The 72,089-nt window shown below is 40.9% G+C and overlaps 2 protein-coding genes across 5 annotated transcripts in view; both read right to left on the bottom strand.

Annotated features, from left to right (window-relative positions):
• Nucleotides 1-27,856: 27,856 nt before the first annotated feature.
• BVES (blood vessel epicardial substance) lies at nt 27,857-58,913 on the bottom strand. 3 transcript variants are annotated; one of them, XM_065681146.1, is made up of 9 exons: nt 58,751-58,790; nt 57,819-57,862; nt 53,186-53,419; nt 50,821-50,945; nt 40,924-41,111; nt 39,839-39,947; nt 37,748-37,915; nt 35,336-35,477; nt 27,857-28,166 (listed from the first exon to the last, which is right to left on the bottom strand). In XM_065681146.1, exons 3-9 carry the CDS (start codon nt 53,406-53,408, stop codon nt 28,042-28,044), a joined length of 1,080 nt encoding a protein of 359 aa, XP_065537218.1. In that variant the 5' UTR covers nt 53,409-53,419; nt 57,819-57,862; nt 58,751-58,790; the 3' UTR covers nt 27,857-28,041. The 3 variants fall into 3 exon arrangements, with proteins under 3 accessions (XP_065537218.1, XP_065537217.1, XP_065537219.1); XM_065681147.1 differs by lacking the exon at nt 57,819-57,862 and adding an exon at nt 30,418-30,521 and having other exon boundaries at nt 28,079-28,166; nt 58,751-58,913; XM_065681145.1 differs by lacking the exon at nt 57,819-57,862 and having other exon boundaries at nt 58,751-58,906.
• Nucleotides 58,914-70,209: 11,296 nt separating this feature from the next.
• POPDC3 (popeye domain containing 3) overlaps nt 70,210-72,089 on the bottom strand; it is a 15,645-nt gene continuing 13,765 nt past the window's right edge. For both annotated transcript variants that reach the window (XM_065681149.1, XM_065681148.1), the window contains one exon: nt 70,210-72,089. This exon is cut by the window's right edge and continues 565 nt beyond it. The gene's annotated coding sequence lies outside the window, so the exon portion shown is untranslated.

Genomic DNA, 72,089 nt, shown 5'->3' with positions numbered 1-72,089 from the left:
AATAGGTGAGCATTTTTATTTTACTTCATCTTTATTTCTTATGGGGGTTATCCTTTTTTTTTCTTTTTTTTTTTTAAAAAGGCTATTTCTGTTAATCTCAAAAAGCTAGTAAAGCACAGGAAATTTTCAAACTGAATTTCACTGAAGAACAACAGCCTGTAATTAACTTTCCCAGCATGTTGCCTCTGCTCAGTATTTTGCATGAACAAGGGGTTCAGGGTAGCAAATACTCCCAGGATCAGTGCAAATCTAAATGTGGCCCCAATGTGCTGCTTTCTGAATTGACAGTACGCCATTTTTCAACATACTGTGTTAAAAATGAATACAGTTTTTAAATTTAACTGATTTTTTTTCGTTGATTTATAAATGAGGATGTGAGTGGTTTTCTGCCTTAGTGTGACCCTGCTTGCTGGACACACGGTAAATGTTGTGATGGTGATGTTAAATGCTCCATTCTCTGGTTTATTTAACAAGATAATTTCACTTAACCTTAAAGGATTTTTTTCTGTATTATTTCAGTATTTGGTATTTTGAATACTAAAACCTTATTAGCATGTTGTCAAAGCTACCTGTATTCACTCCTGCATTCAGCTACAGCTCAGGAATTGAAGGTTGATAAACAAAATGGCATAAACCCCAGCAATGTGCATGTGAGCAGAAACATTCCAGCAATTTCCCTCTCGGATGGCATGGGTAGAATGGGTACATTCAGTGAGTCTTGTGTGTGTCTCATTGACTTGCCAGCGATTTTCGTCCTTTAAAAACAAAAAGCTGGGCCACGTTTCTGTGTGTTAATTCCCCTCTGGGTGCGGGAAGTGGGGCACGGCTCAGCAGCAAGGGCGAGCAGCCATGCAAGGCTCCCTCCTGCACCCCATGGTTTTTTAAAATAGCATAGGCTGGCTTGATTTCTCCTGGGATTTAACGCTGCTTAAAAGGTTTGGGGGAAGGGAGAAATCTCCCAAAACAATTCCTGCAAGGGAATCCCCAATAAAAGCCGTGGAGGAAGAAGTGAGATGCCAGAGGAGCTGGTGCTCAGTGTGGAGCTGCCAGATGGCCACTCTTTGGGGTGCGCAGGGTTCCCCATCGCCTCCCACCCTTCCCCTGCTATGTGCTGCTCCTGCCACTCCAGCTTGTTCCCCTGACAGCCAACCAAACTTCATTTTCCAGGGATAGTTTCTGTCTGATTGTAAGTTGCAGTAACTGCGTCCTCAGACATTAGCATTTCGTGCTTTAAAAGGATGATGTCTCCACGTGCTATCTATTTTAAGGCATAAGGATAATACCCTGTTTCAAACTGGTTTTTAAGTGTAGGCTTCTCAGGAAGAAGGATTTTTGCATTATACCTGTATTAAGCAAAAGTGATAAGCGATCCTTTTACAGTATAGTAACATATGAGAGGTGCTTGTTTAACAGCAATCACCTGTGATCCTTCCAGTCTTTGGAGTGCTGCTGTGACAGATTTGATATCCAGGATTTAGTTGCTGGAATACTTAAGTAATACAGTAAAATATACTGGTATTTATCTCAACTTGAAATCAGCAGATCCTCAACAATCCAGAAGACTTTCAGCTCTCCAGAGGTGTTGGAGGTGCTTCTCACTTGCCCCAGGTGGTGCCTGCCTGTGCAAACGCAAGTTTTTCCTTGAGCTTTTCTGGGTGTTCATGTCGACAAGCAAAAGGTGTTCCCTTGTACTGCCCCATGGCTTGATTTTCAAGACAAGTCACTGAAGCCCTTGAGTTATAAAACATCCTAGTTTTGTCTAAGATCCATATTGCTTTTATATCATGGGTAGCTTAACCTCCCTTACAACAAAATAGAGTAGTTCAGGCAACCTACTGCATGTTCTATCTGCAAGAACTGGCATTTCTTTAGGTATGTTGTAAAAGTAATTTCTAAAAAAGACAGGGCAGCACATTTATGTACAATTTTAAAGATTTCCTTTATGCTTTAACTGCTTAGTTGGCATTCAGTCTATTGTAAAAACATTTCTTTTGCACACGCTGTTGGAATACCATGCTGTTTTTCAAAGCATTAGCATTGCTAGGTGGAGTATTGTTAGCCAAGATGCAGCTTCTTGTTGTGTGATAGCATTCAAAACGGAAAAACAAGAGGAGTTGGTGTAGGGAATATCCTGGTGGATTATTTTAGTCTTCCTCTGACTATACCCCCTTTCTTCCCTTTACTATCCCTGTTAGATGTTAACCCCTCCTCTCCCCCTCCTAAGAAAAAGTCAGTCATCAGGGAAATTCTAAAGCTTTTTTTCCCAACAGATAATAGTGTGGAGCCACACAAATTATTCTCTACTTGTCATATATATTGGATTATCAACTAAATCATATAAAGCAGCATGAAGAAGCAAGCAGTAGTGTTAACCCTCCTTACTGCTTAGCTCAGCTTGTTATTTTGCCAAACGTATTTGCAAGGCATGGGTATTGTCATTTTAAAAGAGACAGAGCTAGGATGTGCTTCCTAAGTAGGAGCTGACTGCTGGGACAAGCAAAAAACCTGAAGAGTGTTTTGTTTTGCATTTGCATTTAGTTGTGAAATTGAGTATTTCTAATGAATCTGGAATCTGTGCTTTTTGCTTGGTCATGTTTCCTTTAATATTTATAGTTTCATGTAATGAGATCCATAGTGAAGGAGAATTTAGAAGTTTGTTCTAACCCTGCTATATGCTCTCTTCTTTCCTTTTTAGTAGGTATGAATGTTACTGTTTTCCTGAGAATACTGAAATACAGTGCTACACAAGTTCCTTGAAGTGTGCCTTTATTAAAATGTTTGTCTTTTTTTAAATCAAAAAATCACCCTGAATTACCTTCTTGTCAGTGCTGTAATGAAGAAAGGATTCCCTGTTAGGATAATTACCATCTCTTTATATACCCTGTTGCATTATTTTTTGAGCCTGAAGCTACCTAGTAAATCATGGGAGCCTACTGTGAGAAAGACAGTCCTAGTTTAACAAATCTCCTTGCTGTGGCTTTTTGTAAGGCTGCTTCTACTGTAATTGCAATTTCAAGGGCATTTTGTGGTTTATTCATCTCATTATGTAATCTACATAGAAACTTTTAGCTTGTGTTGAAGCTAATGTATATTATTTTGATGGTGTTTATGAAGTGAAATACTTGTTACGGTTGTACTAATCTGGAATTTGTGAGAACATACTGAAGTGAGAATTTGCTATTTTTTTTTGGCAGGAGCCAGCTTGTGTATTGTCCTATATATTTATGTATATAGAGATGTGGATGTATAAGCTTGTGTGTGCATGTCATGTGCTATCAGATTTCACTGTGTTGTAACCTAAGTAATACACAGCAGAGAGGAGCAAAGAGCTGAAGGATTTTTGACAAAAGAGTTAATGCTATATACCATAATGCATGTGGATGGTGCCATGTGGTATCGTTTGTGAGCTCTGAGGTTGCTGACCATTTCCATTTTGGTGTAAATCCCTTAAGAGGGAAGGCATTTCAGAGCAGGGTGTGATCTGTTCTCCTGGTAAGAGTTATTGACAGGGAATGAATAAATAGTTAAAAGAACTGAATAAATACCACCCTCCTGTTTTAAGTCCAGGCACAGCCCGGTTGGCACATACATATTCTAATGCAGTACTTTAGCCAGATGCTCCAGTTGGTTGGTAACAAAAAGCATTCTTGAAAAGCCAAATCATAACTTAAACACAGTTGCTTCTGATAGAGATTTCTTTTATAGTGACATTTTAGCCATGATGTGAATAAAGGCAGGGAATTACAATATTTTGCAAATAGGATGTATTGATAAATATATATGCAAAAGGTGACAGAGGCCTCTTGAGTGGAAGCAGGGGCCCTGACAGCAGGTTCTTGGTCAATTGGTGAGGTGAAATGGTTCAGTGAATTGGATAACACAGTGCACATACCATAGTGACTGATTAAATTGATTTGTCCATGGCAGCCGCCGACCCTGCTCCTGAAGCCCTTTAAGCTATTTTCAAACTTCTTTAACTATTCTAAATGCATGCAATATTAAGGGAAAGAAGCAAGTGCAAATGCATGCACAGCTATAAAATTCTGTAGTCTGAATTAAGATAAAATCCCCAGTTTCCAGAATGTCTGCACACTCCTGTGTTACACAGTATTATACTATGCTTAGTCCAGGAACAAGACACTAGTAGAAACTGGTGAAGAAGATAAGAATAAACATAATTATTTAATATAACCTAAATTATAACAAATACCGCAGTGGTGAGTTCTTAGATGTATTTATTATGACATAAAACAGTTCAGGAGTTTTGTTGTTGCTGTTACTTTGCTTCTGTAATTGCAAATTTTGCTTCCGTATTACTTTGTCCACAAAGTGTTTAGAAAGCTTGTGAGGGAAACATACTTGGGTGAATGCCAGTTAAGAAAACTGAACGCTACTGTTGAGTGGGGGTCACCAATTTGAAGGTATCTTCAATGATTTGGGGGATAGTAGTCAGATGGATATTGTTTAATAACTTGCCTTTTTAATTATGGGGGAAAGCCTGATGTTTTGGTCTTAGATCAGATTTTTGTGGTTTACAAAATACTCCATATGTACTTTCCCTTCCTATGCTAGGGAAATCAATACTAAATGGTAATACGGCTTGTGCATGTTATTCTCTTCTCGGTTAAAGGGAAGCTTTGTATTGTGTGTCTCTTCATGGGTTATTTTGTAGAATACGCATGTTCTTCAGATTCCATTGACAAAGCACATAAACTTTCAGTGCAGTGGAACCAGTTCCATAAAAATGGAACCAGTTCACCTAAAATATGTTATTGCAGTTGTTACAGAAGTGCAGGGTTCAGTGTAATGACTTTGGTTTCTTGATTCTTATTAATTTTTATGGAAGATATGACAATTTAATTACAATGTTTTCTGAAAGGATAATGAAGTTCTGTTCGTCATTTAACTTCTCTAAATTATAGGTCAGTCTTGTGGGACATGACACATGCCATAGGCAACTGTTTTTTCCATTTGTCTGTGAAAATAAAGATATGGTTAGTGTCTTGCTAATAGTGAAGAGAAATGAAGAGGGAGGTACTGAGAGATGGTTTCTTGGCATGATTTGCAAATGTTAACAGCCATTTTGCAGTCTTTCTTGAAATTATGCAGGTTTTATCAATAGCATTTCTTTGGAAGGAAAAGTAAATTCTGTAGGTGCGACTCCAGCTTTACGTACAGCTTTGCGTAGACAGAACTTCTTGGCTTTGTATAGACTACTAGTGACCACTGAACACCAGCTGAAAAAGTGCCCTGTTACTTTCCAGGAATCTGAAAATTTAAAACTCTTTGATGTGGGCTTGAGCCAGAACATGTTGCACTATTTTGTCTGTACAGTGAGTTACAGTTACAGTCTTTTTTAATCATTCAGCTGACTCCACCAGGACTAAGTATTTGTGCAGTCATTTTTTAAGTTAGCTGATGGTTAAGGGAAAGCAGAAAAAAAAAGTTACTGGTTTAGTGCTCTCCAGTAGCATGTTGGATTATAATAAATTAAATGTCTATGCAATCAGTGCAAGCTTTATAAAACAAAGAAACGAGAAACCATAGAAAAATAGCCAAAACAGAAAATTCAGTGGTGAATATGTCTGGCATAGGGTCACCATGCCGCAGGCATATAATTATTTCTTTGTATCATGTGTTACAATAATGTAATCCAAGGACTGGCATTCCTGTAGTGTGTTGCAAAGTAAGAGGATTCAGTAAGGAATTGCTGGGGATTTCTTTAGGGTTCCCCTGGCTAACAAGGTTAATAGAAGAGCATTTGTGGCTTTTGGCCATTTTTGAGAGCTGGGGAGGAGGTTCTCTGCGCCCGTCAGCTCCGTGTCCTGTTGCAGATGGCACCCTGAGTCACAGCCACTTGTAGGCACGCGGCTTGGGAATTTCCAGAGAAAACAAACCAACCCTTTTTTGTGACTCTTGACGGGGCTCTATTTATTTTCTTTTGAATTGAAACCGTAAGTGCCATTAGGAACCCTGTGCAACACAAGCCCCGTAAAAGCTTGGCCCAGAGCCTTGCCTCGCCGTGCCTTGGCTGAGCCAGAGAAGGCAAGAGGCCGCGGACGCTGGGCGACAGCCCCGTTAGTGACAGGGGCACCGCGTCCGTCGTCCACGTTTGGGTTTCCCTTCCTAAAAGCAGCATCTGCTGCTGAGTATCTCCTCTCCGCACGTTCCTTCACGACCCCGACTGGCGACGGGTGCCCCCAGGGTGAAGCGCCTCGGGGCGGGGAGGCCGGCGCTGGTGACCGCCTCGCCTCCTCTCCGCGCCCCGCGTTGCGATGTCCGTCCTGCCCGGCGCTGAAGCACTCGCGGGCGTTTAGTGCCCGGGTGGAGAGAGATGCCGGCGGCGCGGCCGTGTGCCTGGGTATCTGGTGCCCTCTAGTGGGGCGGCCTGTAGGGAGGGCTGAGGCGGCCGGCCCGGAGCCGGCAAGCGGCTCTCGCTCCCCAGCGCAAGGCGGGTTCCGGCGCCGTGGCGACGAAGGGGCACCTTGCAAAGGACCTACTTACAAGACAAAACTCACGCTGCTTCACCAGCAGACCTTGTGAACGCTCGCGCTGAGCTTACTCGGTATGACACCTCTTACCGTTTAACACTGCGTTTTATAACTGGTTGTCTCTCTCTGTTTTCAGATGCTACAACTGTGGTGGCCTCGACCACCACGCTAAAGAATGTAGTCTACCTCCGCAGCCAAAGAAGTGCCATTACTGTCAGAGCATCATGCACATGGTGGCTAACTGCCCCCATAAAACTGTCTCGCAGCAGCCCACTAGTTCTCAGGGAAGACATGAAGCTGAACCGCAGCCTTCCACTTCTGCTTTCCTGAGAGAAGGGGGAGGAATGCACGGCTACTCATCTCCATTGTACTCTCAGGAGGGCAAGTCGGAAAACTCGGAGCGCTCAGGCAGGTCACCACAGGAAGCTTCATCGAGTAAGTTGTCTGCATCACCCGAAGAACCGAGCAGAAAGGGGCCTTCTGTTCAGAAAAGGAAAAAAACTTAACGCATTTGTCATAACTTTCCATTTTCTTTATCCTCTCGGGATGTCTACCTCATGCAAGTACAGGGGAAATAATTTCATTACCAGTAGCTGACCTGGAATTTTAACTACTGTTGAGGAACTGTGAATTTTTTTTTCTTTAATAGACAAATCACTCCAAGCAAAATACATTTGAGCAGGGTGCATTACATTTTACCTTCTGTATGTGTGTGTGTGAGTGTGCACGTGCGTGTGTGTATGTGTACATATCTATAAATGTATTTTTTTTCCATCAGACCACTCTCCAGCTCCCACAGACATCACTGTGAAGCAATAGGCACAGTATCCACAAACATTCCTGAACTCACTCCTAGAACCTGTTTCCAAACGTGTTCAAAACCAAACAAGAATACCCAAGAAATCTCACTCAGAAGAAACCCAGACCTGATAAGCCACACACAGAACTGAGATCAAGACTGTTACTTCTCTTGTGATCCAAAGGTTACTTTCGTATTATAAAGCTGCCATATGGTACTACAGATACTAAGACATCCCCCATACCATCAGTTTAGGTTGTTTTTTTTTTCTAATCTCCACAAAGCATCAAAACTCCTCCCTTCCCTGTTCCCATGCAGGGCAGTGTCATGACTCAACATGGCTCTCATTGCCACCATCCTTTGTGGATGAGGAGTTTAAAGCTCCAGAAAAGACAACGAATGTGTAGTTTCTGTGCTGGTTTCCCAAAAATTTTTGTCAAATTAATATGGTTGTAATTTAGATGACTGTTGTGTAAGGGAGAATGTACAAGTTGTTACCAAACTGACCCTATTGAGTGGTGTCAGGATACCATCCTGTTTAACCCTTTGTATTCTGTGAACATTTAGGGGACCTTGGTGGCAGTAGTAGCAGCAGCAGCAGCAACTTCTCTTGGTTCCAAGTAGTGCCCCCCAATTTGAAGTGACTTCCCCTTGTTTTCTGTTGAAATGCCATGGAAAGAACTTCCTAGGGATTTTTGTTGTTATATGTTCTGGTTTTAAAGGAAATGCAAAGCTAATGTGATCTTGGGATAAATAGTTTCTTAAGAATAAAGGTAGGTGGGTGCTTGGGGTTGCTAAGCCAGCCTCACTTGCTGATGATACAGCATGAGTACAGTCAAGAAGAACAGGTGTCTGCTGCAGACAAGCCTGAGTGAAGAGACCTGCAAATTTGCCAGAAGCCCTGGGCATCATCTGCTTCTTGTGAACTGGGGGCTGTTGCTGACCAGCCTTGGTCCAGAGTACGCTGGGACCACACACTTCTGCGTTAAAAAGGAGAAAGACTGGTGGCCTCAGAGTGAGACTCCCTGGGCTGCAGCCCTTGCTCGGGGTTAATAGAATTGGAGCCTATCAAAACTTCAAGTCGCTTTCCATTTGTAACTTCTGAATTACCAAGTCATACGTAAGATAACGTACTTTGACAAATCCCATTGTGGATGTAAGTTAATTAGAGAAACCTGTATAATCCTTAACATTGGCAATAAACACAGGCTGTTAAAGCTTGGAAGTGCCGGGTAGGTTTAAGCTTGGATAATCAAACTAAAGAAACAGCCTGCGTGAAAGGCTACAGCGAGCCAAAGTCCTACCCGTGGTAACTCTTTTGCAGCCACTAGTTACAACAGGTATGTGACTGGCTCATTACATGGCCTTCCCCTTCCCACTTGTCCTGACAGATGAGACTTTTACTGTTGCTGCTGCTGCTTCAGTAAACAGGTAGTAATCAAACGCCTCAGTGAAGGGCAGAATTTGAAGAGAATTATTTTGTGTGAATTCCCATGCCAGTGTTTGCGAGAATCTTGATGGTTTATACTGAAGTTCTCAGTATGCTAATGCAAAGCTTACCTTTGACGATATTGAATGTGATATATCTATAGAGAAGAACTTCCTTGCCTTACGTAAGGATAGTAAACTTATTTAAATTATGTAGACAAATCAAAGTGGCATTGCTTAACCTTATAGCCGGTGTAAAAACCAGGTTAAACAGCAAAGATGCAAAACTTAGGTCACTTTGAAAATTTAAACCAAAGTTCCTTATAGAAATGGGCAATTGTGGATTTGAAAACTGGTCATTCCCTGTTTATACATAAGAAGTTCAGAGCTGAGAAAAGGAAGTATTTTCAACATGCAGATTTTTATTGGTGCTGTTAGAAATCACTCTGTGCACCAAAGTCAGACTGAACTGCTAAGAGCACATACCAAACCCTATCTTATTGTTGAAAGCTTAAGGTTTTATTTTTATATATTAGAATGTGATCACTATTACATAACATACTCAGGACAAAGAACTTTGCTCAGGGAATATACCATGGAATGTTTTGTTTTTTCTTTACAGAATAGTCTGCAGACCTGCTTACTCAGAACAAACCAAATAGTCTTAGACCTTTTTATCTCTATATAAGTATTATGTACTGATATTAGTAACTACCTCTGAGTTGACATAGATCTACATTTCTGATAATCAGATCTCAACATTTTGTATTATAAGTTCCTGTGAAATGATAAAGTGGTATTCTGTACTGGTTACATATGTGAACATTTGTATCTTTACATTCACAGGGTCTGAGTTTTCAGAGACGCTGGGCAACCACAGATCCCGCTGACTTCCAGTCAGAGTTACTGGTGCTCAGCTTTTCTGGGAGGGGAGGGATGAGGGAGTGGGGGTGGAGGGGGAAGAATAAAAACACAAAAGCATCAAGCCCACTTTGTTTACATAGGTGACAATAAAATTATTATTCTGTTTACAGCAAAAGGCTACCTCATATTTACTGCATAAACACACCTTTGTGCTGCTCTAGCCTTAAAGGTGGCTGTTGATCTATGGTACATACTTTTTATCTGTACTAAATATGTAACTGATAGTTCACCACTGCATACATTATGGCAAATACTTGTTTAAGATGAAGCATCCATTTGAAATTATGAGACGTTTCCAAACATTTCTTTGAAAGCTTTTATTTTTCTGTCTAAAGGATTATGGGCACTGTTCATGAAAATAAATACATCTACAGAAAAGACAAAAATGTATATGCCTAAGTTAAACATATAGCAGCAGGTAACTACTAGGCACTGGGCTGCAGTAGGAAAAAAAAAACCAACAACTGTTTAATTATACTCCTTCAGCTCCAGATAAGAAAAGAAGCCTTTAAAGGAGGAAGCACAGACTCAGCTTCAGATTCTTCCTTTATGTCTCAGGACAAAATGAATATTCTGCATCATTGGCTCAGCCTATTCACTAGCCTGTCCTTGCCAGAATGCTTCACAATAAAACTCATTTGAGTAGAAATAGTTCAGATGTCTGCTCAGAGAGATGTATTTTTCTCCTAATAACAGTGGAGATAGTCTGGAACAAGAATCTCCCTCCCATTTCCCCATCCCAAAGTATTCAATTTGATTTAATCGTAAGGGACATGGTGAGGTATTTTTTACTCTCCCCCAAGGAGAGGTCACTGTATTTATTTACATGCTACAAAAGTTAGGCGATGAGGAAGACTTGTATTTGGAGGAGGAGGAGCCAAATAGCTTTTCACTGCAGTTGATGGTAAATCTGGCATTGCAATACCATTTGCAATATTTTGCTTTTAGCCAGCTTTCAGGGAGTGCCAAACACCACGTTTGGATCCTACCTCTTCCTTTTGCAGGCCACCTTTTTCAGCCCAGTTCTATTCTGCACCAGTGTAATCCTGGAGTTCCTGCTTAGTCATACCTAGTTTTGTGAATAGAGCCCCATAAAAAGTGTTTATAAATCTTGTAACATTCTTTGTAAGAAGAATTATAAAAGAACATGGGAAATCTCATCTTGAATTTAATTTAATTAATTTATCTGTAAGAAATGTTTATCATAAAAAATATATATGTATTCCCCTGTGCTAGCTATAAAAGTAATTGGGAAGATATGTACATGTGCAGATGCACTGATTTTAATTTTTAGAAGTCTTAATGAGATTTGAGTATTGTTTTAGAAACAAGCGGAGCCTTGTTAAATGCATCGATCTTATTTTGCTTAGTATATCAACAGCCTCTTCTTTAAGATCCGTTGGTTGTGTTACCCCTGTTACAACTGTTGACTGATAACAAGAGGTTGATCTGTGAACACGTTTCTGGTTTTTTTTATATAAACTGGAGCTGCATGTTAGCAGCTTCGGCAGTGCTTTTAGGAGAATGTCAAGAAGTACCAAGGTATTTGCTACCATTGTCGTGGAACCAAATGTAAGAGCAACTGTCTTTACAAAGGACAATGGTTTTGACTACCTCTTGGATGGCTAAGTTAAGCAACAACTGGCTGACAAACATCACCAGACTGGCTTATACTAGTATGTGTTGCTTGTGGTAATAATAACAATAACCATACTAGAGACCAAAGTGAACACTGATTTCTATGTGTCTTCAATACTGTGTCTTATCTAGTGTTTTTAAATTATCTTCTGTAGTATAGATTACCTCATTGTCCGTTTTGACTTGTATGTTGTTTACAAGGTGAAATAAAAGAAAAATCACTTGAATTTTATGTTTTAAGAAAAAGACAGTGAGTTGAAGTTTTGAAGGTCATTTCACCTGTTTACTGTCTTGAGGGACTAAAGCACTGATTGCCTTTCTACATATCATGTATTTTATATTCTCATTTCACGCCTAATGTCTTTTTTTCCTGTCGGTCATGGATATTGTGAGGTTTAAAAGAATTACTTGATTAAAAATAAAGCATATAACGTTGACATTTGCAGCGAACCTTTGAGATTTTCTTTATTTACATGGACTTTTTTCATATGCACCCATGTTCACTTACTTTTAGAAAGTTATCTTCAGGGAAGATAACTTTAGTTATACAAGTTGTTGCTGGGTGGAGGGAGCTACAAAAGATTAATGCATACCTGGATCTGTACTAGCAATGCTGTAGAAGTTGCACCCCAAACCATATTCAGCTGTCAAAATTGCACTACAAGATTCTAGCTTTTGGTATTTACTCTCTGTGAGAATACAGTGGTCATTAAAGTTATCAGACAGCGGGGTTATTCTCTGGGATGAAAAGCTTTTGGTATTTTAAGTCTCGTCCCATCCTTATTACTTCTTCCATAATCTGTAAGCTTGTACCTGTCTATTACATACACTAATTTAAAATTATTTGAAGATTGTTTCTTTTTTTAGAAATTAAAGTGCTGTTATCTACCATTACCTGGAAATTCCATCTCTAAATTACATTAAGTGTACCAGTAAATCAGATAGCACTGCTTCATCATATGGTATTAAAATACTTGAGAGCTTGTATATCCTAGCTCTAGTGCCTGTTTTGATACAGGGCTTTACATATATGCGATTAATAGCAACATTTAACAATCTTGACTAAGTATAAGACAGAGATTTTTTTCTAATGGTACAAACATCTGCATGAAGGGTTACCATCATCTCCTCTCCATCATCTACTGTTCTAGTCAAGGAAAACTTCATTTCCCCATATCTCCCCCCAGTTCATGGCCTCAAAAAAAGAGTGATATAAGCATGTGTCCTAAACGCGTAACCCATCACATCCAGTCCTGTCCCCACCCCACTCTCAACCTGTAGCTGGTTTCATCGCTTTCCTGGAAAGGGGAAGAGGTGACTGAATCCTCTTGGCTAAGATCTCCCACAATTCCCACTTCTTGGGCCAGTCACAAGGAGCAAGGCTTTCTTTAAAATATCTTACTAGTATGTACTTTGAAGAGTGCAGTTCACATGGGGGTTATTACACATGCTATTGGCCTGCCTGACCCATCTGTTTCAGGGAATAGAATGGACATCTTGGGCACGCTACTATCTACTCCACCACCCGCAAGATGACAGTGGAAGGAGCAAACCACCTCAGGGAGCTGTGAGCAGCTCTGGACACACACAGATGAAAGAAGCCCTTGGAACAAGTGAAACAGAGAAAGCAGCCCTCTAACAGTGCCTAATTGTGACTGAAACCAGAGTGCCTGGAAAAGCAGCAGCACCTAATTCTTCCTATCCAGCTTCTGAAATGTGCATGTCTCCCTCCCAAAGCATCTAGAAGTCAGTGATCTTAATTCTTTCAGCAGCTCCCTCAGACAGTTAAGAACGCTTATCTTTACTTTAAAGGCAGAAATCATGTTTTGTTCACTGGGCAAAGACACATTGTCCAGAATACTTCAATCCACTTCTGCAAGCCAAGACCCCCATCCTAACCTTGCAGAGATGAGGTAACTGCTACATGACGCAAACAACGTTGATTCATGCCAATGAGAAGAAATAGTTGGGTTGAAGCTTCTGAATTGGTCAATAGAACAAAATCATGATCACACCAGCCCTTTAAAATGATTATAAAAGCACCAGGTTCATGTCCTTCCTGCAGGTCTTAGGACACATACTTCCAAGCATCTTCCAGCCTTTCTGTAACCCTAAGTGCAAAACAAAGTCAGCCTTTTTAAAACAAACTATTTTTCCCCACAATCTTTGAGACCAGGAGCTGTTTACACAAGCCAGTCATTTTAAAAATGCTCTTAGTTCATGAAAGACTCCATACTTACCTCCTCTCCACACCAGTCATCTTTTCCCTGATAATAAAATATTCCAGACGCAAATAATGTACAGTCTTTTACTGTATACTTGCGCAGGAAGAGTCTCTGCAGTGCAGAGAAGGGAGTTCCTTCTCTGGATGTCTTCCTCCTGCTCATTAGTATTATGTGGGTAATGGCCTGGTTAATTTAAAGACCTTTTCAGCAAAATGCTGTGCTCTGCCCAGTGCATCAGTTGCTTGCAGATGCTGTTGCCCTCCAGGACAGCCAGCTCCCTCAAGAGAAGGTTGCACTGCCTCTGTTTCATTGAAAGTGTTGCCCACTGCAGGATTGCAGAGCAGTCGTTATCAAGCCCCAGGCCCATTTTCACACTGCTGATGCTCAGTTAACATGCACCTGGTTGGTTTTTGTTTCCTGGCCGTTCAATACTTGCTGTGCAGCACTTAGATACTCTAGATATTCAGGACTGGAGCAGCAAGCAGTTCATAAACCAATGCAGATGAACTGGCATCGTTACTCCCATTTTACCAGCCAGGAGAAGGTAGACTAGGCAGAAAGAGTAACGAGCATTGAGCTTGGGTATCCATCCATTTGTTTCAAATAACCCAAAATTCAAGGTTTGAAAGTATGTCCTTTCCCTAGTTTGCCCTGCTTCATGACACAGGCTATTAAATTCAGGGCAGTAGCTATTGTATTGAATTTTAGCACTCAGCTTTAACTGGAGCCTCGTTTGCTTGGCTGCTTTAAGCGTATTTTCCAGCTGGGCTTCAGATCAGGCCTGAACACTCTTGAGGGGAAAAAAAAGAGATGCTCTACTCCATGACAGCTTGTTTTAATAACCTGCTGCTAACAAGCAGGGCCTCATTTCCAGATCCTCTGGCCTCAAATTCCAGCTCTTTGTCCACAAGAGTAAAAAGTCCCTTTATGCACCAGTGAGAAAATGCAAAACGCTTTTGAAAAAATAAAAATGAAAAGATAGACAAGACCCACTATCTTTGGGGTTTGTTTGGGGGTGGGGTGGGATGGGAGGGTTTAATGAGGAGTTGTCTCCTCCTTTAGCATCACTTTGACAAACTTGCTACTCTCATCCCCCACAGTCCTTCAGCTTTGATGCTGGAATAGCATATCCAGCTCTGGCTTTAAAACCAGCCTTCTGCCTCTAGTCAGGAAGACCATTGTTCAAAGGCTGTGTTACCCAAAACAGATACTAACGTAATCCCACCAGTCATGGAAATGTGGCATTTACTGGGCTACTGCTGAGAGCTGAACACTGCCTTCCTCCCTGCAGGAGAAAAGGCAAAAAGCCTGGACCAAAAGTACCTGGGCATTTCCAGTAGTGGGATAATTAACCAGCAGAACAATCCCTACTGACACATGGGGCAGGTCCTTTGACGCACATGGCTAGAGGTGGTTGGTAGCTGGAAAAGAAATGATGGACTCAGTGGTGGATTTAGATTAGATATTAGGGAAAAATTCTTCCCTGTGAGGGTGGTGAGGCACCGGCACAGGGTGCCCAGAGAAGCTGTGGCTGCCACAGCCACATCCCTGTCATTGTTTAAGGCCAGGCTGGACGGGGCTTTGAGCAACCTGGTCTAGTGGCAGGTGTTCCTTCCTGTGGCAGGGGTGCTGGAACTGGATGATCTGTAAGGTCCCTTCCAATCCAAACCATCCTACGGTTCTGTGACTCAGCTTGGCCATTGCTGAGTGAATCTGTTACTAGCAGTACCACATGAAAGTCATGTTTTTCAGTCATTCTGGCTAACTACACAAATTTACATGGCAGGTGGTTGCACCGCGACACTCTTGGTCTTCTTTATTTTAGAAGATTAGTTCTTTAGTCTCTCTGTGCTTTTAAAGCTGTGCAGAATTATGATGCCCTAGGTTCTTCAGTGCAATTAGCTAACCCTCACACTCACCAAAACAAAGTAAGAACACCTTTAGTTGGAGCACCCAGAATACTTGAGGCAATCAGGCTAACTGGACAGTCTGGGAAATACTGGCTGGAAGTTACTGGAGTAACTTAAAATGAGTTAAATTTTCAGGCATTTTGGAAGGTGCCTGTGAAACAAACCAGAAATGCTCTTTCTCCCCCAAGGCAGCACAGCAAGGGTGGGGGCTTGAAGTGCAGCAAATTCCTTTCTATCCAGCCCCCGTTTCTTTCATCCCTCCTTGACCTACACTGACAGCTGTGACAAAAAGTCACAGTGAAGCCTGCTGAACCATAACTTCTGTGGAGCTCCGAGCCTGGGAGCTGCTGAAAAGCAGTTGTCCTGCACAAAGCGGCACAGAGAGGAGCGGAGGCTTCCCTCACAGAGACCCTCTGCTTGGCAGCTGCAGCACGGGAGAGCAAAGGGGGCAGGCGCAAGCACCACCCCAGTGTTCACCGAGTCCCAGGATCCGTGTCAATGTTAGCGAAAGCCAAGAGGAATTAAAGCAAAATGGGAATTAAAGCAGAAGAACTGCAGAACACACATACGGTTCCAGCAACAAGAGATTAAAAAAGAAAAGGCAAGAGGTTGTCAATCCCACTGACCAAGGAATCTGAAAACAAATAGGATTACTGGCAGCTCCTGGAGTTTAGGGACAGCCTATGAGGGGGCTTCAAGGAACAACACTAGGCTCAGCTCACCTTCCACCACTGGTAATGCTCCATTCCCAGTGCAGGGATTGCGGCTGCTTCTCCCAACGACTCATGAAGGGGTGACAGCCCTGAGCTGCCCCCTGTATTAAAAGCTGCAGCCTTGTTCCCCTAAAGTCATCTTAGTTGAGGTCTTTGTCATTCTCAGCCAACACCAGAGAGTGCTATTAGCCATATTAGCATATTTGGAAGTGACAACATACACACTCACATGCTATGGCGTGCACACATGTCAGGAGGAGCATTTAGGTCACCTCCCTGAGGCATTTCACCCTGGTCTCCTCAGACCCTGGACAGCACAGTTATACTATGCAACTCTGCTGTGGGCAAAAGGTTCCGGGGTGACACAGATGTTTTGGCCAATGCCTTTGGGAAGGGGAAGGCCAAGATTCTCCTTTCCACCAGCTTTGCTGTTGCCCTTTTTTTAATTATTGTTTATATTTTTCTTTGCTAGCATTGCACTGTCGGATGAAATAGCAAACCCCCCAAAAGAAGAAAATTTGAAGCATTTGTCACGTAGTTAAGAAAACTGCATACTCGTGTTAAAGCAAGCTACAAACTACATTAGACACATCAGGTACATCACTACCAGGTGAATCTCACCGTTACTGTTGAACAAATCACCTCACTGTTCTGAGTGCTGACAAACCACAGACACCCAGGGCTGAAAATGTTTTTCCCTGCTGAGGTCAGTTCAGTGGATTCAGGCCAGCCCCATGCCAGGCAGCAGTATGTATGACATAGAACATGTCCTGTTCCTCTTATCAGCTCAGACTGAGGAAGACCACTCACATCAGTGGACATTTAGGTACCACACCTTCCCACACATGCAATTGCTTTCCCCACTTCCCTATATTGCTTTTCCCATCATGCCTGCCTTGGAGCTGTATGTGTTCTCTAGAGCGCTTCATGTGGACAGGTTTTATTTCACACCTTCAATGCCTATACATGTCGGACCTGCACTGCAAGTACATGCACTGATATATATGTCCCTGATGTGATGTATTTGCAGACCATTAGCTAGAGTGGCTCCCAACATCAACTCCCAACATCATTGCCCAGATTTTCCTCTGCAAAGCTATGCAGCTACTACCTACAAGGACATAAGAGTGCCTATAGCTGAACTCCAACCAGACTAACTCACCTTGGCACAAAGAACAGACTCCATTATCTCTTCTGTAAAGCTCTGCTACAGCCATGAAAGCATCAAACCTGTGAAAGCCGCCCTCCCATCCCAGGGGAGCCGCCAGCGTCTTTTCCTGACTTTGTATAGGCTTTTGTAAAAGCACTGAAGACAAGAGCATCTTAGCTAAGAGCAGCTGTTAGATTCCTGTTTGGGACTGTGAGGCAGCTGAAGGGCAGCTTAAAAACCTGTGAGTTTTTAGCACCGAAACAGCAGGTGGGTTCTGTGCACTATCTGGTTTTGTTCCAAAAGCTGTGGACAAGCACAGCATCATGTGCTGGCTGGTACAATGTGCTTTAGCACCACTAGCCAATCTCTGCCTGTATTGGGTTTGCATGGCAAGGTTTTGGTAGCAGGGGGGCTACAGGGGTGGTTTCTGTGAGAAGCTGCTAGAAGCTTCTCCTGTGTCCACTGCAGCTGATCCCAGCCAGCTCCAAGATGGATCCACCAGTGGCCAAGGCCAAGCCCAAAATCAAGAGAAGCTGAGAATATTTCTCCTTGAGCCAGTACTACTGAGCGACAGCCACCGCAGCAGAATACCTTTCCTCTGGGTACTGTACCCTGCATCAAAGCTCACCACTATTCCAGCCGGATAAAAGCCAAGCATCACAAACAGGAAGGTAAAAACCTGTTCGTGGAAACATTCACTGATCCACAGATCCTCCCACAGATGCCAGAGGGCAACAAAGGTGAGGCTGAGATTCCAGTTCCTGCCTCCAGCTGTTAGACTACACAGCAGCATCTTTGCATGTAATGACATAAAACCTCCCCTATCTTGTGTACCCACGATTTCCTGCTGTTCAGCTTGTCAGGGTAGTAAAGCCAGGCCTGGGGTTCTCCCCAGTCTGGCTGCAAGATAAACATTTTCTGCGCACTCTGGCCACGGGTAACTTTTTGGGAGGCTGGGTATGACAATAGGCTTCATGTATCTCTGAGGCTTAAACAGGCATTTTTCCTCTACAGGCACGGCAACTTCCTCAGGTCAGCAACATTGATGGTGCTTTCCACAGAGCAGGGATTAGGACTGGTTTCCAGGAGAAATTCTCCAGAGAAAAAAGCCTACCTGCCTCTTTTTACATGGGTACACAGATACGAGGGGCTACAGAGAGACACAAGAGAAACAGGTAGGGCAATGGAAGAAAATAACTGATGAGCACAGATCTTGAGCTTCTAAGTAGCACAAGGTATTTATTAGCTCTCAGCTAAGAGCTGCAAGTAGTTACCAGAAAAAGCACCCCTGCGAGTCACACAGGGACATGCTATATCACTCAAAATCAAAACAAAATCATCCATTTCCTGGAACACTACCACCAGAAATGAGGGGATACAAGAAGAAAGGCCTGGTGGGAGAATAAAGAAGGTCAAGAGCCTCTCAATTGGTTTCCTGTGGTTGCAGAGAGCCCCCAGTAGGTCCTGAGGGCCACGGGTCTCCTGAGGTCATGTGGAGCTTCCTAGGCCAGTGCCAGCCCTGCCAGGATCCACCTGCACTCCCTGCCCAGCACCTCTCAAGCACCCATCTAACGTTTTCCACAGGGGCTTCTGAGCCTGGTTTTGTCCTCACCGAGTCAAAGGCGGAAGGATTTGGGTCATTGTGAGCTGTTGTCAGAAAGGTTCCCTAAATTAGCTCCTCTATTTGAGATGAAAGGAAGAAAGAGGTCCATCTTTATTTTCCCCATTCACCCGCTGTAATTACTCCATCTCATCCCTGTCTGCTATTCACTGGCTCTCAGCAAGGCCCCAGCAGCAGGTCACAGGTCAGTGTGGAGGACAAGCCTCTGCTTCCCTGAAAATGATTGAAATGTCCTAAGTGCAGCTTCAGCAGCTTCCGGAAAGTACCCAATCCTTCTGAAAAAGCAGGCTTAGTGAACTGCACAGGCAGTGGTGTGGCAAGGAGACCCCGGGCCTGGAAATCACTGCTCCTGCACTTTCTTCTCTGGATGTCACTTGGCTTGTTCAGAGGACAGTTAGTGTATCTCAAATACTTTTATTGTGCACTGCTTTATTCTTCTGGATTATATTGCAAGGTTTTTGCCTTGTGAAAATTCATATCTACTCATCTGATTTCCCCGTATCTTAAACTATTTTTAACTTAATCCATAATTTTGCTGCTGCTGTTGTTGTTAATGGTCGTGGGGCAATTGTACGTTTCCCCCTAAGGCCTGGGAGAGCTTACATATACATTTCATATTCACAATAAATGCAAAAAGTGTCAGCTATAAGGGTAGGCTGAGAGACGCAGATGTTGTCTCTCTTTTAGCAGCCCCCTTTTACAGGGGAGGCTGGCTCAAAGGGACTAACAAACAGTTGTTTTCCAGGCCCAAAGGAGAAGAGAAAAAACCCACACTAATCCCAAATTCTTTTTGCCTTAGTTTTGAACAGCTCAGCAGTAGGCAAGCATTGAATGCCCACATACCTGATCTTACAAGGAAGGAGATTCCCAGGTCAGGCCTGACAAGCTCAAGAGAAGTAGGTTCAGCTTTCTTCTCCCTGCCCTATTTTGAAGGGGTAGGGGTGGGCCAACAGGGAAAAGGCAGAGTAGCTAGTTGGAATCTTGAATGCCTTTGGACTGCCACAGCATTAGCTGCCAAAGCTGATCTGCTGCTTCCCCACTATGCTACACAATGTACCAAAATCATAACAAGGCAGGCTTTGATGAAAACTATCGCATTTACCTGGCCATGAGAGCAGTGCTCACTCTGCAAGAGCCATACTGCAGATGCCAAAAATTTCTTTACAGCTCAATAAATGTTATCTTTTCATATTACAAGCCAGAACTGGGCTTGGGTATTGGTGCATTAAGGTTAATACACATAGCGTTCAGTCAACAGAGCTGGTAAGGAAAATAAAAAGAGTATAAGAAAACACTTAAGAGGGTTTGATTTTCCATATTGAAGTTTAGTGCTGGAAAGTGCCAGATGACAGTGGAAACTCTCCAGAAACAATCCCCTCTTTGGAAAAAAATAAAACCAACATTTCCCCACTCCAGAAGTCCTTAAATTGTCTTGCATACAGTTTACATACATTGTCTCTTTTTTCATGTTGACTTCATTGAGGTTTTCCATTACTTTCAGCAGTCAGCACTTTTTAGTACTTCTAAATGCACTGTATAGCATGATAAATATGATACTGGACAAGAACACAACTCTGATCAACTGCTTCAGACACAAATAGTGTAGTGATCATTCTTTCCATAACATGAATAAGTTACTCACAGCACAATTGATTTTTCCCTTGTAGGAAAAAAAGTAGGCTCTATGGCATCTAGCTCAGAGGGGTGAAGAAAGCATCTCCAAGAGGAAAACTGGAAGCAGGAAGAGAGATTTGAGACTTAAGTTGCGCTGTTGCCTGTGGTATACTGTTGTTGCTATGTCCTTTAACAGGGATAGCTTTCTGGTGAAGTTGTGCAGGGGCCGCCTGCTGATCTGCCAGTTATCAAAACAATTCTGTTCATTTTAATAGTTGCCCCAAGTCTCCAATCGTAACTACACTTGTTCACCCCAGCCTAGAGAAATGTTACCTCCATCACTTACTTCGGACATCGTGTGACATATTCTAAGCTCATCTGACCCATCACCGAGCCTGAAGCTTGCACGCGCTTCCACAGTCTTTGCTAAATCACTGTCTTTCCAATTCCCCTTTTCCAGTATTTGCTTCCCCACTGATACTGACAGCATTTAGAAAAGTGTAAGAGGTTTCTCCCCAGCAGAGGCTGCTGTTTGCTGCATTCTTGTCGCCCAGTATGGGGATTTTTATATTTCTCTTCTGAGCAAAACAGCACAAATTCCAGAGTGCTCTCACACAGAACTTGTTTCTATTACAGCTCTGACAGTCAATCAGAGTTCAGCTGTGGTCACGCCATCAGGTTGTACTGGAAGAAACATTTGTGCTGGCTGAGTGCAATCTAGAAGCATTTTAGGAACAGGGCTGGCCATAATGCTGCCTCCCAGCTCCACCTTCCCTGACCATGGCAAAGTACTGCAGCAGAGAAGACTTACCAATTCACTTCTCTTTGTTACTTCAAGGTAATGTTCAGAAAGTTATTGGTCTTCTGAGATGCTTATAACGAGTGGAGATAAGATTTAAAATTTAATTGAGTCTCCATCCATTAAGACAGCGAGGTAAACAGCTTGTAGACAAACTGTAATTAGTTCCAACTGACTGATTTAAATTGATATAATTCCATGGATTCCATGGCAATATCCCCTGGATACATACCACCTATGTATTCACATGCCATTTAGGATACGCACTAAATACGCTACCAAATATTGTCTGTATCGTTATTGTAAATATGAACCCAAACTACTGTCTGTTCTGTGAAGAAAACCAGGGTTCTCAGACCACTAAAACAAAACAAAAATAACCCCACTTATATTACAGATTCACTTTAAAAGGTTATTTGGGGATCTTTGTTGGCTTTTCACCTGCAAAGGCTCAGACCCCCATTTCTAGGGCAAGACAGCAGAGTGAGCAGCCATTTGCTGCAGAGCACTGAGAAGAATCCCAAGCTCTCCAGGAATAACACACTAAAAACGCATTTTCTTGGTCTTTTTCTTCTTCTGCCCCCCTCAAAAAGAGCTCATAGTACTAGTTTTATGCAATTAAAAGATACCCAAGACGCATCAGGAGATGGGAAACCCGCACTTTTTAACAGACACTACTCTTGTCCTGTTTAGGTAATATGATTTCCCCTTTGACATTTAATTCAGGATTTAAAGTTTCACGTTCTGTAAGGTATTTTACAACACAATGTTCTACTTATGCACATAAAAACCATTTTCAATTCAATATACTGTAAGTCAAAAGCAGCAGAAATCTAATGGACAGTTATTCCTTCAAATATAATGCTAACATGTCAATGCAAGTTTTTTCTGTTGCTAATTATAGGGCTTAGTGGTGAGCATATAAAAGCCTACAAAGAAGTGTAATAAAATTTCCTTTGACAGCTGCCCCTGCTGCCAGATTTGATTCAAAGGAGAAAAGAGTGAAGAGAGCAGGGAAGAGACAGGCAGACAGACAAGCCCCACACTGCTTGTGTGACCTTCATTTCTCTATCGGGTTTCCAGAAGAGCAACTCAAATTTCACATCCTCACCACCAAGCACCTTTTAGTTTTAAACAAAATCACATCATTGCAATTCGCCCTCACACTTACAAAGATGAAATACCAGCTGGAATACAGGACTAAATCTGGCTGAATTTCTAAGAAGGGCAAACCCCTGTGGATGTAGAAACTGCAGGAACCACACAGGCTGCTTGCCCTGTGCTCAGGATCACTTACCTCTCCCCAGCCTACAGCCATCACAGAAACATGTCAGAGGAGCAGAAGTTTAAGCAAACTCCACAAACACATCCTCAGTGTGTCTTCCAGGCACAGAGGACAACCCAGCTCAACTCCAAGAAGCCAAGAAAACAGAGATCACCTCTACCCTTGTGCTGATTTACTCCTGCTGGTTGAGCTCACTCCCATCTCCCCACACCTGGCCAAATGAATCAGCCACCTCCACCCAGGCTTCCCCACTGCCCCACATCCTAGTGTAATCCCCATGTGGAGATAAGAACCCTGTTTCCCTAGCCCAGCTCACAGCTCAGTTCCAGGGGTGCTTTGGCAGAGGCCAACGCTGTGTGCTTCAGGAAAGTGAAATGGTGGTGGAGGTATGATGGGAAAATGCCAGTAGAACAATAATGACATTCAGTACATGAGCTTTCCTGGTCTAAGGAACTACAATCAGATGGGTGCCTGGGTTTTCTTTTACTTCTACCTAGACAAACCTGTCATCTTAATTCACCTCCACATGAATGGAATAAGAAGTGTGTTTTTGTTGTGTTAGAGCATTATATACACTATCCGCTTTGCTTCATGCCTGCAGGATAAGCCTTTTTGCCTGCTGCTGTGTGATTTGCATCATTTGGAGAGAAGCTCAAGGACACTGGACAATAAAAAAAAAGCACTGTGTGAAACTCCAGGGGATGGTGTGATCAGGGAGATTACTTTTAAAACAACTGAGAGAGAGAAAGCACAATTTCCTCAGCATTTAAACGCTTAGAAGTTTCATATTTCTTCACAGTATTTTGGCTGACAATGTCTGTACTATTATTAAAGTCCTCATTTTCCTGGAATATAGTAGAGCACTGAGTAACAGTGGACACAATAGCATTGATGGAATAGTGTACAAGTGGATGCATGTCAAGAGGTATTGCTTTTGATTTGTTCTTTGCTACAAAGGATGATGGGGAATTGTTATCCCAAAAGCACTTTGCACAGGAAACCAGGATGTGGCTGTAACAGATATTAATCCCCTAGGAGAAACTTAAGGAGGAAGTCAAGTACAGTAAATTGCAGTGGCTGGACAGCATTCATTCAAGGTGCCTGATAGCTACAGTAGGTCCCGGAAATTGTAACACAACTTACATCCGTCCCAGTGCAAAGCCCTAATTTCTACTAGAGCTCTGACTTACGGGTCTTAAAGAGGTTTCTGGAAAAGAAAGCTCTCAGGCTTCTATGGGTATTTGACAAACACACAGGTAGGGCATGGCTGTAAGTTACTCAGATTTGTAACTTATTTTCTGTTCATTAAGTGCCAAGTAAATATTTTTGTGAACTAAAATTTAGGTAATATTTAAGGTCACCGAAAACGCTCTATTTCCTCCTGTAGTCATAACTTTATCAAAAGGAAAGCAGTTAGCGCTCTTAAGTGGCCCAACAAGAGCCCATCAGCTTTTGTCATGTTGTTGAGCCACTCTGCTATGCTCTCCTTATTGCAAAAAGTATAGAGACTGAACTGCAATCAATACACAGCAATCCTGCAACTTCTGCTTTCACACTGCTTCTCTGCACACTCTGATGACTCTCAGATCATCATCATCATGCTCTCAGGAAGTTTAAATGTCAGGGCTAATTAATTAAGATGGTTTCTTTTCTCTTATTAATCCCTTAAGTACTTAGAACCCATTCCCCTTTAATCAGAAGCAGCTGTGGCCGACATGGCAGTAGAGACAGAAAAACATTTCACTCCGAGGCACTTCCTATGACTGCATTTCTGAAACAACAATTAAAGTAACTGTTGCTGTAATTCCAGTAATAAGGTTAAAATGTGTCACTACAATTTCGCTTCCCGAAACTCCGTCCACATGAGTTGCGAGTGTATCTGTGATGACCTGTCTTGCACAATGTTGCTCTAGAAATCGCTGCCTTCCGCATGTGAAGATACTTTCTGAGTGTCTATGTGTGCAGTAAGCTCCACCTAGATACCAAAATTCACGGAAGAACTGAGCCCTTGCCTTTTAACTGTATCACCACTGCTACTGTTCCATTTTTTTTACTGAAGTGCCTCTTTTGTTACATCTTCGTTTTGCTTTCTAATGCGTACATCAAGCAAAGTAGCCTGTTTTCCATTAGGAGATTGTAATTCAGTTGTACTTACTTCTTAAAAGGAAATAGTATAGCAAGAAAGAAATGAGCATTTAGTATTTGCATGCCCATCCAAAACAAACAAAAAATTCAAATACATTTGGCTTCTTTATAAAATGACCATTAAAAAAAAAACCAAACAGGGGTATCTAAATTCCATTCATACTACTGAAATAGTTCTGATCATTGAATTGACCTGTTTTAAGCTTGCTTTTTACTGCAAATATCCATCATGGAGTAGAACCTGCGAGCTGGCTTTCACCTGTAAAAACGCAACGTGGGTAGTGACTAGCACCTCTCTTCATGTTAATAAAGGTCTGGAGGTTCACTAGCTCTGCACTGGAGCAGTTTTTACGTACCCGACTTCCCACGCACTGGGTTACAGCTGATTTTTTTAATCCTCTCCTAGCGACCGGAATTACTGTTCTTGAAAGTGGATTTACCTTCTGGAGTAGGAGTACGCAAGCTCCTGGGTTTATGAGGCACAGCTGAAGAGATGATGGGTCAGCTCCACGTGAAGCTCATTCCACATGATTTAGGAGTGAGACAAATGGGGCTTTGCTACAAGAGCAGGTCAGAGCCTGAAATGGATCTATAAGACAATTCTTTATAGAGCTAATGACACCTTTTAGTTCAGTCTCCCTGACAAACCTTCGTACGTGTTTTGCTATATTTATGTAAATGCATTGAGATCACAGAATTCTTGGAAAAAAACCCCCAAAAAACGACAAACCCAAAACATAAGATACATTTTGATGAAGTACCTTCATTGTTTTCTCCCACAGATATTTTGGTTAGTAGAAATAACTATTTGCTGCTATAATTCACATCTGCTACGTGGTTACAGTTATGACCAACAAAACATGATGTTAGGATTTAAAAATATATGTTGTTTTATGTTCGATCTACTAATCATATCTTGAGCTAACAATGGGTTTACAGCCACCCTCTACTCATGGACACAAATACTCCACCCTTAAATCTAAATTACTATAGGATGCTTCTTACACTTTTTAAGCAGAGCATGAAAGCACTGCCAGGAAGAAGGAAGCCATCACCCACTGATCTGTAGGTCTGTAACCATCACGTTATTTACAATAACCAATTACTTAGAGCAGCTTTTGTAAAACCTGCAGAAATATACAGAATTGTTTTATTTACAAAGTCTGCTGTCTTGTAATCCAAAAGGAAGATAAGCATCTTAGACATATGGTCCCCACATGCAGGCATCTTCCTGTAACAGCACCTGTCAGTATTTTTGTCTCCATCGTTGCAACATTTCCATTCATTTGGAAGTTGACCCTGCTTTAGAGGATGCGAGATCAGATCACCTGCAGAGATCTCAAACTAAATAAGTCTGCATTTTTTATAATTTACCTTATCGAAATGTTCTGCAAGTATTCTTTTCATTAAAAGAAACAGGACATCCAAAAATTCACATAAGTTCACAACTTTACACCACGCAGGCGCTGGAGTTACAAGGATACATATTTCTCCTTTAGCATGCATTTTACTGCGTGGAGAATGTTTTGTATTTTTCTAATGATAGAAATATAGAATAGCTTGGAAGGAACCTTCAAAGGTCAGAGAATCCAAACCTGAGCTCAAGACCCCTGCAATGAGCATATATTCAGCTTTCTTGCTGTCTACTGTATTTTTGTTCGTGGTGTAATCTCTTCAGTTGCCAGTATTTGACAGTCAGCTACTAAAAATGTGGTAAGATTTTAAATGTGCATTTATGCTTTAGCTGCTGAATTCCAGTTTTACCTCAGTAGACTTGCAGCTGATCCTACATACCATTTTTGTTTATCAAACCAGTGGTTTTGAAAGCTGTTCCAACTAACACTTGTGCTTAAACTACAGCAGCTGTGAGAGGACTTCCTGATTTCTACCTGTGATGACTAACATTAAATCAGATTTAGATGATAAACCACATCAGCTCTTAACAGAAGCCAGTGTGCTGTCTTTTGTAGATGAGTTGCCTAAAGGTATTTTACACTTATTTATATAAATTATTAAGTACGTCTCACCTCAGAGTGACGTTTTTAATAATGTAAAAGTGACTGAACCACAAGACATATTGATGTAATATTAAACACTGGATTTAAATTCACAGAAGCAGGAAAGCTGACAACACAGCTTAAACTTGCAATTGTTTAACTGCAAGTTTTGAGACTGAATGCACTTGAGGAGAGAATTGCTTGGCTGACTCAAGGATGCTCTGTCAGGGTATATTTAGAAATACAATGAAGTGAAACAAACCAGCAAAACCCAGATTCTGACACCCCTGCCTGCTTGAAAATTTAAGCCAAACCTCTATTATTGCATGTAGTGGAGTGTTGTGCAATTCAATAAACAGAGCAGAATCCATTTTTTGTTATATTTAGTTAAAATACACTGTTTATACATAACAAATTTCAAGAATTGCCAAAGCACAGAAATACAGGTACCATCTATGTGTCTCCACAATCACAGACAGGACTAATACAAGTGCCTCTTATAAAGGGTTCCCAATGCTTCCCAACATGAGACTGTGTTTTACTGTACTTGCAGCTACCCAATTTTGAGGTATGAACTGATTTTCCTATATCAGGTGTCATGTGTACCTCATATATTGCTGTGTGGAAAGGTTAATCCATAACAGCTCAATCATTCCACAGATAAAACCAAGAACAGCATAGATTTCAGTGTAATACCATTATCTAAAGAAGAAAAAGGTTCAAAAGGCAACATTATATTTACGTATTTGGCCAAGAAAAATTAAAATTGAAGTAATTATTATCATTATAGAGTCAAGCAGTCAGGTTGGGAAACACCAGAATTAGAGTCAAGTACCTACCAAAAGGTGCAGAAGAGTGTGTGTACTATTTCACCAAAGACCCACACCAACGATGGTAACAGCAACATGGCTTTGTAAACATAGTTTCAAAATCTCCCATTGAAAAACACTAAGATAGGGGTTTCTAAGAAACTTACCAAAATGAAATTTGGGATATTCTCTACGGAATAAATCTCTAGAAATTTCAGGCTAGTCAGCCACTTAATACTAAATTTATGGTGGCGAGAGTAGAAATAAAGCAGCCACCCATGTCCCAAAAACAAAAATAAAACCCACAGAAGTTTTTATCTATTTTATTTAGAAATAAAATAACGTGACATTTCATCTAGAAGCCACTGACATATGATGTGGCAAAATCAAACATGGAGAGGTCATTTTAGCTTTCAGATTCCTCTCAAGTTCAGCTTCTTCCTCTTGCACTGGAGCTTTGGGCAAGCCCAGATACACCTGAGGACACATCTGTTTAAGGCAGCCGCTGGAGTTCAAGCTTATCAGCAGATGGTGCTTCAAAGACGTCATCTTCAACACTTTCTTCTATTGGCTTCATTTTTGTGGAAGTTCTCAGGTAGGGAGATGTCCGGCCTGTGCCTGCCACAGTTACAGAGAAATTATGAATTAATTTTATGACATACACCTACTACATACACCTATTTAGTACACAGTCTGGTAACCCTGTGCCAGTTCCCTCATGAGAGGATTTTATAAGTGAAGGCTTCTTTGTTATTTGACCACAGGTATCAGGAAATCCTAGACGTGGGACAGCCATGCTGCAATGAACCAGCAACATCTCCAAGGTCCAAACCCTGTGGCCAGGCACAGGCACAGTATTCTCCCCAGATTCAGGGTAAATCCTGACTTCTTGAGGTTGCCCAATGCCATGCCCCTGCAACTGTTTTCTCGCTGTTACTCACCCACTAATTCTTCTCCACAAACAACACCATGAAGGGCTGCCTGAAGTACAAAGGGGAAGTACACCTGCACGCTTGCCTTGGCTGCGAAAGAATTCCTCAGTGTACTGGGCAAACCTCAGGTGGGTACACGATCACAGCCCTAACTGCCTTAAAAGCATGATAATGTAAAACTCAGAGAAAATATAATACCCCCATAAAGAACCACAAAGAAAACAAGATTAACAGGTGAAGGTCACTTTTGACTGACAGTGATTTCATTTCTTCAAAGCAGCAATTCATAGAGCTGGCCAGAGTGGGATGCACACCACAGCTACTGCTGGTAAAACATTAAAAGGAGTTTTTGTGCTCCAGAGGTAGCTGCAAGCTACCTCTATTGTTGTCAAGTTTTCAGCATGAGGGCTAAACCACAGAACTCCCTTGGTATCAGCCAAGCAGGTTTATTGTCTATTGTTCACTCTGAAACTGCATATGCACTTGGACATTTTTTTCTCTCAGTACCTCCTTCTACAGTTAGACCACCACAGTGCCACAAGGTTGTAAACAGCTACTGTACGATGATCAGAAGATTAGGTAAAACTTTGAAATACCATTTGAGAGGAAAAGAGCAAGAGGTAGTGGACCTGTCTGATTATTTGTATACAAGCTAAAAAATCAGATTTTCTTGAAAAAAATACTGCTAGCCATAACATACTCTTCTTGCAGAGCTATTCTTATGACTTTAGAAAAAGCTCATCAGATATACAGTACTCTGCCAAGGAAGCCTGTTTAGGAAGGACTTCTTTCTGTTGCATAAGGAGAACAAAACAGAGCTTATAGGCAAGACCAGTGGGTTATTGTATTATTGTATTTTTTAGTCACATTCACATGAACACTGTTTGGAATTAGCTTTTTAGAGCTTTCATGTTGAAAAAGTATTAGAATTTTCTTTTGACATTCAAAAACTAATTTAACTGCCATGATAAGAGATTACTCAAACACATTTTTAAATACTGGAATTGTTAAGTACTTCTTTTCACACAGATGGGTTTTTACAGCCTAAACAAGTGATGACTAGATCATTTAATTATCTAAATCCAAGGTTTGTGGGTGCGCTTGGATACAAGATTGACTTTGCTGGGAGACACCTACAAACTGCACTCAAAGGTGAAAGGATGTCTGAAAATACTGAGCTAGTTGTTGCTGTTGTTTTGGGTTGGGGTTTTTTAGGTTTTTTATAACTTTATTGCCATTTTAGAATTGTTTTCTTCTGTTTAAAAGTGTTTAGTTATCTCCAGAAGTAAGAAGCCATAAGCCTGTTCAACAGGATCCAATATAAGGACTAGTACTGGCAAGTTGTGCCCTCATTTTCTCCAAATACAAAAAACTTGTCTGCTGATGCCTCTATCCAGCATTGGACCGGTGTTCAAGAGATTGAGTTAGACCTTGAACCCCGGCCTTCCATACACCTCTCTAGAGGATTTGTGGCCAAACACCTATTAAAATGGCATTTCCCATGAAACTTAATCCTGCTTTTAACCACAAGCTGCATATAACATAGGGAACACACATAATAGGATAATACCAATAAAAACGTTACTAAAACAAAACCTTTCTACAGCCTCGTTTAGCTCGGAAGTTTGCAAATGCAGATTCACAGACCAGCAGGTTTGAGTGATCTGAACCAAATAGCATAGAAAAAGACTGTATCACTACTAAGTATATGAATTACTATCAAGCAATAGAACTATTGAATAGAAACTAACACTGAAATGTTTCTTAAAGAACTGAAAGTCAGGTGAAGCTACCCTTTTGATCACGTTGAACTATTTCTGCTTGATTCAAATTTTGGAAAAGAGATACATCAATTTCATTTACCAAGAAATTACAAGCAGATGGATCATGGATATCATGCACAAGTATCACATGATAAAGAAACCTCACTTTAATACCTTTTTGAGGATGCTCGCTGAGTTAATGTGATGTTATCAACAGAAAACATCATGCTGCAAACGATTCACTCCATAAGCATTATAGAACTCTTGTTGGTTATTTCCTTAATATAAAAGCAAACAGTTAGTTCGGTTTCTTAGTTAATTAAATGCAAAACACAGCTTTGTTAGTAATTGTACCTACCACCCTTTGGTACTACCACCAATTGGACCTACCACCCTTTTGGTACTAAACACTTTGAAAAAAGATTTATATCGGTTTCTTGATTTCAATGAGTCAAAGCTTATTGTTTGTAGCACAGATAAAAGCATCATTTAAAAAGTTTGGATTATGTAAAAATATAAATGCTCAATTTTTTAAGAATATGGAAATTAGGAGAATAAAATGTATTTGTATTTTAGTAGTCAAATATCATATTTGTAAGAGGAAGCTTTTGTCCACACAACGATTAATCCCCTAGCAATGACAAGACAGTATTCCTGCACTGATAGAGTTCTCTTATTAATTTCTTCTTCTAATTAAAAAAAAAAAAAAAAGTTTGTAATTTCCATATGTTCCTCACTAAAACTTCTGGGGGTTTTGGATTTTGCTTGTTTGTTTTTAAATGAAGAAATGCCTGATTGCAGAAGGATACAGAGACATTAAGCCTCAGTGTATACCTCATACTGAATCTTAAAAAACAAACCAAAGTTGAAAACACAACAGTGGTAAGGTAAATGGCAGCTTTGTTTTCAGTTTTCCCTGTGATCTGAAAAAGAGTGTATACATGGCCACAATCACATTGAATACAAATCTTTTAGCAGAGCTCACCTTAGTAGCAAACCTTAGTAGCAAAAATTGGCAATGACAGTACCCAGGAATAAAAAACAAGCTATCTTGGCAAAAAGAGAGATTGAAGCATTACAGTTTAGTGAGAAAAATAATCTTTCATCAAGAATTCTTATCAACGTTTTACAGAAGTCAGAAATCTTGCATTAATCAAAATGCAAAGAAGAAACAAATGACAATATTTCCCCGGATGTGTGATACACTGCTTGTATGAATAACCCGTTTGCCTCCCCAGAAGTAAGGGAACCACTGGACTTGGGAGGCTGCCACACCTATTGTTGCCAGTGGGGTGGTGGCAATGGCAGTATCAACTACACCAACTGCTGTCAGACCAAGCAATTTCAGAACATAAAAGACATTTAAACCCTTCTTTTGGGGAAAAAACATCCCAGAAAAAATACACCAGAAAACATGGTACACAAACCAAGGAAAAGTAAACAGAGAAAATGTATTTATCAAGTATGTGCTAAGCATAGATGCATCTTAGGAACTAATGAAATTACTGCTGAACATGTCATGCATTTAGATTACTTTCCCCAAAGCTGAAATACTGGTGTAAGTGTTTTGCTGCTAAGCCTGAAAGAGAATTTTAACTAATTGCACAAACACAGTTTTACAATTTCTTTCAGGCTTCTGAGTGTGCACATTTGTCCAAGGGCTCTCTGCACAAAAGAGCGGCTTCAATTTCATGAAGCTCTGCCGTGGAACAGGTGAGAAGCCAGTTGAGAACCTATGGGTAAAGATCAAAGAACAGACCAACACGGGAGACTTCATAGCGGGTATCTGCTACAGGCTGCCTGATCAAGTAGAACAAGTAGATGGAAGCCTTCTAGACAACTGGACGAAGCCTCATGATCGCAGGTCTTGGTACTCATGGGGAACTTTAACCATCCCAGTATCTGGTGGAAAGGCATCAGAGCTGGGATCAAGCAGTCCAGATTTCTGGATAGTGCAGCAGACAATTTCTTCACACAAGTGATCGGTGAGCCAACGAGGGAAGTTGCTCTGCTGGATCTGTCACTGATGAACAAGGAAGAACTCATCAGGGAGCTGAAGGCTGATGGCTGCAGTGCCCAGGAGCTGGACACTGCACTGGTGGAGTTTAAGATACTGAGAAGTGTGCAAGACAAATAGTACAGTTACAACCCTTGACCTGAGGACAGGGGACTGTGGCTTGCTCCGGATTCTACTTAGCAGGAACCCATGGGACATGGTCTACAAGGGCAAAGGGACCTGAAGACAAATTGTTGATCTTCAAGGACACCTTCTTCAAAACACAAAGAGAGTCTGTTCCAGTGTACAGAAAGTTGAGCAAGCATGGTAAAAGGCTGGCGTAGATGAACAAGAAAGTCCTGACAGAGCTCTAACACACACACACACACACACAGTGAAAGCAGGCATGAGCTGCTTGGGGGAGTACAGAAATATGGTCCAAGCATGCAAGGATGGAATCAGGAAAGCCAAGGCTCAGCAGGACCTGGATTTAGTAAAGGGCTACAAGAAGGGCTTCTACAAATACATTGGCAACAAAAGGAGGACCATGGAAACTGAGACCATGGCTCAGTGAGGCACAAGACCTAGTGACATTGAAAAGGCATCTTTTTGCTTCAGTTTTTACTTTACAGGTTTGTTTTGAAGCCTCCTAGGTCTCTGTGTCTAGTGGTAGAGACTGGGAGAGTGATGCTTGACTTACTGAAAAGCTGGACCGAGTTAAGAAGCACTTAAGTCAAGAGGGCATATACAAGATTGTGGAATCACATGGGCAGCAACCAAGGTGCTGAGAGTTGGCTGATGCAATTGCAAGGCCCCTCTCTATCATCTTGAAAAGGTCATGGCAGTCAGAAAAAAAGGCCAATGTCACGGCCATTTTCAAGAAAAGCAAGGAGAAGCACCCAGGGAACTATACCCAGGCCTATTGGCTTAATCTCAGTTGCCAGAAAGATCATGGAGCCTGTCTTTCTGAAAGCCATATCCAAGCACATGAAGGATGGAAAAGTGACTGGGAACAGCCAGCATGGATGTACCATGGGCAGATTGTGCCTGACCAGTCTGGCCACCTTCTGTGGTGAGATGACAAGCTCTGTGAATGAATGGAGTACAGTGGATGTCGTTTACCTGGACTATAACATGACCCTCCACAGCCTGACATAAAACCCTCTAACCACATGGGTGAGAAATTGACTGGATACATGGATTGCAGCTTGGGTGAAAAATTCGCTGGACAGCTGAGTTCAGAGGGTGGTGAACAGCAGTACAAAACCCAGCTGAGGGTTGGTTACCAGCAGTGTCCCTTGGAGGGCCAATACCAAGGCCTATAATGTTCAATATATTGGACCCAGATGATGGGATGGAATGCACTTCTGCAAGTTCACAGACAAGAGCCAGATAGTGAGAGAAACTGTTGACAGGCCAGAGGGGAGGGTGGCTGGTAGGAACATGCCTTCAGACACCAGAGAAAAGAGCTGACAGAAACCACATGAAGTTCAACAAAAGCAAACTGCTGCACCTGGGACATGACAGACCTAAAAAGCGGTACAGCCCAGGCATCAACTGGATGGAGAGCAGCTTTGCAGAAACAGACGTGGGGGTCCTGGTGGAATATGAGCCAGCAGAGTGCCCCTGCAGTGAAGAAGGCCATCCATATATCGGGCCATATTAGCAAGAGCATAGCCAGCAGGTCAATTTAAGAGATTAATCCACTCTATTTGGCACTTGTGAGACAGGATCCGGAGTGCTGTGTCCAGTGGGCTTCCCCGTACAAGAAAGGCATGAACACACTGGAGCAAGTGCAGTGGAGAGCAACCAAGATGCTCAAAGCCTGGAGCACATGACGTGTACGGAGAGGCTGCAAGAACTGAGTGGGTTCAGCCTTATAAACAGAAGGCTCTCAGGGGACCTTACTGTTGTCTTCGGCTATCTAATAGAAGGGTATACAGAAGACAGAGGCAGACTCTTCTCGGGGGCATGCACTAAAGAACAGAGGACAACAGACATGAGTTATAATAAGGGAAATCTTTTTCACCATGAGGGTGGTAAGTCCCTGGAACAGGTTGCCCAGAAAGCCTGTGAAATCGTCCACCTTAGAAATATTCAAAGCTTGATCAGACATGGCCCTGAGCAACCTGCTCCAGCTGACCCTGCTTTGAAGATGGGGTTGGGCTACATGATCTCCAGAGGTTCCTTCCAACCTCAACTGTTCCGTGATTCTAAATGTCCTTTCACGGAACAGAGGAGAAATACAGAAAACATCACTGAAACTTTCATCAAACTGTATCCTAGATGTCACCCTTGACATTCTAGCAGGGAAAACACTAGCAGGGCTTTTGCTTTCACCTATCTGGGCATGCAGCCTATACCAATGTTAACAAGTGAAAACAGGCCCTCCAAGTCTGAACTTTCAGAGGTCAGGTAACTGCTGAAGTTTAGATTCAGCAGGATTAAAAATAAACAACAGCAAAAACCCAGAAAAAAAATCATTCAGAAGGTTCTATAAAGGAATAAATTCTGAGAGTAGAAGCAAAAAGGTCATACATAGTTTCTCCCCTCACTTTAGCTGTTCCCTACTTCTCCTGTCGTACAAAAAACAGGAGAGAAGAGCCTGACAGGTTAATTGGAGATTTTCCAGGTGGCATCAAAGTAATGGTTGTATACCACATTTCTCCAGACTCTGACAACTATCTCAGGAGGAAACACAAAGCGCCAAATTGTTGAGGGCAAATGTTTTGGGTTTTTAATTTCTACAAGCACCAGTCACAGACCAAAGAAGGTACTACTGTGACAGGCACTGTACAGTTCTGCACCACTGATATAAACATTCCATATTATATCGACACATTAAAATTATGCCAAAAATTATTACAATACATGTTGAGGTTTTTGCCAGTATCTACGTAAGGTAGCTTCAGTTAGCATACAAAGCTTTATGCATCATATGAATTCCCTACAGTTAGGTTCTTCCACTTAGTTGGTGTGCAGCAGCATTCAAAAAGCTACAGTCTGCTCCCACTGAAGGCAACAGGAGTTCTGCAATCATCTCTAATGATAACCAAGTTGTGTCCAAAACTGGCACAAACTATCCTGAGCACTCACGAAGAGAGGATGCAGAGGAAGTCCCGCGAAGAAACATCTGCAAGCCATCCTCACTGTCACTGGTACTGGCCATACTGTTTCTCATCTGCATCACAGAGAGCTGTGAGCAAAGACTAGGCTGTCGATCAATCTTTTTTGAAGCCTAAAAAATGTAAACAATTGTAATTTTTAAAAAGGTATCAAGCAACTTAAAATTGAAATTATAAATATTTCCTCTGTAGTAGCTGCTCTGGCTTCAGCTATGACTATTTGTGGATCAAGAAACTGGTTAGAGCAGAAGATTCTATGCAGAGTATATTGATTAAAATGAAAATAGAAGACACTGGTAATACACTGGCACTAGAGCATTCGCAAGCATGAAACCGTAGGTTAATCAATTTTAATTCTGTTTTGCACTGGACTTTTCATGTATTTTCCTACAGAAAGGTTGATTTTTATTATTTTGGTAATTCATTATTTAGATATGATGCTCTGCAATTAAAATATAGCCTTTATGATAAGCCTGGACCTCCTTGAGAAACAAACCAGCATGATATATATAGAGTTTAGCAACTGAAATCTGTTCACTTCTCTGGCTTTTCATTTCATCATGTCATTCCTTCCCAGTAGATGATCACTTGGCTCTTGATTTTACAGATTAAATGCATCACATGAACATTATCCTCTGCTGGGAAAATGGTCTCAGGAGCTTCCATTTGCTTTGAGTAGTCTTTCTGAGAAGTCTTTTACTATAATATTTATAAGGAACCATGCATTGTACCCTGCTAAGTATTACTGCAAGTCAGAATGCTATTTTAGGCATGTGAAGGCAGTAATGAATGACAACGGCATCATGGATAACTCCACTTTACCGAATTTTAAAAGTCAGGAATTGCCATCCTATTTCATGTGGAGAGGAATGACTATTTTCTCAACAGCAGCGAAAAGCTCCTTAGGTAGGATAAAATCACAGGGTTCTTACAAATAAATGGATGCTTTTTGGATTTCCAATACAATGAATTTATATTCTTATCTTTTTACTATCATCTTGATCATGAACAACCTATACTGAATTTTATTTCTTCTCTTGCATGTCCCCTGTGTACAGGAGTCAACCACAAAATTTTCTTTTGAGATTGTCAGAAGTTAGAAAGCATTAAAGACATTATAATATGTATATTTGACAACAAAGCCTGTGAGAAGTGACATGCACATAGAGTGCTGGCAATGGGGAAATGAAGGAGGATTTGTCCTGTGTATTGTAGGAAGCGCTTGTGCAACAGGATTTTCATTTGAGGAAGAAGACAAAGGTACTACAAATTTCCCAAATACTCACTCTTCATTTTTATGACTCATTTCTGAAAGTTACTGTGATAAAACAGCTACAATAATCTTAAATTCATGTGACTACTGTAATTAAAAACTAGTAAATTCACAACCTTACAGAAATAACTATTTAACATATACATATATAATTATGGGCAGTCTGACGAGATGGATTTTTGCTCTGAGGTAGTGTGAGTTAAATCACTACAGACAGAATATGAAAATACTGTATTACAAAATCATAAAACTTTTCCTAAACGACAGTGAAAGTTTTTCAAATAATTTTTATATAAGAACCCTACAGCCACTATATAATAAGAAAAAACCCAAGCAAAACCACCATCAGCTGAGTTACCATTCAAATCTTGAAAAGCAATGTAACTAAGTAAAAAGATAAAATGAAAATAAACCAAGATAATCGATCTATCCATGACTACACCCAGGCCACTTACTGTGACACCTAAACCACACACCCTCTACATGCAAAGAAGAATGAGTTATACTGAGACCACTGAATGTTTTATACGCAATTATATTTTATATGTAATTATATTTTATATGTATATATTTATCTGTATTACACTATCCGCATTTATATTTATCATTTATTAGAGTATATTTATTATCACCTTATATGTATTTATTATATATGTCTTCGTATGTATTTATATCTTTTATGTATGTATCTCATGCCTCCTTTCACTAACTACATCGTATCAACTTATTGTTGATATGCAAGCAAATTCTTGAAGAAAAAAACCCCCGAAGCTTCTTTGTCCAAAGGCACCCATTTGTTAATGAGAAAGGATATCCAGGATGTAGCACCTATGCCATCATGTCTCCTAGTTGGCTAGAAATAGTTGCACTTGCCAATCAGTTCTGAATCTCAGTTATTTATCTGTCTTGCACATTATTGTGCTAATTTTAACCAATATTGCTGCTAACAGAAATACTGCACTCATACTTTGTCACTAAAAGGCAGCAAGTGTGAATTCAGTAGCTGATAGCAGCAGGTTAAAAGAAGGTGCTTTCAGAGGATCTAAAATTGAAATAACAATAAATTAGTGTGTAGGAGGAAAATTCCCAAACAAAACCTCAGTTGCTCACCTTGTCATTTAAGGTTGGGTCATTCAACGAGTAGAGTTTATTTGTAATATCTTTGCCAATAAGATACTTAAAGATCTCATAAAGAAATGGCTCAGATTCCAGAAAATAAGTCAGCCTTTCCCTGGACCAGCACAGGAACTTGCAGTTATCGTCTGCAATAATGGTGACCTGAGAAAATACATGCTTGGAATTAGCACATTTAAAAATGTTTTTAAATTAGCATATTTAAATAGGCTTTAAAATAAGTTATACCATTTTATTTGTCCCTGCAGTTACAATAACTCTTGAAGCATTAAACATTTTGGTATTCCTTAGAACATGATATTACTTTTACAAACATAAAACAGCTCAGGGATTTATTATCATCATATTTTTAACTGATAAGCTTGGCCAGTTTGTTTTTCCAAAAACCTGAGGGGACGTAACAGGCGAAAATCTCTCATAAATGTAAAAGCATTTATTTCAGAGATTTACATATAAAGTCAGTCCTACAGTGATGATGCTATTTTCATCCCAAAAGGCCTATATCTTGCTTTGTTTTATTTTACATTGTGGTCACCAAACAGGAGTAACCAGTATAATCCAAAGGTCTCCATCAAAGAGTTTTTAGTGAGTTAAAAACATCTTTTCATCTTTCTCTCTTCATTGTCAGCCCTGCTGATCCCACAAGTGCCATCTTCTAGCAGTTGAGCTAAGGCTCCATTAGCTCAGTTAGTGACAATTCAGCTATTGATAGTTACAGAGGAGCCTCCACCCTCCACAGGGAAGCTGGACCCAGGGTCATCCCCCTGTGCTGGCGAAGGACAACAGCACATGGTAACCTGCACCACTCAGTGATCCCAAATAGCATGTTTTGCAACGGGATGACAGTCACCTATGAAGAATTCAGGTGCTCTCTGCTATGACAAACAAACTTTACCTTAAAAAAATTAAAAATATATAAAGGCTAAGAAATAATGAGAAATGTATCCATGGATTTTAACTTTATGGTCTGTAATATAAGCACGCAGGCTGAAAAAGAATATGCCAGCATTGCCAGCAGATGGGGTGCTTAAGATTGAATCCATGTCCTCTTGCAATAGCAACACTGAAATTGTTTATATGAGTAGAACTCAGATTGAAAGATGTACACAGCACCAGATTATAACAATGTTTGAGGCAGGCAGAAGTTCAGGCATGAGAGTTTTCCCTTCACAGGGATAAATTTGTATCCCATTGCTTACAAGAGAAGCAGGCTGTGCCAAGGGGACACCTCACTGCTGCGAAATGAGTATGTCTGAACAATTCTCTCTCCTTGGCATTAAGCTTATTATTTGACTGGAACACACGACATCAGTCACTGACTTTAGACTCTACATTGTTCTCCCTCCCCTTCTGCCAGGGTACCAGGGTGGATCAACCTAGTCAGCCACAGTCCGGTCATTATTACACATACCCAGTTCAAGAACATAATTGTAAGAGGTAGCAAACCAGCCATTTAAATACTATGGGAAAAAAACTTCTTTAACACTATTTTTGTCCCCACAACCTACAGTACAATAATCCTAATTACACTGTTAGAAACATATACCCTTAATGTTCCCCATACGAATACTTTTTTTCAACAGTGTGATCTCTTTCAGCTATGTTGCTTTAACAGCCTTCAAAAGGACAGAATCATTAATATGTTTACATAAACACCAATTCCAAACTCCTAGTGCCTGAATTTTTAGTCTTTTATTTTAGTAACAAATATTACGATAATTATTTTTCCTTTTCAGTTTTTGAACCACTGATGAGACTGTTTACATCACCTCTTTTTCCAGTAAAACTATCTCTTGTATTATGTGTCCTGAGTAATCTCTTAACACAATATAAACTTGGAAACACTAAAAGAGAACAGAACACCAAAAGCCAGACTGCTCAGCAAACACCATCACAATACTGTTTTGCAGCATTTAATTTTACAAGTTATGCTTGATACGATCTATCATAAAATACCAGTGCTAGAAAGCTATCAAAATTATGCTAGTCAAATAGTTGATCAAATTTATACTCTGTTTTTAATGATCTCATCAGCTGACAACCAATAATGTTTAAACCAAAGTTTACCTGGAATTTCTCACCCCGGTTCATCTGTGTTGATCGAAATTCAGGAGAATCTATAAAGGCACAGGGGTAAATGTTATGCAGAAAATGCCCTCGATAAGACACCTTCATTCTGGAAATAAAAATGTATGAAGCAACATTTTAAAGTCATGGAGATTGATTCACTTAATCTAAATTTGGATACTATTATTGATGATGGTAAAACAGTAGGTAACAAGCAAAAATATGTTCATCTTCTGGAATATCAGCCCCAGAGCTACCCTGTTTTCTACCTAAATCTCCACTAATTCCAAACAGAACCAACTGCCAGCCAGTTCAAGTTGCTGAACATGGTGTGTATCCTCAAAACATTGCTATTCAAAATGAAAGACACCTGCAGGGTTTTGCTTTCAAGCCAAACCAGAATCAGACTTCCTTTAGATAACTAGCTTTACAGTAATGAGCAGCTGATCACTTCAAAAGAAAAACTATGAAGCCTGACATATGAAGCTGCTGTCAACAGAAACTTATTAAAATATTGGCCAGAACTTAGCAAGAACTTCAAGATCACTGCCTGGCCATGGGCATTTATTTTACTCTTTCTCACCTGGGTCCTGTCAGCCTCTAGGCAGTGCACCTGCCTCTCTCTGCTTGTACGTACATGTGCAATGAATCAATCCCAATAGGCCTGTTGTTTTAAAGCCTACTGGAAGGATATTTTTTAACTTTCCTCATGCACAACATTTTTTAACCTTGAAACCTAAGAATTCACTGAGAAGATGAACTAGATATCTAAGACTCAAACAGATCTCTCGCTTGTCCTGGAATACGCTGCCTTTGGTATTATACAAATATAATTCCCACTAAAATCCATGCAGCTGCATACACAAATGGGGACATAATATGCTGCCAGTAAGAGACATCACTGTAATTTGAAAACAGTGTCACAAAATAGTCTATACCTATAGACTATTTGGCTGTAGACTATTTGGCTACAGACCATCATGCACTAAAACCAGTAACACTAAACAAGCTAACAAACCCCCCAATAACTTTCTAATCTATTCAACACAAAGCATAAGACTGTACCCCAGCTTTATAGAACCTACTTCCCCTTCAGCAGGATGCTTAGCCTATCATCAACTGATGTTTTATCTTCTGCAGCATAGGCTTGACCTGTCTTTAAAGTCTGAATGTTGCAGAATTGTCCAGTCAGTCTTTGGAAGAGCTCTGGAGGCACATGGAGAGGTTCAAACATTCTCTTGTAAAGGCTGCTAAGCTCCTTCTCTATCTTGATCTAGAATGCAAAATTAAAAGACAACAAAAACCACAGATGCATTAGTTAAAAAGGGTAAGACTGGATGCATGCTTTAGTTGCTATGTTTGAGGAATACCTTTGTCTTTGTTATTTTCAGACAAGGGAACAAGTGGTAAACGTGTGACATCTATCCACAAACACTGCCTATGACAGAGTGACCAAAACCTTACCTAAAACTAGCCAAGCTGGCACACTGGTGCTTTAAAATGCTGTTCCATCCAAGTGACACATTAAATCAGACACAAGAAGTGTTCTGAGACTTCTGTTGATGTAACAGCAAATAGGACTTGGCCCAGAATTACACAGGGAAAATAAAAGCAGGTTACCTGCATTTTTCAGACCACATGCACACCTCATTCTGGCTATTTCTCTCAGGCTCTCCTGGTGTCCCTTTCATCAATGAGCTTCTTGGCTTACTTGCAGTAGAAAAGCAAGTCCTAAAAACCAAACCCATCATACTGAAACCACACATGATGAGTGAGACAAAAAAACATTGCCAGCTGAACATCCCACATCTAGGAGCCCACTCAAACTCAGGCAGAGGAAATGAGGGAAAGAATGTTGGCTGAAATCCCAAGCCTGTAAGTCTCTCCTGAATGAAAGCACCAGAGAATGAGACTATCCTAGCCTCCCTGAAAGCAGAGGCAGCCTGAACAAAGTCTCCATATTTGCTAGGAGGAAAACAAATGGGAACAATAAGCATCAGATAATGAAAAGATAAAATATACACAACAGAAAATAAGGAAAAACAATGAAGAAAAAAGGCAGGAAAGAAGAAAAAAAGTGACCACTTCAAAAAATGAGACTATTCCAAGTTTATACCATTTCCTAGATTATTTTGTATTTTAATATTAAGACCAGGGGAGCAGAGAAGGAGGCAGCACAGGAACCCAGCAGTCACTTCTAGTTACCTTGTGTCTGGAGGAGGTGGTAAATCTTGAACGATCATGGGAAGCCATAGGCTGTCTGAGGCCCATGTAACCTTCAATCTGTCAGGTACCTACTTCTCCCTCCTCAGGGGAGCATTATAGGGTGAAAATACTTGTCTTTCACCCCTAAGGGATACACGTATTCCACATCAAAAATCCTCCCTTAGCTCTCTTCTCAGTAGAATTACATGCGTGTGCAAAACAGTACAACGAGCACAGTGGAAAGTCTTTTGAGGTTTCCTTGTTACATTTCAAGTTTATTTAGATACAGAACTGAGCTGAGGCAGAAACTTTCTGGATGTGTGGAATCACATCTGGAGTAATTCATAGACAGCCTCAATAACTGGATGTGGTCCATCCCACATATGGGCCACTGAACACCATGGAAATCACTCTGGAAGTGACAATCCTGTGAGCAGAGATGGTGGGTTAATCCCACACAAATGGCATACAGTTCATCATTAAATTTCTAAACATGAGAGAGGAGGCTGCTTTCGTGACTTTGCCGTTATTTGTGACTTCTCAGCCTTTAAATTTCCACAAAGGCTGAACAAAAGGATATGCCAAACCTGCAGACTTCACTTTTTACCCAGACAGCCTCAAGTTATGAAAGCTGGAAGCAAGTTTATGAACCACTGTGATTTTTAGGCAACCCCCATGTGGAACACACACAGATACCTGTTTTCAAGGGCTTAACATGTAAAATTCTTGTGAGAAAGCTCCTGAAAACTTTCTTTTCCATACGCATATCCAAACTTACTGTTAACTTTGTGTACAGTATCAGTGTACCTTTACTACCCACAACTGTATTAAAGTGTTGACTTTTTTTTTGTTTCAACAAGCATCAATAAGATATGAATTGCTGCCTCCTCAAATCATTTAAATCTATTTAATTACTCTATCATAATTTTATAACATGTCTCCATACCCCTATAAATTCACCTCTGGTTTCAGGTATCAGGACCAAAGAGGACTAGAATATAAACATTCAGACAAGGTTAACAATAAAGCTACAGAATCCTAGCATGACTGAGGTCGGAAAGGACCTCTGGAGGTAACTTATCCATACCCCTCTTCAGGCAAGGTCACCAAGAGCAATGTTGCCCAGGTCCATGTCAAGACAGCTTCTGAATATTCTCAAGGACGGAGACTCCACATCTCTGGGCAACCTGTGCCAGTGCTCAGTCACCCTCACAGCAAAACAAAAAGTGTTTCCTCATGTTCAGACAAACCCTCCTGTGCCTCAGTTTGTGCCCATTGCCCCGGTCCTGTCACTGGGCATCACTGATAAGAGCTTGGCTCTGTCCTCTTTGCACCCTCCCTTCAGGTATTTATACACATACATAAGATGCCCCAAGCCGCCTCTTCTCCAGGTTGAACAGTCCTGCTCTCCTCATATGAGAGATGCTTCAGTCCCTTAATTATCTTCATGGCCCTTCGCTGGACTCTCTCTAGCTAAGTCCAGGTCTCTTTTCTACTGGAAAAGCCCAGACCTGGACACAGCAGTCCAGATATACCTCACCAGTGCTAAGCAAAGGGGGAGAATCACCTCCCTTGACTTGCTGGCAATGCTCTTCCTAATGCAGCCCAGGATACTATTGCCTCTCTTTGTTGCAAGGACACAGAACTGGCTCAGGTTCAACTTGCTCACCAGGACTGGCAGGTCCTTCTCTGCAAATCTGCCTTCCAGCTGGTCAGTCCCTGGCATGTGCTGATGCATGGGGTTGCTCCTCCATTAGTGCAGGATTGTGCACTTCTTGTTGAACTTCATGAGGCTCCTCCTGGCCCACTTCTCCAGTCTGCTGAGGTCCCTTTGGATGGCTTCCCAACCTTCTGGTCTACCAGCCACTCCTCCCAGTTTTGTGTCATTAGGGTATGCATCTGCCAGATCATTAATGAAGATGTCAAACAGGACCAGACCTGCCCTTGACCCCTAAGCTACACTGCTAGTGTACACACCACACAGTAGGATCCACAGTACACACCTACAAATAGACTTCATACCACTGGTTACCATGCTCAGCCTGGCCATTCAACCAGTTTTCTGTGTCCACATCCAGCCCTTTATGGATCCCACCCCAGGACTTTATGGGAGATAGTGTTGAAAGCTTTACTGAAATTCAGGTAGACAATATTCACCACTCTCCTGTCATCTGTCCTGAAAGTCATTTAATTGTAGAATGTCAACAGGTTGGTTAAACGTAACTTCTCATTGGTGAATCCATGCTGACTGCTCCTGATCACCTTCTTGTCCTTCATGTGCAATGAAATGGTTTCCAGGATTAGTGATTTCATCACCTTCTCAGGGATTGAGGTGGGTTGGCAGGTCCCTGCGTCCTCCTTCTTGCCCTCCTTTAAGGAGGAAGTGGCATTGGCTTTCCTCCACTCCCGGTCACTTCCATTGTTCAATGATTGTCAGGAATGGTCTCACAGTGACATCAGGATTTCCAGGTACCTGCATTCAGGACTCATGGACTTAGATATGCCCAGTGTGTCACCTGACCTGAAGTTACATTGGTTTCCCACTGAATCAATTACTAATTCAATCTTACACTAGTGACTGCATTTATATGAAACCCAGGTTTTTATTTTCCTGTATGATCCTTTTGCCACATTCTTTAACACCTCGGAGAATATTTACATGGACAAAACAAGGACTAAATTTAAACTGATGAGAGAAATTGTATTGTGTTGGGGACTGCCCTAAAGTGTTTGATTTAAAACACGGTTTATATACCTGTGAAGTCAAAGACATCCAACCTTTTGCCAGCAGGTTCTCCTCCCTCATTTTTCACAGCCATATAAATTTAATTTGCACCTCTTTCTACATATGACCACTGTAACTCAAAGAAAGATAAACTCATTTCTCAGATGGATTTTTAAATAGTTCTCAAGACTCCTGAATCCAAAACAATGCATACAGACATGAGGGCACGATTTGTCCCTGGAGCATTAATGCACTCCCTTTACTAGTACGGAATTCAGGTTTCCTGATGTTCCTCTAATGTGTAATACTTAAAAGAGAAAGCAGGCACAACCACTTTCATAAAGTATGATCAGGTTGGACACCACAGATACATTTTAGTTGGTCTCCCTCATAACAGGCTATTCACCCCTTGCAAGTGCAGCTGACTGCTCCTCCAGTCATGCCTGTGGGTCATACACCAAATGAGCCAGATGGGTAGGTGTAATGTTTTGTTCAGCAGTGGTTGAAATATTGTGTGATGCTGCCAGAGCTTCGAGTCAGAGCTCTGTAGAGACACTGATGAGGCTTTTGCAGCTTCCACTCAGGCTAAAAAAGCCAAATCTGTGATGCTCTAAGGAGTGAAGACCACAGAAATTACCTTCTGGCCAGAAAAGAAACTCACTGCTATTCTGCATGCTCCATTTAATAAAATAAATAATTAAAACATGAACATATCAATTATTCATTTTGTAATACGACTAACTTGTGATTACTCTTCATTGCTTTGTATCCTTAAAAACGTAATTTGTGAGGATGTCTAAATAAAGCTCATTTTGAGATAGTCAATACAATAGTTGCAGACAGAAAATCTCATTCAAAATGAGTTCTTCAGATTTCCCCCTCCCCCCTCTAGCTTTCTATAGGAAAAGCACTTAAAAACAGCCTTCAAGCTCTTAATAAACAGAATGTGTAAGACAGCTAAAATGCATTACTAGCAGGCATCAAAAAGACACAGCATCACTTGAAGTAAGCTTGTTGATTATAGTCTGAAACAAAGAAATTCATACATTGTTTTGGATATTATATTATTCTGTTTCCATATAATTTCAGCTATTATTTAAATCCACATAATTTACTAGCTATATAGAACTCAGTTTTCAGGGAAGCTGAATACCCACAGTTCCCAGACCACACCTGCAATGGTAGGAATACAAACCTTTTGATAGCCAGACTCCAGTTCTCCACTGTTTTCCAGTTCAGATTGGTATGAACCAATTTGATTTTTTTTCCTGATACTGCTAGAGAGCAGCAATGAAGTGCATCTCACCTATGACTGCAGCACTAGGTTAATAATTTACAGTGTTTGTGTAGGCTTGTTTTCTAGCCACTGAAGAAGGATGGCACTGTCACATCTCAAACAGATATTGAGTGGGTGGGCTGAATCACTCTGGATGGAGATGGATGAAGTGAAAAAAGATGATTCCAATTCCTATTTCGTGATGTAAAGCTACTGTCACAGAAGCAGAGGCCACAAATAGTTATTTGTACTCTTTGAAAGTATTCTTCATTGTTATAGTTGAGTACTATACGCTTCTTAGACGCCTTTCATTTCTGGGAGCACTCTTGTCCTTAACAGTGTTTCAGGACAAGTGTCTGAGACTACTTCAGAAAACAGCCAATGCCTATGTAGAGAACTTCCCAGTTGAAGGTATTTGATATTCCTCCTACACTTTACTGTTTCTATTTCCTGCACATTTCTGTCTTTAGGAAGCAGCTCAACATTGCAGAAGATGAAGAAAAAGAGAGATTCAGTAAAGGCATCTGTGGTGGTGGTTTCATGATTTTACTTTGTTCTCTATCCAAAATTATTGAGATTGTCAAGGCTTAGTCATTTAACTTTTACAGTCAACAGAACTGACTTTAAGGCCTTAAGGTTGGTTCCTTCTAGTAGAAACTCCAGTCCCACCAGAAGGAGCATCTGGGAAGTTTTTACATGGAAGACTGTTCCTGCAAACTCAGTCATTCCATTCAAGAACTAGAGTATGAAGCTGGGGTCACTGATCTGCACTATGTCGATGCTAAAAGCTTTACCACCACAGAAAGGTATTTCTTAAGAGCAGCGTGCACATCTATAAAGGTCAGGTTTAAATGGCTATGACCTATGTGCCAGAGAGGTTTTTCCTGGCCAGACAGGAAAGGGGAAACTTAAAATTCAACTATGCGAATTTTGCTGTTTGTGAAATTGGTGGAATACCATATTTTGATCATAGTGGGATGTGCAGAGTCAACATATACATACAGGAAACTCTTTTAAATATAGCTCTGCCCAAATTATGTGCCTTGAATAAAAGTTGTAAAGGAAAAAAACATTAAAAAACCCACCATTTATCATACACTATGTTTCTTTCCAGGTCTTTGTGAAAAAAAGATCTTTCTGTATCATCTCATTGTTGGACAGTAAGCTGAGAACTAAACCTGAAGAGGCACTAGTGTTAAGGTTTGCATTGAGGGTACTAAAAAAAACAAACAAAAAAAAAGACAACCCAATGTAATGGTAATTGCATCAGCTATTACATATTACATCAATTAAAATACTATAGTATTTTTCATGTAATGTTCATAAATACTGTAATTTCTTAAACTTAATGGAAATAAGGTTACTGAAATTATTATAGGTCTTAATATACAAAGAAACACCACTAGGTGGCTAGTCTATTAGAATTAATTCTTGGCTAAGCCTTAAGTTGTAAAGGTCATGTAGCCCCGCAGATGGTAACCTTTGAGTGAATCTGCGCTCCATACTGGAGGAACACCACTGTAGGTAGAAACCTTCCTTTGTTAACACATGTACTCAATTTATCAAATTGTTGCAGACAGATGCAATTTAACCTTTAGCCTCTTTTTATACGCTGCTCTTGCCTCCTGGAGTTTGTTCTGCAGTTGTTTTTGGCCATACTGGTAAAGACTTCAGCCTTTCTATCATCTTTTTTTCATTTCCTTCACATTCTTCTTCCTTTGACAGCTTGCTCTGGCTCTGCTTAAATTGAAATCCTTAACTTGCACAGCATTTGAAAAGACGATGATGTGGATGAAGTTGCCAAGCCATTATCCATCATATTTGAGAAGTCATGGCAGTCCAGTAAAGCTCCCACTGACTGGAAAAGGGGCAACAGAACATCCATTTTTTAAAAGAAGGTAGATTTAGGTTAGATATTAGGAAAAAATTCTTCACTGTGAGGGTGGTAAGACACTGAAAGAGGTTGCTCAGAGAAGTTGTGCCTGCCCCATCCCTGGCCATGTTCAAGGCCAGGCTGGATGGCGACTGGAGCAACCTGGTCTAGCGGATGATGTCCCTGCTCACGGCAGGGGGGTTGGAACTGGATGATCTTTACAGTCCCTCCCAAACCAAACCAATTCTATGTCCACCAAAGTCTACTTCCCTACTCTTCCTCTACCATTCTCTGCCTTTAATTCTAGTTTATTCTGTATAATATCTGTTGTTTCACACTGCATGTGTATGGTGCACAGTGTTGCACACCACAATTCTGCTATGGTTACACAGCCAGTGGGAAAGGGCTACAGAAATGGAAATGAAGAGCAAAGTTAATGGCAGATCATCCCATCCTCCCTCTCTACAGGTAATTTTCTACCAACTTTGGCAACTGACAATTTATTAGTGAAGTTTCATGACCTTATATAATTCCTCCTTTTTAACCTCACACCTATAGAGTACTTCACCCACTTCTACTACTTATCCTAAGTCCTATAAATAATTCTGCTAACAAATTTACTACAGAATTTACTGAAAATAGCTGGCACTTTAACAGAACAAAGTCTATATCATAATGCTAACATAGTTTTTAATATACAACTGCAAACATTGTGCCCTCTTCCCAAGATACTCCTCCATTCTCCAATAACCTTCTGTTTAGATTTTTGGAAAGAGTTGGATGGGTATGAACCCAAGGACCATTACCCATACTCTAAGGACACATTCCACAACTCATTTTTAAAAATACAATTAAGTCTTAAGGCTTGGTTTTCGAGGAAAATGAGTTTATATCAGCTGTCGCTCCTGCCTTTTGCTGTAAGGTTTTACTTTCTTAGCCAGTTCCTGTCCCATCTGACAAGCCTCAAGATAATATTAAAAAGCTAAATTGGTAGGCAGATTGGGGGAAAGCAGAACATGCTAACTTGGAGACTTCAGTGAGGGAAAAGAATGCAGCATAAGCTCATCCCATATTAAAAACCAGAATACCTACATAGGATATCTAACTGTAGACACAAACATGAGTAGAGTCTGGCTTCATTGGCTCTACATTATCACAACTGTTATTTTGTGTGGTGCACTGGACAGCGTGGACACTGCTAACTAGTAGAAATACAGCACAATTTCACCATGCTGCTGTGTCTTCATGATGACATAAATAGATTTAATAAGCTTTAATAAGAGCATTTACAATACAAACTGAAGAAGAATGTACCCTTTAACTGGGAAGATTACTCGTTGAGAGCAATTACTAGAAATATTTACTATACATCTATAAATGTGTGGTAGTAGAGCAGTCTAGCTAGTTTAAAGTTATTTCCTAGCCAAGACAGAAGTCAAGCTTTATGCTGCCTTGCCAGGAAATGAGAAGGTTGCTAATTGCCTAGCTGTTCTCTTACACAGGCTGTGTTATCTTGGTGAAGATCTTATTTACAGCTAGGTTTTGGAGGGACTTTTTTTTGTACCAGCTCTTACATACTCGCAGAATGCGCTTGATTTTGGGAAGAGGCAGAGATAATGTAATTATTCTGCTGATAATGTAACCCCATATATATTCCTGTGATCTTCACATTATAAATCCATCTGCCTTAGATTTTGGAAGCTACAAAATGTAGTATTAACCTTTCAAACACTTAGTGTTTCATTAATATTTGATTGGCACACAATAGCAACTACTACATTAAGATTATCTAATTCTTATGTGCATATACCAACAGAAGGCTGGGCTGCTAATCATTCTGTAGAATCAGAATATACTTCTGGTGAATAAAACTAACCAATTTATTTTCTATTGCATATATATTTAGTCAAAGACAGGGCAAAGAATCCTGTGGCTCTGGTATACATTTCAAATATATTCTTACAGTGCATTTGATGAAAGTTATCCCAATGCATCCTTCTGAAAGCAACAATAGGAGCTGCAAAATCCTCAGACATGACCTTCTGACCCTTAAAACCCAATAAATGCACTAAATGGAATAAAAAGTAGTATCATCTGAGTTGATACTGCTCTTCCCATAACTTACTCTATTTTGCTGCTTATTTCTGTGTCTCACAGATGTTCAAAAAGGGTAGTTGTATCTTACTTACCTTTCATTTGCATTTGAAAGGAATGTGGTAGTACAGAATATATGGGCTAAACCACTTGTCAGAGCAAAGCAAAGAGTGTGAAGGTCATTTATAAATGGACATCAGCACTTGTTTCTCTGTTGAAGTAACTGTCTATTAGGACATTTGTCATTTATTGGTCTCCCTTCCCACCACAAAGGATTTCCAAGACTTAAAAGTGAGGTAGGAAAATTGGATCCACCCCAAACTCCTGATTTAAAAAATGTACTGTCCTGGAATGCTCAATTTTAAGTATCTTAGTAGGATCTTATTTCAGCAGACCTGTATGCATGTGCTGTATGCAGACCTGTACGCATTGTGGTTGGGAGGGTGGGTAAAATGACAAAAAAACCCCACATACCAACCCCAAACTGCTATATCTGGTCTTTCTGCAACGAAAGAGTGTAAAACCTTCCCTACCACCAAAAACAAACACAACAGCCAAAACCAGCCAACAGCAACTTCTAAAGTCAAATCATTTTTCAAAAATATGGATTTCAGAGAAATAATGATGTATTTTCTCAGATCATGCTTATGGTCTGGATCCCTTCTGAGGTAGATAATTTTGTCCAAAAGAACTTCTGTCTAATTCAAGAACTGCTGTGTAGTTCCTAGGTTTGCACAGCAAACATAGGCAAAACTTCCTTTTCCTTGCATCTTACTGGACTGCTTGTGCAATTCAGCTGTTATACATACCGGTCTTCTTTTATACACTAGGTATATGAAATGTAAAAGGTTGACAACCAAAAACACAGAATTCCAGATCATTATGTCCAAGGCACAACGATAGAGTGTAGCCCAAATGATGAACAATGCACATCCTGTAAAAAGTAAAAAACAAACAAAAAAAGAAGTCAAATTTCACTGAACGATAAACACATTTGTACAAAGCCATCAAGAATGTGTTCGCTGCGTGTAATTACTCTGAAAAGTAATATATTCTACAAGCTTTACCACAGCTAGGATCTGTGGATTAACGCGTGCAATGGTAGCAAAGCTAATCACTGCAATGGTACAAACAGGCACTGAGAGCAGGTTGACAGCAGACTGCAGTCCTATTGCATGGGACTGCAATACCGAAGCAACAATAATTCAGATCAGGACTGGGGAAAGCATAAAGACACAGCCCACAGTGGTCTGTTACTAAAATGAAGCAGAAATTGGATGGGGAAAAATTGCATCTTAAGTACAAAAAATAATAATTAAGCAGATCATAAAACTTTATTACCAGTATTGCATTAGACAAACAAGAGCCTAGAAATGAATGCTTGCTGTTCCCACCAGCAATATTCATGTCGAACTATTGAGCAGCAGTTGCACAAAAACCTCCTAGAGTCATACACAGATATTTTTGAAAATCTAAAGAAAGTATCATTGCTGCATTTTGACAAGGTCACAGCAGCAACCTGAGTTGTCTTGTAAGACATCAGAGAAAATTTCAAACGCCTACTCTATTTTTGGTTGCTTTACTTTGAATAATGACAATTGCTTTAGAAGATAAGGCATGCTGGATGATTAAGGATTCTATTTTTAGCCTACAAAAACAATACTTATCAAACGATAGATTATGCATCAGCGAGTCTCCCAGATAAACGTGAGCCTACTACCCAATAGAGATGGCTGTAGAGGTCACAGATACATTTTTCCTTAAGTGTCATGCAAAGACAATAAGGAAAAGGTGCCAAATTAGTGCCCCTTCCCCCTTTCTCCCCGAAGATGACACTGAATTCATGGACTCAGTATTATCTATTCTCAGTTGCTACCTGGCCAGGCAGCACTTACATATGGAACAGGAAAATCAAAATATGGTGACTCTTGATCAGCTGGTTAATTAGAATACAAGGGATAGGAGGATATGAGGTCTGGAAGTATTGAAGAGGAGCAATATTGTGGAGCAGCACAGACGTGAGGCAAGGCCAAAGCAAAGGGAACAGATTGCTAGCAACCAGGCTTCATTATTTATGCTGCCCAGAGTAAATTTGCTCCCAGCTGCCACCTCAGCTTGCAAAACTCTGACTCCGTATCTGCTCAAAATACAAGACCCACAGATCAAAGTGACAGGACAGTGAGGGCACAGCTCCTTTTGCTTTTAAAACAAGAACTACAAAGATAGAAGGTCTTGGACTGCTCAGACCTTTAGTCATCAGTACAGCCTATTACATAAATAAGCATTCTCACTTAAAAATACTTAGGCATGCCCTGTGTTGTGATACACTCAGGTTTATCTTTCTTAACACTGTACTGATTTACTACTCTTCCTTCGACCACAAAGCCCTTGTCCCAAAGTAGAGGAGCTTTGAAATAGCTGTGGGACTGCAAGAGCGTTACAAATTAAACCACTCTTGCTCAGTCTCAAGCATGCCAAATTTAGTTGTTCTTCTGAAGATTTGTTCTTCAGAACAAAAAACTTCAAACAAGAAGTTGTTCTGCAAATTTTGGTGTCACAAGATGCCTACAGAGGTGGAATAAATATGATGGGACTTCAGGGTAACACAGACTGCATTCTGTATCAAACATCTGCACTTCTAAACTGGCAATGAAAATAACCCTAGTGACCCACAAGGGCCACATGTTTGAACCTGCATTCAAAGAACAGATGGGCTGACATCAAGCTTTCTAAGGAAAACCTTGCCTACTGCAGCCATAGTAAGCCAGTGCACCAGCAAATACGCACTCCCACTACTTACTTGAAACCTAAGATTAAGGTCTTAAGGATCCATAAACTTAACTAATATGTGGAATTTAACTAATTTTAAGCAGCCAGTCACCTCTGAAGTAAACAGGGCCCACTCATTTCAAGCAGACATCTTCATAGGTTTGAAACTGTAAGTTACATTTCTGGGAAATTTTAAGAACCTGGGCACACATCGCCATTCTAGAAAAGGTATGTCAGGGTCAGAAAAGGCCCCCACTTACACCAAAACCACCATCAGCAGAGTACAATGAACACGAGTACAGGCTGCAATTTCACCATAACCTGAAGGAACCAGCTCTGTAATGGTCATAAATTTCTATTTCTGTCACAGTAAGGTCACAAATCTCTCCAGAATAATTTTCCTACCTATGGTGAGCAGGCCTCGCAGAAAAATCATATGAAAATTAAGAGTAGTTGGAATAACCAGTCCAACTGCAAAGCAAGTATTTGCCACGTGGAAAACAAGATGATGAATCTCCTTCCAATTTTCACATGCAGTCTCATTTAAAGGCACAAGGGTGGCATTTTTTAAGTCTGGAATAAAGCCTAGTGGAGTAACAGTGAGTGGGCTCATTACTGTAGTATTCATCTTGGAGACTCCTGCAATGAGACAAAACGGAAAATAAAATCACTGTCCATTAAACTGAAATATACCAGACATACACCTGGATTTTAGGGCTACTTTCTTTCTTCCCAGGATATATTTTCCATTATCATTCATAGAAGAAATTTACAAGTGCTTTAAAAGGGTAAGTTAGACCCATAGCTCAGTAATGCTTTACTATCTCTTTCACTTAAGTGCTATGCTTGAAGAATGGGACACTTCAAAATTTGGACCGTATGCACACGAACAGTGCTGTCTGAACACTATCTCCTATGACTGTCACTGCTCAGTGAAACATACTATGCATTCTTCCTAGTCCCACACAAATAAAAATCACATTCTGATCTACCATTTACTGAATAGGTCCACAATCCCAGGCAAAGTAAATGTTTAAGAGAACTTAACAATCTAGATGAGAATTGACATGAAAAAAAGAAAAAAGTTTATGTAGTGTAAGTCTCCTTTACAGCATACAAAGTCATTCTTCTAAATAAGGAAAAGAAGGTCTTAAAGGAGAAACACGTGCCCTTTGGTCGATTGAAAAAGGGCAACAAACTGTACAGAAATCGAAAACAAAGCCTTACCTTTTGCCTTTCTTGCAGGATCATTTGGAGGTCTCCTAAGCCACATATCATCTAGTGCACATTAACAGTGGGGGCAAAAACCAGTAATTCCCAAGCCACTTATAAGAACAGTAAATAAAAATTACCATTTCTCCTCCTAGTTGATCAGATGCTACTAAATCAGAAAAGGAGATGCCCAGGATGCTAAGTTATGACAAGGTTGCTACACTTTCAGGAAAATCACTGGTCTACCTAGTATGAGTGAGCTTGCAAGACCTGTGGAACTCCCAGAGAAAATGAGACCAGTTAAAAAAGTTGATTTCTAATCTAAAAAACATAGGGTTTTTTGTTTTTTGTTGTTGTAATAATGAAAGCAGCATATTTTCATTTCACACCAATTAAAAGGAAAAAAATATCTGTGGGCAAACATTTTCCCAATACAAAGTACAAAATTCATATTAAAAAGACACTACAAAGAGAAACTGCAAGATTTCAAGGCACTAACTTTAAAATCTTAAGAGCTGGTCTGTCTAGGGAACTGCAGACGGTGTTACAAGCACTCTAGAAGGTGCTCTCAACCCAGAGCAGTTCCCAGCCAGAGCAACATGAATGTTCCTAGACTGTAAGAAACATAGGAGAGCCCCACCTCCAGAAAGGCATGTATGGTCTCCCACTGCCACAGCAGCAGAAATTACATGGAGTTTGGCTTGAGACTCATTAATTAAATACATGCATGTGTCACTGAGCAAACAGGCTCCACAACATGCAACATGGTGGGATTTGCATTCAAGTAAATTCTGTAGAGACAGTGCATGTCCCTGCTGTGTGTGCTTGCTAACTTATGTAATTCATCTGCTCAGCAGATGATTTCGAGTCATGGTTAATACACTCAGTATCTCCTGCAGACTGGAATAGTCTCTGCTATTTGCGTGCTTCTCGAGCTTTCGAGTAATTTTGATTTGCTTCATCCATTCTTTTTATTACTTCCCCTCTCGCCCCAATTATTTGGGTGCAAGACATAAGTAGGCTGGACTGAGATTCTAAAATTCATCAGTCTTTCAAACCCCTGTTTAAAGTAATGAGAAGAAAGAAATCAGAAAGGAAAAACTCAGCCCTCTAATAGTTCCTCTTCAATGCCCAGAACCTGTCACAGCTAAGGCATGCTACAGAACACGGAGAGGCATCTTGCAGGATCAAACACCAACATGGAACTAATGCTATCCATATCTGGTTAGAAATTTTTTTCAAAGGGAAAAAAAAAAGCAAAACCAAACCAAAACACCACCTATTTCTTGCCAAAATACATAATAGACTTTAAAAAAAAAAAAAAGTTCACTTTCCTCTTTTCATTCCTACATTAGTTATTCACAAAGGTTAATTGAAATGTGGGGGGTTTGGCATAAGCAAATTATACATAAAATTGTTACCAATAATCGTGGTGACCAAACAAATTCACAGTCCAGGTACCACACAGGCACCATCCAAACATGTTCCTATCTTCTTTCAGCTCTTTGGCTTGATTTTAGCAGTTGAGGCATGAGAGCAGTTTCACTGATCTGACAAAGATGCTTGCACACAGAGCAAATGCGGGAGCCTGTATGAGGCTGCAGGACTGGCATTTTAATGTGCTCACAAACAGAAAACTGGGGAACTGTGTTTGCACTCACCCTACACACATCTCACCATTGTGCTCCTGTGGTTTTCAAACAATACATACTCCCTACACTGGAACAGCAGGATCTCTAGATCTTTTGCAAAAAGTTACCAGCAGAGTTTCTACCTACAGTCTTTCACTGCCAATAAAAGCACTGCTTAACTTGTCAACAGAATGAGTAAAGACAGCCAAACTCACATACAGCTACAGAACCAGCTGTAAGTCCATCAGCTCATCTCAAGATGAAGATGGGCTCCAAGAAGTATATTCAGCTGCACCTGAATGCAAATTGACAAAGCTTTCAGATGCTCAATTTTTTAATAACCAAATTTTGTACTGCATTGCTGGGAGGTTAGAGGCTACCTTATGCTTTACAGCTTGTAAATCATCACAAATTTAAGACTGGAACCCAACAAGACAAATTAATGGCAATCAGTACATGACAATCACATTCTCCTCACAGCCCACCAAAACACCACTCCCCTCATTAGCCACGGATACGGATGCCACAAACCACCAGACATAAACTGGCAGAATAGGAAGATGTTTCTCCAACAAGTGCTGACCAAGTAATTTACAGCATTCACAGTTGTACCAACAGGATGTTCAATGCTTTTGAAAGCCTGGACCACCTACTGGGTTACCTAAATTAGAACCCAGGAACCTTAATCTACCCACCTCCATTTCTACAAACTTTGTCTTTAATACCTTGAAGTCCTTTTATGAATACATTTGAGCTTAACTTTCTACTCACAAACAAACATTGCAGCAGCGCTAATGCACTGGAAAACAGCAGAAAGCTGCAGAACTTCTCTGTCATGATGGTATTTTAAAGCTGGCAGAAACAGATTGATGCTATCTGCAAAATGACACAAGGACAGCTGTGACTCTGGCTCTGAATTTCAACTACGGAGCCTGCTTGAGAATCAACAAAAAAGGCAGGCATGCAGGGTTACAAGCTGTAACCTAAAGTGTTTGTCCACAGGTAACACCAGAAAGACAAATACTCAAAGTAACAGCTTATTTAGATTATTTCTTTACTCCCAACACCTACTGTTGTCAAATAATATTGAAGAATTAGAAAAAAAACTACTGTTCCACAAATGAAAAAGCAATTGTCATTTCCTAGCCCCTGCTGCCTCACAGAGCCAAAGATTAAGTTTTTAAGTACAAGCCTTTAAAACTTTAATTTCAGATTATATCTACTAAGGAATGACATAGCACAGGACTTTAAGGTCTTAAGCTTAAGTCTTCAATAAATTAAGACATGTATTAATATCAGGAGTTAGAAATACATCCAACAGTCAAATAATTTTGGAAAAAATGGGAAAATAGTGTCAACTGAAGTGAAAGTTTTGGGAAGCATAAGACAAATAATTAAAGAAAATATACTTTAATATCCAATTTATTTTCATCATATGGATTTACATTTATCAAAGTAGGAGTTTGAAAACTCAGCTGATTGAAAAATCAAGCCACTTTGTTGGCCAAACAGGAAAACAGAACAACACCAACCAAACAAAAACCCAACAACCAATAAACACCCCACTTGCTGCTACTTTAATAGTAAATTTCTGGGAAATAGGTTAAGAGCAAAGCCTATTAATTTCCTTTCTTTTGGTGCATGAACCTGATAGAGAGTTAAGGAAATATATTGTGGGTTTAGGTCTGAAAATATAAATTCTTGGAATGTAAATAAAGCAAGCTTATTCTAAGATTTTTAATATGCTCAGGACATCTTTATAGAAGAGGCCAAACTTCTGAAAGCCATTCCCAAAAGATTTAGTCCCTAAATCTTCAGACATGAAGCCACATTTAAAATTGACAGGGGTTCATGGATACCCCACACAACATTCACAGAAGACAGACACTGCAGGGAAGTTTAGAGCAGATGGTTCTAAGAGAACAGGTCAACCAAGCCAACACAGGAGCACAGTGTCCTGCTCACACCGCCATCCACTTTAGTGAGATTATTTGTATCCCAGCGGTAAAGTAGCTTTACTGTTCAACATCACTCAAGTGAGCCTCTTCAAGTTTTGCTTGAGAATGTTTGTATAACTTTACAGTCATTGCAACTCTACCGACCATCATTTATGTAGATGGATTCTGCGAGTCCAAAGAGGGAAAAAAAAAAAGAAGTAGAAAACAAGCTCCACAATTGCTTTCTTTAGATCATACCTGCAGGGCTTGAACTATTCTTCTATGGTCTGGTAGCACAAAAGCTGCATAGAGAATTTGGACAATCAGTAATTTCTTTGCTTTTGTGAGCTGAAGACAAACTATTACTGCCAGCATAATAAAGTTAATTACAGTTTAAGTTACCAATTGCCTTTCTACAATGAAGTAGGAGTGAACGGGAAAGCGGTGTAGGAAAAAATGTGTTTCAATATGCTCTTTAGGGCAAAATAATTTCCATTAAATGAGTCACGCTCTGCAGAAATTTGTTAGTCTCGTTCTACTTTATTCTAGAGAAAATTTAACAACGCTTTCATTACGCACAGTCAACAGAAACACCCATACCACGAGAAATACTCTTACGTACACTCCCCACAGCAGCTGCGTAGCCATGCTATGGCAATGGAAGCCTGCTCCCCGCACTTCAGTTCACTCTCCCTTTTGATTACAGGCTTCACAGAAGTTTGGGAAGGGGCGCAGCCTCGGCTGGCACCCCCAGACCCGTTTTCCCCCCACACCTCTGAGGCTTTATTTTAGCCCGCAACGTGCAAACACCAAACGCACCGTTTATACATAATATTACTAACATAATTAATAATTACATTGTTAGAATACTATTATAGTTAATAATAATTATCGTTCTTATTAGCAAGCGAGCCATCCCTTTACCCCGCAAAGGGCCACCTTCCCGCAGGAAGGGCACCAGCGCAGCTCCCGTTGCCGGGCCCCCCGTCGAGGCTATGACCGGGTCGGGCGGGCACGAGGCCCCTGGGCAGAGAGACCTTCCGAGCCCCGACAGCGGAACGCAGAAACCCGGGCTGGGGCACGCTACCCTCGGCCGCCGTGAGCGGACCCGACAACGCAGCCACTCACCCCCCGGTAAGCCGCTCTCCAGCGCGGTCCCCCCCGGTGCCCACGGCAGGAGCGCCCCTTACCTGCCCCGCGCCCTCGGACAAGTTCCGCTGCCGCCCGGACGGGACGGACTGAAGCCTCCGCTCCGCTCCTCGCCACTCCCGGCCCCGCGTCCCGCCGCGGCCCCCGACCCGCCGCCGTGACTAAAATAGGCAGAAGCCGCCGGCAGGCTGCGGGCGGCGCCAGCTCCGGCGCTGGCACCGAGCGGCCGCAGCGCGCAGGCGCGTCCCGCCGGCCCCGCGGCACTGCGGGCGCAGGGCCGCGGGGCGGCCGCCAGGGGGCGCGCGGTGCCGGGGGTCCGGGAGCCGGCCCGGTTGGATCGGCAGCAGCGGCCCCGAAGGGTGCCTCCCGGTTCGAGGGATGTGGGTGCTGAGCAGCGCCCAGCAGCTAAACCCCGTGGGGTGAATCACCCCCGGAGGTGCCAACAGTCACCGCAGAGCGCACCCAGGGCTCTGGCAGCCTGCCTTTGGGGGTTAAAATTAGAAGGGCTAAATTCTCCCCTACACGAGCAGCAAGCAGTATTTCCCCTATATGGTGAGTCAAGGAGCAACAATGGTCTTTAGAAAATTGTTCTTCTCTACTTGGCACCTGCTATAGTTGCTTTGTCACAAGCATGATGTTTAAGAAATGTCACCAAGCTTGTTCGTGTGGCAGTTTGGCAGCTCCCAGGAATGATGCGCTTCCAAAGCAGGCCATTCGTGTCCCTGCGTGTTGGCACACTGCTCTGCCAACGTCCTGCCTAGCCTGCTTCCCACTGCCAGCCTCGCGGTACAGGCGGTGGCATGCCCAAGTAGCCACCAAGCCCATCATAGAATCATAGAATAGTCAGGGTCGGAAAGGACCTCAAGATCATCTAGTTCCAACCCCCCTGCCATGGACAGGGACACCTCACACTAAACCATCCCACACAAGGCTTCATCCAACCTGGCCTTGAACATACCTGCAGTAAGAACCTCAGGGTGCACACATCTTATTAGGCAGGGCTGGTTTTTCTTAGAATCATAGTCTCTAGGATGTTGATGTGTAGCACCCAGCAATGAAAGGATTTCCAAACATAGCCTATAGGCATCCCAGCCCATCCCAAAACCTGGCTGTCAGTGACAAATAAGGGCTGCAAAGGCAGAAAGTCTTTCCATACATTCTGATGAACTAGCTGCAAAGTGTTGAGGTTTTTTTCAGCAGCAACGTGCATGTGATCAGCATTATACTCTAATAAGAATACAGAATCCTGCACAATTTTTGAAGTAACTCTTTATCCTTGTACACACCAACATGTGTCCTATGGGGCTCCGGTTTTGTTATGGCTGTTCTTAGCTTTACAACTTGGAGAAGAGATCTATATCTTTCCAGTGATGCGTGCTGTGCGAACAGGGATTTTATGAATCCCTCTACCTGATTGTCCAACATATAATACGAATTTATTATGGAGGACATGGTTTGGGACTGTTTCCTCTGAATGGCCAGTCATTCTTATTGATGCATTCACTTTCCCGAGATATAGAGTAAGTGAGCTGAAAAAGGGGTAGGAAAAACTAGTCAGTATAGCATGGCCACAAGAACAGTCATGAGAGATAGCATCTAGCACATGTTTGAGGTTGATAATATTCAGCTATGCTTGACGGGGCAAAGCCAAGTAGCTTCCAAAAGCAGCACAGAGCAGCCTGTTAGAGAGCTCCTATCCAAATCTAGACTGACATGTAAGCATTTCCTAGCATTTCCTGAATGTTGTGCATTAGAGAAGCACAGTTTGGTGGATTAGTTCTGTCTTTTGTAAAGTCTTTGTATTTCTTTCATTTTCCTCCAGGTCCTCTCTGTTTTCTGTGGGGAGCATTGGTGGTAACACAGTGACTGCTTAGCCCAGTGCAGAAAACCCTTAGGAAAGCTTGGCAAAGAACTAATAATATGTGCAACCACGTGAAGGTGTAGAACTTCGTCCTGATTGAAGCTAGTCTCTTGGGATCTTTAGATTTCAATATATTTGTGATTACATCTCATTTCCCCTGCATGGCAGAGTGGTAAAATCCAAGGCCATGTGGGTAACGTAGATGGTGGTACCTAGGACAGGTGTCAGCAGAAAGAGACAGATGAGGGAGGCTCTGAGAGCTGCCTTATCTCGTAGCCCCTAGGAGGACCGCAAGCAGATGAAGAGTGTAGACACGGCTCTAATGGGCTCTAGTCTTGTGCTGCGGGGTGCACCCACGTGTAGAAGGAAAACTTTCTTTTCCCTAATATAATCACTACCCTCAATTTTATACAGATAATAGCACAGTCCTATGCAGATATCAGTGGCCATAATTGTACATAGCCTTTAGTTATATAGATAATATTGCATTACATAGATAACATTATCTATCGATACATAGATAACTTAAACTTTCTCTAAGTAGAACATATCAAGTAGTGTTTATTCTTTTAAACCAAGGTCTCATGTACTGCAGGAGAATGGGCTGGTGTAATTCGACCAGTTTAATGTCCTACTGTTAAACCACTGTAAAGACTTAAATAGTTGGTTTAACCTCCTGTCTGTGTCAATAAAGTACAAGTTCATTCAAATCAGCTAATATAAATTAATCTGACAGGGGCAAGAAATAAAAACTGTTTGGGTATACATTCATGAGGAGTTGACTTCAAATAGATCACTTTTTAGAGATTTGTGTTGAATTGATGCATTTTGTTAGCAGAGACAGGTCTAATGGTGTTACAGCTGTTCATCGATGCATGCTTTCTCTCTGTCATGTTTCTCTCTTCTGTTATTAAAGTCTTGATAGCTTAAGTACTTTCTCCAATTATTTAGCTATTTTCCACAGATATGGTCCACAGTAGAAAATGTCACATGGATGTTGCAAATCACTTAGTCTTGTTCCTTATCTCCAGCGACCTGCTTTGTGATCATTGACCGTATACCCTAACCTCCCAGTGCCTGCCTACTCTATACTGCAGGGGAAATAAGGCCTGCTGAGGATGCAGGGAGATGTTGCTCAGCGGAGTTCGGGCAGGAGTTCAGAAGTACAACTGAGCCCAGAGGCTTCCTCTCCTGCCTCTCAGTTCAGCCCAGCAGGGCATCTAAAGACTTTATTAAGCAAAAAATAAAGTAACTTTCCATAAAATTGCAAGCACTCTGACTCTTCCAAAGGAGCGCCCTATTCCACAGCCTTTTTTAGGCAAAGTTTTCACTAAAGAGAACAAATGCTTTGTATTTGGGATCCCAGATGCACCAGGCTGACAGGGCTATTTTCAGACAATGGTGAGATCTATGACATGTTTCCATTTACAGTTTCAGGAAGCATACTCAGCATCTACAGGCTAGAAGATGCCTACCCTAAACTAACCTTTTAACCTCTCTCTATAGACAATGCAAAGGGCTCTTTAAGAATGTAATTCATCCTCTGTGTGTTTGACAGCTGTCTGGAATGGGATGAAATATGTTTGCATAGCTCAGAAGTGCCACATTTCAGTAAAACAAATCCCATCCCAGATGCTGGAATTATGTGCCATATAACTGAAAAATTACCCATCTTTTCCATAGAAAAAAATATTTACCTGATTTTTATATGCCTTCGAGCATCCTCAAGAATATAGTTTTATTAGAAGGGTGTTTGCATGGAAGAGATTGTGAATGATAAATACTCTCTCAGCTATTTAATGTTCTGGAGGTTTATTTAAGAGGAGTGTGTGCATTCTGGCGCATTTTTACCCCAGACCCTCCGAGACACTTTCTGATATTTAGGCAGGCAATCCTTCCTGTCACATCTGCAAGGAGGGTGGCTCCTGTTTATGTAAGGAGGGCTATCTTTTTGTTTGAATCGAGTCATAGAACATCATATCACAGGTCTTCCAAGTGTCTGACTGATAATATAGTAATTGATGGTTGCAAACTTAGAGCCAGGAGGCGACTTTCTTCTAAAATGATCTGTCAAAGTATCCAAGTTTTAACAGACACACTGTTTGTCGTAGATGTTTATCCAAAGGGTACATGATCCTGAGGTATAAGGTCAGAGTAAAACGGTTTCGTATTAAAGTTATCTAAACTGTGCACAGTAAACAATTTATTCAATCACACTTAGCAATTATTCCTGTTCCAAAATTATGCGTGAGCAGTCTCCTGCTGACAATTTAATTTGTATGTTCATTACTTGAAATTGCTCGGTGAGCAATTTCTATGAATACATGAGCTGCTCGCAAGTTGTATTTCTGAGACTTGCTCAAGCTCTACCTAAATCACAGGGTTCTCCCCCCAAAGAAAGGAGAGCTGCTACAAAACTGGCTGGATTTCTGAAGGTGAGGTGATGGTGCACCCATCACTACCCTTCGGGGCAGCTTGCTAACAGCAGCAGGGAATAACAGGGAGCCTGATCCCAATGAGTCTGCTTCTTTCTGGAAAATCAGGAATGCCAGGTAGGGGTTTTGACCACATTGCTTGTCCAGCACTCAAGCTGGTACCCAGACGTTGCTCTCAGTTAACATAAGGCAGCTCTTACCTCACACATAATCGGAAAAGAAGTAATAAAGCAGTGCTTTTGCATTGCATCTGTCCCCTTGCTGGGTGACAGCCCATTTCTTGGGGGGACCCACTACAGAGGATTTGGCAGTGCTGGTTGAACTGGCGGTGATTTTTCTCTTTCCTTTTTAGACACCTTCCATGAACAAAGAAAGTTCAAAATGATCATGTGAAGATGTCTGTGCTAATCCCGAAGCAAATCCATCTCAGCTGCAGCTCACAGCATTCTCTCTACAGAGATCTTTATGAATTTACGTGAGCCTGTGTGACTGTGTTATCCAAAGGAACTGCAAACATTGTCAGGGTACAAATGTATGAGTGCCTTTGGGTGTTGGTACAATGGCAATTACTGTTTTGTTGCAATATTAGTCCTTTTTAGCTGTGCATTTTAATATTCACCAGTGGCTGGCTTTGAGAAGCAAAAGCTAGGCTTAAATTCCTCGAACATTGCGTATTAGCATCATTAAAATCTACAATTTTAAAGGATTTTTTTTCTAATAATTGATGAGGCTTTAGAATTTTATTTAAAGATTAAAAAGGGAATTAAATAACAACTTTTTAACATATCCAGAAGAACAGACAGAACAGCAAAGGAAATGAGAGGAGAGGAGGGGAGGGCAGGGGAGAGGAGAGGAGAGGAAGAGAAGAGAAGAGAAGAGAAGAGAAGAGAAGAGAAGAGAAGAGAAGAGAAGGGAAAGGGAAAGGGAAAGGGAAAGGGAAAGGGAAAGGGAAAGGGAAAGGGAAAGGGAAAGGGAAAGGGAAAGGGAAAGGGAAAGGGAAAGGGAAGGGGAAGGGGAAGGGGAGGGAAGAGGAAGGGGAGGGGAGGGGAGGGGAAGGGAGGGGAAGGGGAAAGGGAAGGGAAAGGGGAAGGGAAGGGGGAGGGGAGGGGAAAGGGAGGGGAGGGGGAGGGGAGGGGAAAGGGAGGAGAGGGGGAGGGGAGGGGAAGGGGAGGGGAAGGGGAAGGGAAAGGGGAAGGGCAAGGGCAAGGGAAGGGGAAGGGGAAGGGGAAAGGGAAAGGGAAGCGGAGGGGAGGGGAAGGGAAGGGAAGGGAAGGGAAGGGAAGGGAAGGGAAGGGAAGGGAAGGGAAGGGAAGGGAAGGAAAGGAAAGGAAAGGAAAGGAAAGGAAAGGAAAGGAAAGGAAAGGAAAGGAAAGGAAAGGAAAGGAAAGGAAAGGAAAGGAAAGGAAAGGAAAGGAAAGGAAAGGAAAGGAAAGGAAAGGAAAGGAAAGGAAAGGAAAGGAAAGGAAAGGAAAGGAAAAGGAAAAGGAAAAGAGGAAGATATCTAACTTAAAGACTTGGGGAAGGAAAACAAAGAAGTGGGGGAGGCAGAAGGTAAGTCTAAGAGGTTATTTAAAACAAGTGACAGGGAAAGCACATAGGATTTGAGAGTGAAAATATTCCACACTGAGTGGGAAGAAAAGGTAAATGAGCTCAGAAGAACTGTGAATGGGCACGACATAGCTTTTTTAAAGTTGGGTTTTTTTCTCCACAAAAATATACAGACAGCAGACAACAAGAGTGGGGACAAAATGCATAAACCCATGAAGGAGCCTACTGGAGAAGAAAGTAAGCCAAAATAAATGCTAGGAACAAAAGCTCAAGAGCAAAAAGCAAATCAGGATTGCATAAGTTTGGTCCAAATACACAGAAATGGGTTGACGTAGCCCAAGTATCAAGCACAGCATTTTGTGTACTTGATCAGATTAGCAGTCCTAAATAAGAGACTTGGAAATACGCCCTTGTTTTGAGCATAAAGCTCAAGGAGACAATAAATACTCAGTTTCTGGATTAGCTGCTTCCTCTTCCGTTTCGGAAGAGTCAGCATCAAACGATCACTAACGAGCATCTGGTCTGCATTTACTGTGCACCTCATCTATGCTGCTTCGTACATCCAGATGCTGGGCTTCAGCTATGTGTATTGTAAATTACTATCAAAATGTGTGCCGGCTTATAGTAGACCACTATGGCCTCTTGCTACCCTGATCTTTGAGTAAAGGCAAACACAGAATTAAACCCCATATATTTTCTTGCAATTTCAATGAATAAATAAGTCCAGTCTTCTGAGTAATGTTTATTGTACTTCTTTGTTCTGTAGAGAAAAAAGCAAGAAACAAAATTCTATTATATAGCATTAAAAACATGGATACAGACCACAGTAAACATACAGATATATGTGATTATTGCTTTTGCATGTAAGTACATATGCCACTATATAAAGCAGTTTCAGAACTAAAACGGCAATGACTTTGGTAAAGAAAAGAAAAAAGAACTAATAATTTGTAAAATTAAAACCAATATAAAAATGTTTATATTCCACATCTGATTTCAGAATATTAGTACTTACTGTGTTTTTTCCTACTAATACTTACTCATTAATTCTTTAAATAATTACATACATACTGAAAGGACACTGTTTTCGAAAAGGCTCAACTGAACAAGCAAATGGAGACTTACGGAAAAACAGAGCATAGTGCTGACTATATGACTGATTTTTAAGTACTCCCATTCACCTCACTCGGGAGATCTGCTTTAAAATATCATCTGAGAGGACTTGACCTTTCTGTAAGTGAAAAGATGATAGTTTTAATTAATATTAAAAATAAGTATTCAAAATATTTTATCTAAGATAAAGCTTAATAAAATAGAATAGCAGCTACAACTGGATTCGGTAGTTCTAAAGATTTGTAACACAGAGGAATTAGATGAACAAAGCACAGCACAACGGCTGGTTTATAGGAGCTGCTGATACTCATCCTTGTGTAATCCGGCAGACATGAACTGGCTTGCCTCACTTTTGTTACAGAATATGTTGTTTTTTGTTTACACCAGTGTAAGAGAATGCACATGGGGAGATATGGTCATACCTAATGTGTTTCAGTCTACCTGTTGGTATCCCACCCTTGTAACCATGACCTTCACCTGGCCCCTGGAAATCCAATCTAGATACCCAACACTGGGTATTTAGACTGTCCTGTGTCTAGGAGTCCGTAAAACTCACACATGGGAAACGCTGGACAGAGATGCGTGCTTCACCCCCACTGAGCCCCAGCTCCAGCATGCTGCCATCTGCTTGGGATCATCCAGCCTGGGGACAGGGACCTGCTCACCTCCTTTCAAAGACCTGAGATGCTTTAATGCTTGTCTATGACATGCAGCTGTTACAGAATGTGATGGTGCTGCCCACTTCTATATAATGACATAGTTACAGCATTTATCCATGAAATAGCATTTTTGTCGTCAGTGTTTTTCTCAGCCTAATGTATCTTACTCCCAGAAAATTATTATATCCTCCAGGTTTTAGACAAGTTTGGGAGGAGATTTACTACTGCATACAATGAAAACTCCAGGATTCGCTGCTATTCTTAGTTATTTACCACCATTATTTTATTGCAGTTGTTTATTTATATGACTTTGGTGTCCGAGTCCTTAATCGTTTATTACCATTTATCTTCAAAGCCTCACTGGGGTAGGGAAATAGTCCTGTCCACACAATACACCGCAAATCCCTTAAATGAGAAGCTGTGATGGAACTGGCAACTGAATAAAACTGCCTGGGAATCCACAGGAAAAGAAAAACTGCTATAAAATTCTTCTGCTCCCACAGGCTTTTGGAAATATCCCATCTTTTTCCTGGCCCATGACAATGTTTAACAACATTTTTGGCTTGCAGAATATTTGGGTCCAAACCCTCTGTTGGCAGAACCACCTGCACAGCTACCCTCTAAGAAGGGCTTTGCCAGCCATGATTTGATTTGATACAACCCCAGATCCTAGGGCTTGCAGATGACATGCTTATGCTGCCTTTCTCCTACACGCTCCTACTGATGAAGCTCCACCTACATGGTTTGATTCATCAGGATGAGGTGCCTTGATTCACATGGTAAGCTGAACTAACTCCTTTGACTTCACAGAAGTAAAATTAGAGCAAGCAGAAACTGAAAGGACACAAAAATCTACAAGAAATGAAAAATTAAAATACAATATTGTACTGCTCTTACAAACAGGTCTTGCACAGCATGTGTCAAAAATAAAAACAAATCCGTAGCTATTCAGCTAGAAGAAAGCTAGTTAAATAGAAAAGGGGAAAAATCTGCTGAATTCAGACATTAACAGATTAAATATTTTTCTATTAGTGTAATTATTGATTTCATATTCTTCTGCCCCAAAGTGCTAATGTATAACCGATATTTTTTATGGTACAAAAAATAAATACATTATTAAGCTGATTTGTTAATCCCTCTTGAAAATACTTACTTTGATTACATTAATATACATAAAAATGTAGTAAGTTCAGGGCTCCCGAGGGAAAGCACACTTTTTTTTTTCTGTTTGTCTAATCCATGTACATTTTCATGTACATGGAGCCCAAATATATCCTGTATTTATCATTTATAATAATTGAAAACTATAGAGCACCTTTTTTTTCTGGAAATGTAGCATCAACATATTTTTAATTACTGCAAGCATATGCCTTTGTTGTGGTGTTGCAAAACTACACAATTTCATCCAAGCATGTATTTGGCTTTCCCAGCTTTATTCTAGTAGAGGTCATATATCTTTATGTATAGTTTGCCATCGTTCCTTCCAGTACTGAGTTTCCTTTGATCACTGTCACATATGCTGGTTTCTTGAAACTTTAGGAGCAGGATGGCAAAATCACCAAGTCCAGCCTCTGTTATTAATAGGCAACTGAATAAAATAATGTTTTTCATTAAGCACTTAAAATTTGCCTTGCATAGCATTATTAGTTATAACCGTACATTGGGATACATACTTTCCGGGTTATTCTGTAGTTTTGAGTGGAGTTGCATGACATTAAAAACATTGCTTAGAATATGTTACCTGTACTTACACTATGATTGGATATAAGGTGGAAGTTCTTTACTGTAAGGGTGGTGAGGCACTGGAATGGGTTGCCCAGGGAAGCTGTGATTGCTTCATCCCTGGTGGTGCTCAAGGCCAGGTTGGACAGAGCCTTGGGTGGCATGGTTTAGTGTGAGGTGTCCCTGCCCATGGCAGGGGGGTTGAACTAGATGATCTTGAGGTCCTTTCCAACCCTAACTATTCTATGATTCTATTACTAGTTAAGAAAATACTACCTAATGAAAGAATTATGGGTCAGTGCCATGCCCCTAATTAGGCAAGACCTGCTTTGAAGCTCTCACAATACATTGCTGCATCCAATAAATTAATTTACCACAAGCGCAATTTAAAACAAACCTCTCCTCGATAAAACCTGTAAGAAGCTGAGTGCTCTCCTTTTTCTTTTCTATTTCTTTTTTCTCTTTAGATTGTCCTAGGCCATGATTTTTTTTTTAGCTTGTGCAATAAATTTGTACTCTTTTGCAGGCTGTAAGGTCAATTCCAGCACGTTGCTCACAATTATAAAAACTCTGGAAGATCGACTGATGCTGATGAATGAACAAATCATTACGTGAACCAGATTCTGCCACTATTATCTTATAATGGTATACAAATGTAGACATAACCTCAAAGGAGATTATGGAACTTCCAGAAATGTAACATGTGACTACAGAGGAATTACTGCAGATCAAGAAAATTATTTATTAATAATGTTCTCAATTCAGAAAGCAGCATGGACTCAAGTATCCATTCACTTAAACTGACTATGAAGGAGCCCGACCACCTCACTGATAGTTATTCCTAAGTAAAAACATAGCCATAAATTGCATGATGCTCAAATCAGAGCTTCATCTAGCTCCAAATGTTTACTAATCTATAAATAATCACAGAATCATAAAATGGTCTGGGTTGGAAGGGACCTTTAAGGGTCATCTAGTCCAACCCCCCAGGAACAAGCAGGAATATCTTCAACTAGATCTGCTTGCTCAGAGCCCAGCCCAGCTTTTAATGTCTCCAGGGACAGTGCATCTACCACTCCCCTGGGCAACCTCTTCCAGTGTTTCACCACCCTCATAGCAAGGAATTTCTTCCTTGTATCTAGCCTGAATCTCCCTTCTTTTATTTTAAAACCATTACCCCTCGTCCTATCACAACAGGCCCTGCTAAAATGTTTGTCCCCATCTTTCTTATAAGCACCCTTTAAGTACTGAAAGGCTACAATATGGTCTTCCCAAAGCCTTCTCTCCTGACTGAACAACCCCAGCTCTCTAATGACTGGGTGCATACATTACAAAAGCTTGTTTTATTTCACTGACATCAGTCTGACTATACCTTTACTTAGGTATATTATACAGCTCTCCCAAAACACTGGGGTATGAGTCACATACCAGAGTGCACTTTACAGTACGTTTTAGAAGCGCTGTGAAGATTAGAAAAAGCAGAGGTGGAAAGGGCTTGCTGTCTTGCTTCCAGTTCTATTGTATGTACTTATACAATTGTAGATATCTATGCCCTGAATTCTACAGGTGAAATGTTCTGCCAGTCATGGCTCAAACAGATGCTGGAAAGCTGGAGACAAGTTTTTAAAAGCAACTAAAAGCCCAAAAGCCACAGTAGCAAAAGCTGAACAAGAGTATGTGCAGATACTGGCTTAGACACGTCCTAGTAGAGATTTCTGATGGTAACTGACTCCATCGGAGAAAAGCATCACAGGGAACTATGGTTGGAAACCAGGCTGAAACCAAGCCACACACCAGTCACAAACAAGGAAAAGATTACCGAAGTATGTAATGAAGCACCCATCACTCCAGAGCAGCTATCTTTCTAAGCAGTATGCAGTAGTTGAAATAGAATAAATAAGCTTGATACAAAAATTGGGTAGGCAAGACTCCTTGGTCTTATTTTGAAGGTGAAGATGATCATACTAGTTTATTAAATGCTGACCCTATTCAAGTTAGGCAGGGTTTTTTTTTAATACATGGATCAAGCCCATAAATTCAAGAAACCCAAGGAGAACACTGATCAATTATTTATATTTCACCTAAATCTAGAATAACATCTCTTTTATGTTTCTAGACTATAATCTTCTTATGTTTGGAGATTGCTAACACATAAAACATTAAGTATACTATTCATATAGGTCCAGCAAGTTATAGCATGAGAGATTTTTAAATTCTTGTTATCAGAATGAGAGATGGGGTCTGTTTTTAAATCACCTATTAAAAACCAGGCATATGGTTTTCAGAGGAGCTCAACCGGGTGAAGCAGAGTGGGGATCCAAGGTGCAACATAAGGGCCAGCATCCATAAGAGATGACACACTTCATACCCACCTCAGCACTGAGCACTGCTGACAAGCAGGACATAATACTAATCACAGCACTGAAGTTACATGAAAATACCTGTTTGAGGCATATCAAGGGGTCAGGTAGCCTGCTGTCTTGCCCCTTAACTGTCAAAAGCGTAGGAAGAAGGCACATGCCAGCCTCTTGCACTTTGTACCACAGTATTTTCTGGGCCAGTCTTTAATAGCAGTCAATGAACTCTCTGCAGTTTTTCAGTTCCTTTTTGACCAAGACCAAGTAACTTTGTGAGTGAGGGGCTTCACACATTAAATTATACATACAGAAAACATCACGTGGAATGGCTGTTAGAAGGATTTGGGGATTATCACATTGCATGCTATGGTATTTATGTTTGGCAGATTTTCCTCTCTGAGAAAGGGGCATAAAACTAAAAGCAAAAATTGTACAATGTTATCTGCTCCATACTGAAGGTCCTTCAAACAGGTGGTGTTTCATATAACTTCCAATAGCTTTCTTATACATCCTGCATGATTGTCTTTCAAGCATGAGGTTGCATCATTATTTTAAGTCCTCCATCAACAATCCCTAAGATCTAAACTCATCCATATACCCGCAGATACACACACAATGATTGCCCTATCACAGTCCAGCAGTTTTAAAATATTAAAAATGTCATCTACCTCCAGATGTATCAAGCAGCAATACAGGCTCATAAAATAATAATGCTTCTTATTTTTTTATTACTGGCAGGCACCAGGCATAGCAGGAGGAAGGTGAGTTAGCAAAGACATTCAGACACTTCTCCCCAAAGGCACAGTGACCTCAAGGGTCAAAAGCAACACCCTCCTACCAAACCATGAGCTGGTGCTCACTTACGCCATTAAATCACCACAGAATTAGGGAGAAAAAAAAACCAACTGTTAAATCAGGAATTTTACAGGCACAGAAAAGTGACTCTGGAAGCTAAGTGAGAATGTTTTGGTTAAAAATCGTATTTATTGCTGTAGCTGTTTCTGACAAACCTAGCTAAAAAGAATATTGTAAAACAAACTCCAATGGTTTGGCAGTTCATTGATTAGCAGTATTTATTGTATATGTCACGAATGGCACTGACACTGTGGAAGCCTAGGTCCTATAGCATCACATTCTATCAGAAACACTACACAATCATTTCTGTAAACTACATTTGCAGCAGACACAACTGCTTTACCTTTGTAATGCCAGCAATTACATTTATCTTTGTTTTCACACATTACATCATTAGGACAGCCAGGGAGAAACCAATTGCTCATGAGAAAAAATTTGTTGGGGGGCTTTTTGTTTTGTTTTCTATTTGGTTGTTGTTTTAAGAATCGTGCTGTGCACTTCAAAACCTTTTCTTTCTTTAAAGAAAGGAAACAAATACAATGGGTTTCTTAAATCTTTTTTGGCAATATTCTTCATGTTAATTGAGACAATGTTCACATGGCATATGTATGAATCCTACAAGCAAGTTGCTACAGTTTGAAGACAACTCGATTTCATTGACTGGCTATACTTCATTATGGCAAATGACTTCGAGAAAGTGTAATAACAAATACCATGGGTTTGTGTTTTGGGGTTTTTTTAAAGAAAAAAACCAAACCACAACACAGAGGCCACCACAGTTACAGTAAAACTTCAGCCTGTTATGATTTGTTTTCTTCTAAAAGTACAGG

This window comes from Lathamus discolor, chromosome 5, assembly GCF_037157495.1.
Source record: "Lathamus discolor isolate bLatDis1 chromosome 5, bLatDis1.hap1, whole genome shotgun sequence".
NCBI classification, from domain to species: Eukaryota; Metazoa; Chordata; class Aves; order Psittaciformes; family Psittacidae; genus Lathamus; species Lathamus discolor.
This window is presented reverse-complemented; position numbering and strand designations above follow the sequence as displayed.

Excerpts from the sequence above, each read along its gene's own strand:
- BVES (XM_065681145.1), bottom strand. The coding sequence starts at position 53,408 with ATGAATACTACAGTAATGAGCCCACTCACTGTTACTCCACTAGGCTTT. Across the intron at positions 41,112-50,820 it reads TAGTGTATAAAAGAAGACCG|ATCAAGATAGAGAAGGAGCT; the intron begins GTATGTATAACA and ends TTTGCATTCTAG. Across the intron at positions 35,478-37,747 it reads ACCCAACCTTAAATGACAAG|GCTTCAAAAAAGATTGATCG; the intron begins GTGAGCAACTGA and ends TACATTTTTTAG.